Source organism: Hyperoodon ampullatus, assembly GCF_949752795.1.
Source record: "Hyperoodon ampullatus genome assembly, chromosome: 1".
In the NCBI taxonomy this organism is placed as follows: Eukaryota; Metazoa; Chordata; class Mammalia; order Artiodactyla; family Ziphiidae; genus Hyperoodon; species Hyperoodon ampullatus.
In genome coordinates this window covers 50,069,611-50,138,736 of record NC_136914.1, presented here as the reverse complement: position 1 = coordinate 50,138,736, position 69,126 = coordinate 50,069,611, and the positions used below count along the sequence as shown (strand labels likewise).

Here is a 69,126-nt window from a genome sequence, read left to right as displayed (position 1 = left end):
AATATTTTAATTTATTAACTTTTACCTAATTCTTAAAGAACTCTTTCAATAAGAATAAAGTAAGAATTCTATATCAAAAGGGAAATTAAAAAGCTTATGAGTAACTATAATGCCTCTTCAACCTCAAAAGCAGAAAAGGATAATAAATTGCAAAAATCAGATAAAAGTATTTCCTTTATAGTAGGTGCCATATTGCAAGTGCATTTAAAATTAGCAAGGCTTGACATTTGTCTTCCAAAGAGTTCACAGTGCTTGAGTGTCTATTAAAAAATGATTCTGTGAAATTTTTATCAAACCAAATTTACTGTGAAATTATTGCCCAGATAAGACTTTATTTTGATCTTATTGAGTTATTTCCTTATTATTGAGCCCTTAGTTAGAGCTTCCAAATATAGCATATGCCTGAGAAAGTAAATTTTTAAATTACAATTACAATACACTAATGGAATTACATATTGTTTTCCTTTGCCCAGTTACAGCACACAATAGGCATCTAGTAAAATATTGATTGAAAGAAAGAAATTACTTCTTATTGCTTCATTCAGTACACTAAGTTTGTCTCTTGACTGTCTCATGGGTGTGATCATCAGTTGGTTTGTTAGCTTAGATTTTTTCTAAATGCATCATCTCACAGCATAATCCTCACTGGAATACCTGATTATTATAGATAGAGATCTCTGCACATTCTGGATTAGCATAGTTTTGTGTGTGTGTGTGTGTTCGTTAAATCCAGAAGTTGGAGAGAAAAGCTGCTACAGCATGTAAATTTCCCTGTGTTGTCTTACAACTGCTACTCACTTAATGCTATATTATTAAAGATAGAAATGGAACTCCCTCCTCTCTACTGTCTATACGTGCAGATCCAACCAACATCAGTGAGCTTTTGATGCATAGCAAACCAACGCAAAGCTTAATGATTTAATACAACAACCATTTCATTTAGCTCATGATTCTGTGGGTTATCGGAGCTCAGTGAGGACTTTCTTCACATCAAATTTTATCCTACAGGAAGTTAATCCAGGCTTTTTCACATGGACGATTCCCAAACAAGAAAGAACAAATTTAATGAGCCAGAATTTTTCAAGCCTCTGTTTTCTAGCGCCCCATTGGCCAAAGCAAGTCCCATAGGTAAATCTACATGTAAGGGTGGAGAACAGATTCCACCTCTTGATAGAAGGAACTGCTGAATAGTGTGGCCATTTTGTTTTCATCTATCACAGTCCATTCCCAATGCAAAATACACTGAACTCCCCATAACTGTTCCCAAAGTCTGATCCAACACGGTATCAGTCTCAGGACCTAATACCTTGCATTTTGTATCCTGTTCAAATGTAGATGAAATTCTGGAGTGTGGCATCTTGGGTGCACATTTCCTTCATTCAGAGACCTTTAAACTTACAAGAAGATAACTGCTTTTGACACACCTAACATGCAATGGAAAAACAGGTACAAAATAACCATAACAGGACTCTCATTCAAAAATGGAAGAAACAGGACAACACGGCAGTCACTTTTCCATAGCAATTCTGAAATCCAGCTGAGTATACATAGTCAGATATCCCTCCTGTGGGGAAAAGGAATGATCCCTGCTTAGAAGGCAACTCTGCTCCCAGGGAGTGGTTACTTTGTCCTTTGTCTACGTCTCTTGTTTCCACTCCCTATACCTTTCCTCCATCACATGAGATGTCCTTCATTCTCCATATGAAATTACACATTTGCAGCTAAGCAGATTTCTCAGACTGCTTCCTTCCTACTTATAAAAATTGGGGGACTGAGATAATTTTTTTATTTTGAACTATCTCTGTCCATTTTAGTCCAAATTTGCCTAGTATAAGGTTTCAGCAAAGACTACTAGAAGAAACAATGTTTACACTGAGACTTGAAGAATGATGAGAATTTTATCCAGCAAAGGAGAGGGTGAGCAGTAAAAGGAGAATATTATAAGCAAAAGAAATAATTTCTGCCTGTGAATCATAGGACCACAGGCAAGTTCCTTGAGCTCAGATTCTGAACCTAATTCCTTCTCTGCACCTAGTTAATAGTACCAATACCATAGAGTTCTTATAGGTATAAGAACAAATAGGAACAAATTAGATTTTATTTGTAAAGTGCTTAATACTGTATCTAGGAAATTAGTAAGTACTAGTAAGTACTTCATAAATATTTTCTAGTGATGATAAAAGTCAGGAGCCAGACTTGCTGCATTAGATCCTGGATTTGCCACTTAACTAGGTGTGTGATCTTGGGCAAGACATTCACCTTGTGTCTTTCAGCTTCCTCTGCAGGAAAACACTAAGTACTTGTGCATAAGGGTGTTGGGAGCATTCCATGAGTTCCTATGTGAAGCATTAGAACAATTCCTGACACATAATATATACTATATGAATGTTAGCTTATATCAAGAATAAGGAAACCCTGCAAGAGTCCAATTAGGCATTTAGAAATTATTCTATGACTTATAAGAAAACTGAGACTAGAAAAGTGTAAGTACTTGCCCGAGTTCATTTAGCTAACAAATTCCACGGTCTGAAACTCAAATATGCAATTTCTGGTTCCAACCTCACCGCATGATGCTTCCCTAAGCTCCAATAAAAATTGCCTTCATGGAACCTCAAGAAACAGCCCTTGGCTACTTGACATAGTAATATTACCATTGGTAATATTATCCCTTGGTCTTTTCAGTGAAGATGAATTTCCTGAGAAGTTTCTGAGCTGTGGAGAAATAGGTAGGAATTCTCATCACTCTGAATGACTTGCGTCAGAATACTTTAACCATAGCACTAAGCAAATTATGCTTATTAACAGGAAAGGAGTCTCAGATTTGAATATGAATGATAAGATGTATAGAGAAAAATGCACTGGTCCTTGAAGCACCCTTCATCTTTTAAAAACAAAATGAGAACATTTCAACTTACAGAATAAATTGTCAAGATACCCTAGGTAATTAGAGTCTCCAGTGTCAAAATGCTGATGGGAAAATATCACCACAAAGCTGAGATGCACATCCAGGTCTATCTGACTGCAAATCCCTTTGCCTGTCACCACACCACTACCACCAATGCATGCTGCCACCAGCAGTCATTTGCAATTGCTCTTTTATGAGCTACTGGGATGGGGAAAAAGGAGGTAGAGGAAGGGCTGGTGAAAAAGCACTAAACTGCACAGAAACTAAAGGTTTAGGGATGGCTTTAGGATTCACCTGGTATATCTCTGAAAGGGAACAATTGTTCACACTTTCATAGACCAAAGGATTTTTTTTTTTTAAAAAAACAATGTCACTGAGGCCAAACAAATCCTTAATATTCAACCTTATCTCTCTATTCTCTTTTGGTTTGGTTTCCATGGCAACCTATATTTATTGGGCAATTCTGTGTGTATTTGCTGAAGGCAGGTGATTGCTTTTGCTCAATTTAGGGGGGAAACCGTCTAGAGAGAGGTCATTTAGAAGAATCTTATTTTATTTTGTGGGAACTCTTAGTCTTTAAAAATAACAGTTAATTTCTTAAACTTTGTGGTAGGCATTATCTGAAAGATAAGTGAAATTAAAATCGATTATAAGAAGAAGCAGAGAAGGAGGAAGAAGGGGAGAGAGAGAAAAAGAGAGAGTAGATGAGAGGGAGGATTGAGGGAAGGAGGGAGGGAATAAACACAAGCGTGGTGTGGGGATCGTCTCTGAGGACCCTAGTTAAATTCCAGCCATTTCCACTGCTTGCCTTCATACTCCGAGGGTGTCTTGTCTCCTCTCTCCATCTCTCTCATCCTTCTGCACCCTGCCTTCTACCCCTGTCACTGCAGTGAAGCGGAAGAGAGAGGCTGGCAGGCTTGCAAGGAAGCCTTGTGCCAAAGCCACCACCGCCACCTGGACGTCAGCTCCACAGATCTAGAAACACTACTTTCCCACATCACGTGCCTCCAATTCTCTGTTTCTCTGTCCGGAGGCTTTCTCCAACATAGCAGAGGATTTCTCTACCTGTGAGCAGGCCAACCCAAAAGTATAGGGCATTTAACCCTCAACCAATGAGGGGCAGATGTCTGTAAATAGAAAGTCCATCTTAACACCTTGGTGGGACACTTCTGAGGGGCATTCCACATGGTTCCTCAGTGGATCCAGGTGGGATTAATCCCACTGTCCACAGCAGTAATTCTCTCACTAACATGCCCTTCTGGAGCTTCTCATGCTTCTCTGCCTCATTTTCCCCTCTTGCTCACTTGTATATCCTGGAACGATTTCCCAAATAAATGGCTGTACCCATGTGCTCATCTCAAAGTCTGCTTTCAGGTGAAGGGAAAATAAAACACTAGGGTATCCCTGTCTTGACATTAGCTTTCTATGAAATAGTATTAATAATTCAATTCAATTAATAGTAATAATTATAATATTAATAATTAAAGCCAAAGAAAGTTGACGTTCTTGAGGGTTGCCACTGCCCCGACACCTCATTCTGAGTCCCATCAGGGAAACGGAACCTCCCTGGGCTTCCATGTAGAAGAGTTCTTACTAAAACCCAGCATATGACAAATCATCATCCAGCTTGGATCACAGAGCTTCAAAATATTTTATTTTTCTGCACACACTGCACAAGAATAATTACACTTTCTCTAGCAAGCAACACTGAGTTCTGTGTTTGTGAAGAATTCTGTTTCCTTGACTTCTTTTAAATAAGGTGAAGAAAGAGATAAAGGAAAACACCTACTGAAGTACCTCTGTTACGCTTTTTTTCTGGTAACTTAAACCTGAGTAAGTATAAGAAAAAAAATGGAGGAAAAAGTCTTTAAAAATATGTTTGGCTAACATTTCTTTTATAATACAAGTACTGACTGTAATTGTTGCTTAAACTTTCCTAGGTATCCACATTTTGAAATTTCCAATAGCATAAACATAATTTATCTCTTGGAATTAATTGCTGATACAGTTTTTGGAGTTGTATTGTTTATTTAGTTTCCTAATGTAGAATTTCAGAGTACTTCAGACACCAATAGCCGACAGGTCCTGAGGATGAGTGAGTTTACAGAAGTGTCAACTAGATGTTATTATAAGATACACATTCTCAGGATCCAGTAACACTAACAGACAGACAAGAATAGACAATTCGCACTTTATGTTCCAGCATCAACGCTCAGCTGCCAAAGTTGATCACATGGGAACAGGTTTTCTTTGCAGAAAAAAATGCCTTGAAGCATAGAAAATTCTTTGAAGAAGAACAGATGCCCAAATATAGCACCCATATTCATCAGCCATAACAAAAAAATGTATAAACCAAGATTCCTACACCAAAGAAACATAGTTATATTCTTTTTTGCCGACAGTCATTATTAAAATATGTAAATTATTTGGCGGTCAAAAGAAATCTGCTCTTCCTCTCATATACTGAGTTCTGTGAATGCTCATCTTGAGTTTCATGCTGCAAGACAGTGGTATAGGTTGAAAGTCTAATGACAATGTCCTCTGGATAACATAAATTCTTGGATAAGCCTTGTTTTAAATTCAGTGCTATGAAAGATTATATCTACTACAACATAAGCTGGTGACCATGAGGTCACTATTTGTCCACCGATGAGGTCCCAGAACTAAGGTACTTGGCACTTAGTAGGTACTTAATAAATATTTTTGAATGAATGAATGACAGCAATGCCCCAATATATTTAGGCTCTCATAATATAGTATTGCAAAATATACTAAAACGAAGGTCTCATTAAGGCCATAGTTTGGTCTTAAAACCATGAGCGCTGAAATATGTCCTGGACTTCCTTCACAGAATTTTGCACAAACCAGGGCCTTATACAAATAGCAAGTTATTTGACCCAGAACAATTTACTCTACTCTCTATGTAACCTGCCAACTCCATGGGCAATAATACAGAGTAGAAAATGTAAAAACCCAAATAATCCACTTCAGGAAAGAAAATAAAAGCTCTCCTCCATCTCAGCCCATCGCTTAATAATATAACAGTATTGGAATCAAGAACATCTCACCTCACAGCTCACATGCCCATATATTTAACCCTGTCATGCACAAGACATTCTGGAACAAGGTACGAAGACTTGATTCCATCCCTTCTCACATTCCCTTGTAGCAACACCCACTAGCCCCTCCACTGCTAGTGTTTTCCAAGAAATTCTGTAGAATTTGACAAGGATCCAAGAAATACCTGGCTTTACCCAGGATTTGGGCAGAGACCTTTATTTCTCAGAGCCAGTCATCGGATGTAATTTCCTTCAGGAGCCTTCCCTGATTCCTCCTAAGCTGGCTAAGTCACCCTCCCTCTTAGATTTTAACATGTTTCATAAAGGATGTCATTTCTGCTTTAAGAAACTGTTGTCCACAACCTCATGATGCACCAGAGTTGGTCAGGATCTTGGTTCCAGGTTACAGAAATCCAAATAGAACTAGCTTAAGCCAAAAGAGGAATTTATTATAAAGATACCAGCAGATCTCATGGAGGCTGCACACAGGAATGGAATGAATCTAAACTTTGAGAATGCATGGGATACGAACTCAGACTATTGGGAAACTCACCTCTCACCTTTGTTCTTCTCTCACCAGCTTCTTTTGCTTTTCTGGTCCACACGGAGCAAAATATGACAGCCAAAAGTGTCAAAATGCGCGTCTGTATACCCCAAGAATCCAAAGAAGAGTAACTTTATTTCAAGTTCCCAGTTTCCCTGGGAATGATTCCAATTGGCCCAGTTTCATCAAGTGCCCGCCTTAGACCAACCAAACGCAGCTGGAGGTGGGAGCTGAGGTTAAAAAATATGGCCAGGCTGTTGGGCAGACAATCTCATAGGTGTCTACCACACTTCCAAATTCTTTAGTTTCAAAGGAAAACACGTGGTCAGAGTAGACTATTTCAAACGTATTAATGATAGTTGCTATAATATATGTTTTTTAAGGCAATAATGTTCAAATTTATTTCTATTAATAATTCATGGTAACAATAGAAAATTCCTAAGTAAACATATTTGCTTTGTTTTAAAAATAAATTTATTTTATTACATGATAATACTGACAGTTTACATAAACAAGGTCATTTAACGTATGCAAAACAATTATAAAATACATTTTGAAAAGATACGAAAACTTTTGAAGTACTTTCTTGGTAGTTCAATCTACCAAATTTCAAGAAACACCATTAATATTTTAGCATCAAAAGAAAATTCCCAAGCTTGAATTATCTTGAGAGAATCCACTGGTCAACCAACCTCTGTTTGTTTGTTTCAAACACTCTTAGTATCAATGAAGACTGAGAAAGAGAAAGAGCATGAAGGAGCTCAGAGGAGGCTTTTGAAAATAAAGTGAATACAACATGGATTGGTTGAAACGGATCCTATTTCAAGAATGGTCACTCTCAGGAGAAAAAAATGGATTTAGAAAATTATCAGTTGTTTCAGTTAGCTCTCATGGATATTTGAGCTATTTCTGTGTTATACATAAGCACAGCCTCAGTCTCACTTGAAACATGACATGTGATAAAAGGTAACAGACAACTTCAACTTTTCTCTGAATTCTCTGATTCACTTTGGGTGTGGAGTCTACACTGCAAAGTAAAATTTACAAAGATTCTGGAAAAGCTGCTTTTCTGACAGGCACAACAGCCAAAGTGTAGCAATTTGAGGACATCTCATCAGTTTTTATAAATGATCTACCCAGCCGATGTAGGAAATTCCATATTCTACGGAATATTGGCTCAATGTGCATTCTGCTTTTTCAGGTTTAAAATGAATCTTTATTAACCATAATCTGGAGTTGAAGGAGCATTTGGCAAAATGATCCCAAGTAATAGATGACTATGGTCATAATTTTATTGCACCAAAATTCACCTGAGAGCAATCACGGGTACTGTTTTCTTAGAAGAACAAATGAGGATATGGTCACAGCCAGTGTCTGCTTGGGTTCTGCTGTACTGTCACTGACCATTTACGCCAGGATACATAGCCTCTTCCAGTGCTATTATCTATCCTTTAGCAAGCATAGACACTTACCTGGGGCTTAAAGACTTCAGGCATTTACTTCCTATCTCTGCTCATTACCTTAGCTATGCGGCAAATCTGTTTGCTTTAGAAATGTAAGCATGTATGCATATCACTGAGAACTTATAAAGGAGCAAAGAAGCATAATGAAAGTCAAGACTACGGAAAGCATCATGGTAACAATAACATATATCGAGGACTCTGCATTCTGAGTTTCTGCAGGAAAATGCACCAGTGTCTCAGAGTCATGGCAAAACACAGTTTAGTGTGAAGTCTTGGGTTATATTGTGAGTTATGTTGCAACAACTCCAATGAAAAAAAATGATGGTTAAGAGCACAAACTTTGAACTTGGGTAAATCTTGGTTCCAGTTTCAGCTCTACCTACTCCTAACTCTGTAAAACTGGGTTAGATTATTTAACTTCTTAGGGCTTGTTTCTATACATGAGAAATGAGGATCATAGATTCTTAAAAGAATTAAGGAAATAACGTATTTCAAACTCTTAGCACATAGTAAGTTTTGGATAAATGGTAGCTTTATTATTAATTCAATTCCTCAGATCTAAACTCCTTCCTACTCTTCTTTTTTGTTTGACTAGTAATCCCGGTGACAAAACTGAAGTGGAAGTTTATTAAAATTTCCCTTCTTAACTGGGTGCTTTTCCCAAATACTATATAATAATAAAATTACTTATAATTATTATAAAAACAATAGTAAACAACACAAATTAACATTACAAACAAAAAGTAAATACATTATTTAAAGTTCATTTTGCTAGCTGTTTTCCTGAGACACAGTCTGTCCATTTTCAAATGAGTAAGGTATTTTGTAGCTTGCCACCAGCCTGGAGGTACCTTCATAGACTGCAGGAAAAAGGAAAAAAAGAGCAAGCCATTGAAAAGAAATGGACTATGTAATTATAAAAAATATCTAGAGCCAGCATTTTTGTTTTCAATTCATTCGTGTCATTCTGGTAATAAGTTAGGAGAATATTATAATTTCTTGATAAGCATTTACTATACCCTATTAATCTGCTGGGCGTTCCTGGGAAAGGAGATTCTTTGCACTGTGAGGCGAGCTAAGAAAGTCACCTTTCTTGCTTGCTGGATGGGAACAAGAAAGCATGTGGCCTTGATTGCTACTGGCCTCTTCTATGACCTAAGAGGAATTAGCCAAAGATGAAGCCAACTCTTCAACTGGTGAACAGAAAGACAGAAATAATTGTTCTCTGCATGAGAACTCTGGTACAAGCAAGCGTGAATGCTACCTTCCCTCTGGACTGTCAGTGCATATGAGCCAATACATTTCCTTTATTTTAAACCAGTTTGGTTGTGCTTGATGCCTTACAGATAAAACTACCCTGTCTGACTGAGCTACTGAGCTAGTTATGCTCCGTCTGCCCCCTTGAGTCTTCCTCTGCGCTGCTCCGCGCTCCGTGGGGGTGGGGGCTGACCTACAGATTGCATCACAAGGGCTCCCTTGCCTTCTGGATTCTCATTGAGTTTGGCTAGTGGGAGGCATCTGCCAAAGATCTGAAGGCAAGAGGAGAGAAGGTTTGGGGGCATTTTTTCTCCACTTCCTGCCTCCTTCATTGTTTAGGTGCCGCCGGCTGTGGCTATTTCCATCCACAGCTACAGCTCCTGCCTGGTGGGGTCTTCCAGCACAGCCAGATTCTCAATGCCAAGGTAACTCTTCCTCAGCATTACAGCCTCCTGCAATTGCTAGACTCTGGGAGCCTCAAGGTTCCTATGGGTGCCCTCATCCCTGCCCTCCCAGCCCCTTCATCAAAATGTCTTTATTGGATCATCTGAGAGGATTTGTGATTCCTGCTGAAATCCCAAATGATAGAATATTTAAAAGAGCTTAGAACAGTGCTTGGCATGTGGTAAATGCTCGATAAATGCAGTTATTAAAATATTGCTTTTGTTATTTCCTTTCAGTGTGAGATGTCTAAACTAAAATTGTTCTTTCTTGTGATATATTGGAAAAATATATCAAGTATTTTATAATATTTTATAAGAATATAAAATAACGACCACAGCCATGCAGAACTAGAAAGCAGACTGATCTCAGTACATTAGAAAAAGTATATAAAAGTCCACATTCTATCTCTGTGGTAGAGTGACATCCAAAAGAAAGATATGAGAAAGTCTTTTATTTGGCTTCAGATTCTATGAAAAAAAATGTCAGTTTATTTTTAGATGTTTTTAAACGTAATCAAATTCCAAACAATGATTTACTCGATGCAGTTAAGCCCTACTTCACCAGGTAAATGTCACCTGTTCCCCATCTACCAAGTTTATCACACTTACCATTAAGCAATACTAGTCTCTTGAATGTCATCATTTATAGGAGTTATATCTTTACCCAGAGTTTCCATTTCTTCTTCCTTCTTTATTCTTTCTCGATGTTTCCGAAGAGGACTTGGAAAACAAAGTGTTAGAAATTAATATGGTCCTATTAGTTAATGCAAGCACAAAATTAATCAAGAGAGCCTATGATCTTATTTCTAGACTGTTAAAAAATGTATAGGTTCCTTTCTAAAAAAAAATTTAGGTTCTCTCTTTATCCATCACTTTCTCTAGGCTCACATGATAGCTACAATAGCATCAGTGTGGATAGGGTGTAGTTATAGGTACATAGGAAGAATATGGTACCTAATTGTTGATAGATCTTGGTGAGCACAAGAAACTTTTTCAGGCCAAGTCATTTTACAAACTAGACTGATAAGCATTATTTAATGTGTAAATAAGAAATAGTACAAAATGGAAACAGACATAAGAAAACCAAGAGAGTGAGGGTAGCCTCTGGATATGTTAATTAAGTTTCTAGATATACTAATTAAGGAGTGTGTTAGATATTCTGGGCTGCAGTCCAGTTTTCTTAAAATTAATGTAATAAAATAGGGCATTTCCCAGCTCTGCCCCAAACTTGGCCTTATAAAGACTCCTTTTTGCCATAAAGTAGGTAAAATCTTAAAAAATACCTTTCAATTTTATAGCTAGGAGGAATCCTACAGATTATTTTGTTTAATCCTCTGTCTTACAGAAAATAAAATTAAAGTTTAAAGAGGTTAAGAAACTTGTCCAAGGTCTCAAAGATGTTTAATGACAGAGCTGGGACAAAAATCACTCTAGACTGCCAATAGCTATGCTAATGCCTTTCTACCCAGAATGTTGTAAAGAAAGGAATCATGCAACACCCTCCTCTAATAAATACCACAGCCTGAGGGTAAATGTAACAATTTAGGAGGCTTCTCAAGACAAGAAGGTAGCATTTTAGAAAATGCCTAAATTGGGAGTCCTGGCCTGATAAAAAATTTGATGAGTTTCCAAAACTAACTTAAGAATTATACCAAGCCATTCTGTCTCAGAGAAAAAACAAGGTTTTTCTTAATTACCAAAGACGAGGTATATAATGAAAAGTAAAGACAGGAGGAACAGTGCAGTCATCTTTCATAAATAAAATTCATTATTTTAATGTGACCAAGAAAAAAATATTTTTGTTTGTTTCCATCTTTCAAAGTTGTTGTGTCATGGTACAGTTTAAGAAAATAAAAGTATTGTTTAGCCTATTAATAAACCCACATAAAATATGATGGACTTTAGGACTAAATAATTGACTTCTTAAATTGAGATATAACTGATATATAGCATTGTATTCATTTCAGGTATGACTTGATATTTGTTTATATTACAAAACAATCACCACAATAAGTTTAGTTAACATCCATCACCACACATAGTTACAAAAGTTTTCTTTCTTGTGATGAGAATTTTAAGATCTCCTCTCTAAGCAACTTTCAAATATACAATACTGTATTATTAACTATAGTCACCATTAGTACATTACATCCCCAGGACCTATTTATCTTACAATTAGAAGTCTGTACATTTAGGTCACCTTCATTCATTTTGCCCACCTCCTTTTTTTTTTAATTAGGATATTTATATAAATTTTATTTTAAATTACAATAATTATGCTCAGAAAATGACAAATAGTATATGTCCTGTGTTTATTATAAGTGCTTCTAAATAAATGATGGCAAACTGTGAAAAGTGATTTAAATCAAAGCAAAAAGGAAAGAGAAAAGGTAGGAAGGAGGGAAGGAAGGAAAGAAGATAGGAAAGATAAAAGTTTTCAGATTCCCTTAAAATTAAATTTAAAAGTACTTACTGACAGCATGTGCAGACACCGACCACCAAAATGATAAAAATTACCATAACTGCTATCAAACAAATCACCAAAATCTGCCCTCTATCTCCTCTTAGGTAAAACAAGTCAACTCTCTCACATCTCGCCCCAGCGTAGCCTTCATCACAGCTATAAAAGTGAAACAAGAAGAGGGCAACAAGGTCAAAAGTGAAAGACTTTTAAGAATCTTTACTGTTTCTTTTTGAAGAAACTAACACTCTATTCATTACTTGGAATTTTAAAGGGTGTAGTTCCTTAAAAAATATTAAGTTGTACAACCACTGTGTTCATGAGAAATTTCATTCTTTGCTTAAAACCTGTCATCCCTTGAACATCATTAAGAATATGCCTAATATCAATAAACAGGGATGATAACAATTTACTAAACTCTGTCTTGAAAGGAAGGGGGTGATAAAATTCCCTACACAGCACTACCAAGTGTTTAAATACCCCAAGAACAGGGAATTCAAAAAGCCCCAGGATTTCCCATTTCATCATAGGACAATACAAAGCGCTTCAGTGTGCCCAAATTCTCCTATTATAAATTATTTTTAAAGTATATAGTTTTATATGATCAAACGTGGAACACATAGAAAGCTCCATAAATGTTATTCTACAGGATTTCTCTCCCCCCAACCCCGAGCCCCCTGGCCTCTCTTTTTAACTTCCACGCATCCGTTCTGGTTCTACTGCTTTCAGAGGTAACAGCTAGGTAACACTCTTCCCTTCACCACCTCCCCAGCTGCATCCCCTCAAAATACAATAGGTCTCATCCTCTCCAGTTCCTTTATCTGACCCTCTGAGGCCACATATTCAGAACTGTACACCATTCCCTCCACTCTCCTCTAAATGCCCCTTTGTCCTATGGCCTGAGTAAAGTGCCGTGACCAGAAATCAACAGACTCTCCAAATGGCACACTATTTCCCCTCTCATTCTTCCAACTCCGTCAACACAGTCCTGAATTCACCTCAGCTTAGCAGATGCCCCACTTCTGAAGGTGCCGATACAGAGCCATTTGACCAAGCCGAGATTTGTCCAAGCAACCCTCAACCCCCTAAAGTTCAGTGATTTAGGGACCATCCATAGTATTCTCTGAATTGTGTAAGATGTGTAAAAGATGACTAAGGAGTTTGTCTGAGGCTATTTTAAAACCAAAATTATATGTTGTAACATCAACACCTTTGCACTAACAAATATTCTCCCTTTTTCTCCTCAGACTCATTCAAAACACAAAGAGACACTGGTCATATACATAATTATTGAAATCTCAGAAAGATGAAGCTCTACTTCTTACAAAGATTCCTGTGCAACCTCATTTTTGGTTGTGTTTGTTTGTTTGTTTCTTTTACGAAAGGATCTATTGCCAGGCCACTCGAGAGTTTATGTTTGTTAAGAGCTAAGACAGTTAATTCCCACAAAGCTTTATTTCTCAAGGAAGGAGATCCCTTACTGGCAATATTGTAGCTGATACAATGCTTAAAAAAAAAAAAAAAAGCCTCCCTCAGTCACAACCATCAATTGAAAGGTGAGACTCAATACAAGCAAAGGAGAAAAAACACCTAATGCCATCTATTGCAAAATGACCCCAGGATGTACGAGGGAAAATTGCTTCCTGCAAGATAGCTAGGCTCTTCATTGCAAGGTCAAAATAACAGGAAGAGAGCTTAGAAATATCTTGAAATATCAAAAATCTTTTGCACATAGGACTGGAACTAGGGCGGGGGGAATCACTTTTAATTGCATGTGTGGGAGGGAGGTCTTTGGAGTTTTTTTTTAAGGTTATAATTAAAATCTACAAATAGAGTCTCTTCCAATTAGCAGAAATGTTTCTCTAACAATTTACTAAATACAGCATTTTTAAACAATAACTGTGCCCACAAAGTACACAGCAATTACTTGCTGCTCTTTTAGAATTTTTTTCTAATTATAAGCTCTGGGTTCAGTTACTCACCCATGCTTTAAATGAATTTCTCAGTAAGCAGTCCTTCCTGTAAGTTATAACCCAATGAAGCCATGTAGCTGGTCAGACTCTTACACAGCCAGTTACAGTGGCTCTCACATTGTTTCACTGCTCATCAAATTAATAACATATCAGCTGATGGTCATTTCAATGGGAGAGGAAGAGGCAAAAGGTGAAAGATGCTAATAGATGTTTAATAAATGCTGAGCAAATGAATAAATGAGTTTTTATTTAATAAACATCTTATAAATTAAAATTAAAAATAACATTTAAAGATGCTATGACCCTTGAGGACTCTGAAAAATCAGGATTTGGGATCGCTATTCTGAAATAATCATCAGACACTGTTCTAAGAGATGTATAAGTATTAACTCAATTGATCCTTATAACAACCTTTGAAGTAGGTGCTATTATGAACCCCATTTGACAGGTGGAGAAACTGAGGTAAAGAGAAAATAAACGAGTGGGGTTGGATTCAAATGCAGGAAGTCTGGCTCCCCAGTTCATGCACCCACCCACATGTAACACTACCTAAATGAATTGTGCCATGTAAATAAATCAAAGTTATGTACCTGGAAACAAACCATCTCCATTCCAAGAAAATAATGAGAAGACTAAGAAGGGACTTGAGTTATTTGAAACACACTTTGTTTTTTTATGTAAAGACAGGAGTCCACAAACTCCTATGATCCCAAGCAAAAGGAGATATTTATGGTTTCCCAAGATAGCGTAATCACCAATTACAAGACAGCTTTGCTTGATCTGTGCTACACCAAGTCACCTAAAAGGTCAGGCCTAAGATGTATACCTCCCATTCACTTGAATGGTACAATTTATGGAACATTTACTCTGTGCTGGGTATCACGATAAGTACTTTTGCCTGATGTACTATTTTGTTTAATTTTCAACACTTGAAAAGAAGATGTTATCTTCTTTTATAGATGATAAAACACTCAGGGGCTTCCCTGGTGGCGCAGTGGTTAAGAATCCGCCTGCCAATGCAGGGGACACGGGTTCAAGCCCTGGTCCGGGAAGATCCTACATACCGTGGACCAACTAAGCCCATGCACCACAACTACAGAGCCTGCACTCTACAGCCTGCATGCCACAACTACTGAGCCCTCATGCCACAACTACTGAAGCCCACGCCTAGAGCCCATGCTCGGCAACTAGAGAAGCCACCGCAATGAGAAACCCGCGCACCGCAACAAAGAGTAGCCCCCTCTCGCAGCAACTAGAGAAAGCCCGTACGCAGAAACCAAGACCCAATGCGACCTAAAGAAATGTAAATAAAATAAATAAATTTATTTTTTAAAAAAACACTCAGGAAAGGTGACTGACCCATTGTTAATGCTGCTTATAACTGGCGGAGACAAAATCTTGACTTAGGTCTGTCTTACTCCAAAACCTGAGTCCTGATTTGTGTGTTCTTCCTCCTCCCCTTGATTTTTGTATGATTCCACCACTAAGAAGATGTTCCCGGTTCAGATTAAGGTCTTGGTTTTGACATCTAGCACAGCACTAGATGAACCATGACAGAGGGACTCACTCGTTCATTTATTCATCAGACATTTCTTGCGCACCTAGTAAATTCTAGGCACTGTGCTTAGCACTGGAAGATGAAAATGAATAAGCCATCATCCCTGGCCTCTAGGAGCCCACAGCCACAGAACGGATGTCCAGAGAAATCAACAGTGATGCTCCAGGGAAAAAAGCTTCCATAGAAGTGTGACTGAATCACAGAGGAAGGACATCAAACTCAAATCAACGCAGGGTCCAGGAGGAGCTGATGTTTGAGTTGTATCTTAAAGTGTCAGTAAAAATAAACTTTCAGACTATGAGAAGAGTTTGTCTAATAAGCCATGCAGGGCTTCCCTGGTGGTGCAGTGGTTAAGAGTCCATCTGCCGATGCAGGGGACACGGGTTCGTGCCCCAGTCCGGGAAGATCCCACATGCAGCGGAGCGGCTGGGCCCGTGAACCATGGCTGCTGAGCCTGTGCGTCCGGAGCCTGTGCTCCGCAACGGGAGAGGCCACAACAGTGAGAGGCCGGCGTACCGCAAAAAAAAAAAAAAAAAAAAAAAAAAAAAAAAACATGCAAAGGAATGTAGGATTAAGGAAGAACATTGGGGAATGTGGTGAGAGACAACATGGCTAGAAAGTCAAGCCAGGATCAGAGAAGCTAGGGAGAAAATGGGTTTTAACCTCTGACTGAGGGGGACAGGGTGTGTATTGATCTCAGGCAGGTAGATTACACCATGTGGTTTTCATTCTAGAAGGCAGCAATATTAAAGAACTGTACATCTATAGACATAGGGACCAGTTAAAGAAATGTACTGGGTTAAAGGGCATTAATATTTTAAAAATTCATTATATTCTCCCAAGTCAGTGAGCAATTAAATGAATTTTTTAAAAAAATCAACTTCTGGACTTCCCTGGTAGTGCAGTGGTTAAGAATCTGCCTGCCAATGGGGGACACGGGTTCGAGCCCTGGTCTGGGAAGATCCCACATGCCGCGGAGCAACTAAGCCCTGCACCACAACTACTGGGCCTGTGCTCTACAGCCTTTGAGCCACAACTACTAAGCCTGTGTGCCTAGAGCCTGTGCTCTGCAACAAGAGAAGCCATGGCAGTGAGAAGGCCGCGCACCACAATGAAGAGTAGCCCCCACTCGCCACAACTAGACAAAGCCCGCATGCAGCAACAAAGACCCAACGCAGACAAAGATAAACAAATACATTTATAAAAAAACAAAAATCAGCTCTATCTTTCCCAACACACGCACAAGCACATTTTCCTTATTTCCTTACATTAGTTTTTTTCTTATTCCCCTCGAAGTATTATGTATGTATATGGATTTTTAAATTAAATTTAATTAGAATCAAACTTTGAAGAAGTCCATGACTCTTCAATGTTCCACTATATCAGGGCTTGGAATCACTGTTCTGAGATACTTGTGAAAAAAAAAAAAGAATACTGGGGCAACTACACAGAAGAACATCAGCATTCTATGACTTTAGGTCAAAAATATACTTAAGAAATCATCTTGCTCCTCTACGAGGTAAGGTCTCAGACAGCACTTTACAGAGACATCTTTAGAAGAAAATAAATATTTAAGATATGCAAAAAATTTGTTTGTGCCTGAGTAAAATTAAACTTGGACTCAATCTACCAAGAGTTGGAAAGAGAACTTTCCTCCCAGTTCCCTGCTGTACTAAACAGGCTTTGTGAATCTCTAAAAATAGGACTGATTTCCATGCACTTAATTGACACCTGCAAAAGTAGCTTGTAATTTGGCAGAAATTCCTTCATATTTACATTCACTATGAACCAGCTAACACATGCCAGAAGACTGTGTTTGCATTCGAGTGCAATAAACCCCTGGGAGTTTATTTGAGCTGAAAAGCATCCTTAACCCTGGACAGAAACAGTTTTGCTTGCGCAAGGCAGCAGAAGACACAGCCCTGCCTGGAAGGCGATCTGGACTCTCGCACGCTCATATTTCAGCAGGAAAGTGTGCGTCAGTTTCTCCATAAGTAGTTGTCCAACGGGGCCCCTAAACAAGTGGTGCAGGGAGGGGAGGGGGCAGGACCAGGGGGAACTGCCTCCCGACAGATGGCTGGATTAGCTCAGACCTTCCAGTCCTGTCACCCCCCCAAACCGGCACCAGTCTGTACCCCTTTGCTTGTCGGCTCAGCGCTTCACTTACACGCAGGAGGGCGTCTGCTCGGCCACCACGAAGCGACATCTCCCTTTAATGCAGTAATGCTTGTACTGCTTGGGGCACCGAGAGAAGTGGCCTCTTCGCTTTGGTTGTGTGGTCGTAGCTGAAGAATGAGAAATGATTCAATAAATCAACTCACTTTAAATATACATTTGTAAGTAGAATCATATTCCTAACTGTGTTGCTAGTTTTTCTGTGGAATATACTCCAATCTCTCATTTCTCCTTCTCCCCACACTGGCATATGTCGGACTTTTGTGACCCGAAACTAGCCCTAGAGATTGGCTAATGGGGATTGTGACAGGAACGTTTCATATTTTAACTAAGATTTCTGTCCAAACTACCTCTCAGAAACGTTAGTGTTGTTTAAAGGGTAAAGCATAATTGTGATAAGAGAGAGGGCTCTTCTTTCCATGAAGATTGTCAGAGACATGGGGCTGATGGCATTGAAAAGAGAGAAGGGTTTTTTCCTTTCTTTTTCTTTTTTTTAACTTAAACATAGCACTTAGTGCCAGATGTTGGTCTGTAGCTTTATAGAGAGAGTCATCCCTCTGTATCTGAGGGAGATTGGTTCCAGGACCCCAGGTGACACCAAAATCCGCAGATGCTCAAGTGCCTTGTATTAAATGGCATTTACAGTCGGTCCTCGGTATCCCCCTGTTGGGATCCGTGGTTGGGTGAATCTGCGAATGCAGAATCCGCAGATTCGGAGGGAGAGCTGTATTTACTCATTTCATACTCAAAAGAGGCTTGTGAGGGAAGCACTGTTCTAACTGCTATTTATGGATGAGCAAAGCACAACTCAAAGAGGCTAAATCACTTTCCCAGATCATGCAGCTAATATGTGGCAGACCTGGGACTCAAACCCAGGCAGTCCTGTCCCAGAGTCCATGCTTCTGCCTACTCCACTCTGGTGCTCTGTCATGCAGGTAGCTGTCATCTGCTCTCAGCCTGCGGCACCTGCTTCTCTGAATGGGAGATTATCCCTCTCATCTGACCCCTGGAGGGTTTCTCTTGCCCAGAAGGAGGAAAACACTGTAAGCTTCATATCCAGGATTTCACTCCTACATTGACTTCCTTGTCTTACCTTTCAGAATCTTAATTGCCTAATTTTTCAAAGTGGGAGCCAGGGGGTGTAATATGGAGCGATTTCTCCATCCTTTACATGCAGAAAGTTTCAAGAAACAAGGATTGTCAAGAGAAACAGTAAAGAAATACTAACTAGCTGTTCCATGTGTTGATTCACAACAGACACCTGCCCACACCCAGAGAAAACTGCTAACTAGCCAGCTCCAGCCCAGGGTCGGCCTTTCCATAGTCATGGTATGACCGACAGCTTGCAGGACTCAGACACCTGTGGAACCAGAAGGCCTACAGTGGTCACTTCAGAGGGCATTTCACACTAGGCTAGGTATGGCACCTGGCACCCCAATGACATTACACAATCCCTTTATAAATAGCGCTGACTACTAAACTTCTTAATTAATATTATGAAATGAGTATATATACATACATATACATATATAAAAAAATTGCCCAGGGTCACCAGGGAGGAGAATTGCAAAGGACTCTGGATGATCTATACACAGCAAATTTCTGTGATGCCAGGTCACAGAGTTTCAGAGGGTGACAGAATGTTGTTGAGGCACTGGCTGACCTGGTTTTGGTTGGTGACTTGATTACCAGCCATGGGGACTGCCTGTACGTGCCAGACATTTGCTCCCATGCATGCCAATCAATGGGACTCTTATTGAAATTTCTCCCAGAAGTAACTGCAAAATGTCTCAAAGGCAAAGATCTGTGTATTTTGGCAAATAAATTGATCAAACGAAGGTCAACTTCCATCCATCAAGTACTTCCTCTTTCCATAGCCCTGTAGTAGGCATTGGAAAACATCAAAGAAATAAGGGATATCCTATCTAACTATCTACATTGGTACAATAGAACAAATTTAAGTCAATAAAAAGCAACAAACCAGTAAAAACGACCATAGTAACCATGGAAACATGGAAACAGTGGAAAAAATACTGGCTTAGGAGGAAGGAAATTAGTGTTTCATTTTCAGCTCTGCCTTTCATGAGCCCTATGTGTCCAGGCAAGCTATTTAAGCTGTCTGAGCCTCAGTTTCATCATCTGGAAATTGAAGATGATAACATCTACCTTAAAGAGCTGTTGAGAGGCTCAAATAAAAAATACATGTGGGGCTTCCCTGGTGGTGCAGTGGTTGAGAGTCCGCCTGCCAATGCAGGGGACATGGGTTCGTGCCTCCGTCCAGGAAGATCCGCATGCTGTGGAGCGGCTGGGCCCGTGAGCCATGGCCGCTGGGCCTGCGCGTCCAGAGTCTGTGCTCCGCAACGGGAGAGACCACAACAGTGAGAGGCCCGAGTACCGCAAAAAAAAAAAAAAAAATACATGTGGAAGTTCCTAGCAAAGTACCTGGGACAATAAAGTCCTCAGTAAATGAGTTGATTCTAGAATCTTGAACATCTTGACAATTCTAAGAGAAATTTTGTGCCAGTACAAAGAGGGCTTATCTAATTAAAGAAAATTTCTAGGAAATGTAGACTTTTTTAGGAGGAGGTGAGCAAGCAGTTGAGTTGTGGAGAATGTCAAGAGCAAAAGCTCGGGGTCGGGAATATGCCAGCCTTATGCAGGAGGTGGGTGGTAGATTTAATGGATATGGAAGAGACCTGAAGGAGAGCAGCCAAGGATGGCTGTGAATGGAAGTCAGAAACCACAAATGTCAGTGGGCTGAAGTGTTTATCCTTGAAATACAAGGTGGGAGAGAGCTGAAGAAGGTTCTTATGGATTAAATTACATGAAATATGTAAAAACTAAACTGTGAAGTATTTTATCAATGTATTAAGACAGGAAAGTGCAGAATGGATTAAAGTAGGAAGATGCCAAGGGGGAAAAGAGGAATCCAAGGCATATCCGAGCCATGCAGACATACATGATATAGGCCTGGGGCAGGGAAATGGAGGGCAAGGAGATGAATTTAAGAATAGATAATCAACAAGGACCTACTGTATAGCATAGGGTACTCTGTAATAACCTGTATGGGAAAAGAATCTGAAAAAGAATAGATATATGTATAACTGAATCACTTTGCTGTACAATTGAAACTAACACAACAGTGTAAATCAACTATACTCCCATGAAGAAGCAGTAAGACTTACTGACGGATCTCCTTGCTCCAGAAAGGTCTTTTGTACTTTGCAAACCACACCTGACCTTAAATATAAGCCATATGGCTCTGTATCCTGAACTTTACTAATTCCCCTGGCTGTCACACCCCTTTAAACATAGCCAGTCTTTTAATAAACACCATACAGAGCAAGATACCAGAGAGCGCCTTAACCAGCAGCTGCTGGATGCAGTGATTTGATCAGCCATGGTTCATCCAAGCAACACAAATCCATGCCAGGAAAATGTTTGCCAGGCCCTGTTTTGATTGCTCACAGAGTTCTCTCCTCTGCAAATAAGCATGCCCTTAAATATTCCCAGCATTATTTGGATTTAAAAACCCTTCCATGCCACCAAGCAGAAAATGTCCTATGATTTCTCTCTGGAACTTTAAAACCTGGAAGAAAAATTAATCACACATACCGCGTCCCCCCCCAAAAGAAACCCAAATGGGATCCTCTCTCTTTCTCATGGTAATGAGAAGGATTATCAGCATTCCCCCTTTTGAAATGCACCTAAAATTCCAGTTGCTTTCATCTAATATTCATCAAGGTCACATTATCTGAAAATTGAACAGCTGTGAAATCTAACATTTTCTGACTATCATTAGACCTGATGACATAGGGCAGGGGATGGCAAAATCTACCCTTCCATTCCAGAGATGTTTACCAAGAAAAAGGAAAAGTTAATCTTATGACAAAAGAATGATTAGTCCCATGTATTGTGTTTCTCTTTTGAGAAGTAAATGGTATGGTTTTGAAAATGTAACACCCGTGAAGATTTCCCTGATACTGGGGGTGGTGGAACTTAACCGATCTTTTTCCCTCCCACCTTACTCTTTTCCAATCCACATTCCTCAAACCAAAACCTTCCTGTGGGAGTGAGTTTGTCCCACAAAATTGCTGGAGAAAATTACATGTACCAGAGGACCAGATCGCAACACAATCTTATAAGCAGATGGGCACCACAGGTAACATATCGTAAACTCTTCATGAGACACTGTATTTCAAAGATTCTACAACCAGTTAAATAAGAAACCACCAGGGCTACTGCAGATCAGTGATGTCAAAATTTGATTCTAAGAGTTAGTAAAAGGGATCAGGAAAAAGAGTAGCTTTCACTGATAGTATGGGCAGATAGATAGGAAGTGGTCATCTTCTTAGGGTCATATGAATAATTAGATGACATGTGATGGATTCCCTTGGGCCAAACTAAAGTGGAGGAATACAGCAGACACCCAAATAACCTAGTTTAAATGTGGAATTATTCTCAATTTGATGGATGCTTTGATTAAACAGTGTGATTCCTTAGCCTTTCTGTACATGATTCTTATCCTCAAGCCAAAACAGGCTTTTTGATGCCTTTGTGATTAAAACTCTTCACAATTGATACATTACATTTACTTTTCAGAAAACCTTCCCTTATTTATTCCAATAATGCTCGTGAAGAATCTATTTAATGATTTTGCAAATGATATTAATATCAGCAACTCTTCTGAAATCAATTCTAAGGGTAATATACAATTACTATGACAATGCTTTTTTGGTAAATCTCATTACAATGTTTATAACCTCTTGTATCTCTAAACCTTTAGTTAGATACATAATTCAATCTCTGTGTAAGAGATTTAAAAAGGGATACTAAATTTTGAGATAGAAGTCCCACAAGTGTTATCAAGGAGAGAGAGGAAGGAAAACAAATACCTATAAATTCATCTTCTCACACAGCTATCTGACCTAAAAAATAGGGGGAACAACCAGTGCACAGAAGAGTTCAAGTGGTCACAGCAGAGTCTGGAGAAACGTCTCCTCCTATTCTGTGAAGTACAGCCTGAGGCTTTAATATTCTAAGCATCTTCCCAATAAGGGTTTCTTCATTTTACAACCTTCTTAAGCCAAGAAGGGAGGAAGAAAGTTTTATATTTTTTAAGTTAATTTTCCTTCTTATCTTGCCAACTATCTCTGTGGGACAGGGGAATGTAAATTCATGATGCTCTTGAAAATGTGCAAAATTGGAAAATTTTTTGTAATTGAGGATTCCCATTTGTCTTACATTCAATGCAGTTTCCTGTAAAAATGTGAATTGGTCTGTTTCTCCAGGAAAAGAAAAATAAACCTCACAGATGTACTTATTACCCTCCTGGGTTACTAGGATATGCTTACACGGGGGGCCAATCAGGTCTGATCAGCATGTCTTTTAACCAGAAGGGCTGTGCCAACCATTTCTGAGCTTACAGGAGTGAGCCTTCACTTAGAGCTGCCCTTTTCATTCTAGCCCTTTAAAGGAAGAAAAAAGAATCCAGTGTTGAGATTTGAGTGTATTTCATGTATCTAAAATTATTCATGGCTAGGAGACAAAGAAGAATCGACAGGGAAAAAATTGTATTTCCTTTTGTTTTTCAAGAGTGCATGTGGGGGCTTCCCTGGTGGCGCAGTGGCTGAGAGTCCGCCTGTCGATGCAGGGGACACGGGTTTGTGCCCCGGTCCGGGAAGATCCCACATGCAGCGGAGCAGCTGGGCCCATAAGCCATGGCCGCTGAGCCTGCGCGTCCGGAGCCTGTGCTCCTCAACGGGAGAGGCCACAGCAGTGAGAGGCCCGCGTACCACAAAAAAAAAAAAAAAAAAAGAGTGCATGTGGAAAAAGAATGCATGTGATACTTCCTTTGCTCATTCTTCCCTGCTGGTTTGACCTCAGCTCCCCTAACCTCTAAATTTTGCAATGCATTGAGGCTCAATGCTTTCTCATCTCTTCTCCTCTCTCCTCTTAAAGTTTCAGTTCTGTAAGATAAATAATTTCTAGAGATCTACTATACAACATCAGTTGCCATAATTAATAATATTGTACTGTACACTTAAAATTTTGTTAAAAGGGCAGATCCCATGTTAAATGTTTTTACTACAATAAAAAATTTAAAAATACATTTAGGAGGATGATGAAGATTTTTTAACACTGTCAATCATCAGACTATGGAATAATCTCCCAAAGGAAATGTGAAAATGCTGTCATTTAAGACATTTGAAACCAGACTGAAGAAAAGCACACAAACACATAAAGTTGGCTTTGTCCTTCTCACTACATGGGTGACAAGACCCACACAAGCATGACCTAAGACAGCGATGGACTCCAAAGACTGTGGGCACTCTCCAGACCACCCACTAGTGGGAGAGAAAAAAAGATGAAGGTTGGGCTGGAACTGATGACTCACATCAGGATGACTTGCTCAGCGTGTTCCTGGCTCAGTTACAACATTCCCAGGGTGCTAGGAAAGGAGCACTTACACCACGTCACCATGCTCCCAGCTCAGAGAAGTTTCCAGGGAATACAGGAGGTTCTTCTCCACTCTGCCCTACTTTTGGAATTGGCCTGTGTTGTGTTTTGTTTTGTTTTAAAATAAGAAACAACTCCTGTAGAACACCAGACCATGCAATTTATAAAGGACAGACAGACCTTAGACCAGGAGTCAGCCAACTATGGCCCAAAAGCCAAATCTGGCCCACAGCCTGTTTCTCTAAATAAAGTTTTAGAGACATCCAAGGCCATTCATTTGCATAGGTCTAAGGCTGCTCTCATAGTTCAATGGCAGAGCAGAATAGTTGCAACAAAGACCGCATGATCCACAAAACCTAAATTCTTATTATCTGACTCTTTACTAAGGCTGATCCCTGCCTCAGACTATTAACTTTGAGAATACTAATTCAGGAATCTCCAAGGTAAAGTATGCTTTAAAATTGTTGCCTTCTTCCCTTCTTTTAAGTTATAAAATAGAAAAAGACTTTTTTTTTAATTTGAATAGAATATGCCAGCTTTCTATGAATCTAGTCCAAGACATCACATGCTAGAGGCTGCACCACACACACATCTACGATGCCCAAAATAGTATAATGATGAAGAATGAGAAAGACCTGAGCGTGAATCCCAGATTTGTGATATATCAGCTGTGTGACCTTTGGCAAGTTACGTATTCTTTCTAGCTTCACCTTGAAATAAAGTAAAAAATATTATCCAGCTCATAGGGTTCTTGCAAGGAGTGAATGAATTACTGTATATAAAGTCCAGAGCCTGGTACATTAACATGTGCTCAAAAAACTACCTAGTTTTATGATTACTATATTATCAACAACTTAAAATTTAGGGGGGTCAAGTTTCTGAGGTTGACTATAAAGCTGATAAAAAACAAATGCTTCACTTGTTATGCATTACCTGGGCAATTTTCTCCATGATCTCCACAGAGAAGGCCATCATTTTCAGGACTCCTGGTTGAATTCCCATCTGCCACAACACAGTGGAGGATCACTAGACCTTCAATTTTAAAACAGAACCAAAACAAACATGAAAACTTGTTCAATGAAAATGTGCTCAATGTGAAAGTTTCTATCAAAGTCTTGACAATTTATGAAAATAACAAGCCTGTGGCTCCCATTTCCAAGTCATTCTCCTGCAGCAAGGGAGGGCTACACAGGCCAGCGTGTCTCATTTTTTAAGCTCAGGGCTCAAGACAGAATTTTCAAGCCAGCATCACTTACATCTGACAAGCCCTGGCCCCTTAAATGAGGGGACTTGACCATAGTTGTGATGTAGCCTTATCCTACAAGCAGAAGAACAGAGGGAGTTCTCAGCCAGTGGATAAATACACTGATGAATTTCCAGGGAGAAGGGATGATGAACCTGTGTAGCGATGTATTTTCTCCATGCCACACGGACCCAGTGTTTTTCAGGTATAAACTGTTGAGTGTGCTTCTTTCTGGGGAGATGCGAACTAGATATTCAATTCATAGGAATTATTTAAAAATTTCAAATTCCTCCAGCTAAGTACCTCTGTCTCTGACAAGGACAGGCTTCATAGAAAGGCATGGGGAAGAGAGGAACACTGTGTTGAGGTCAGCACAGCTTAGAATACAAAGTGTAGTCCTTGCGAGGGTCCTGATTCAAACAAAGCAACAGTAAAAATAACTTATGAGATAATTAAGGAAATCTGACATTGTCTGGACATTAGAGAATATTAAGAAATTGTTATAGTTTCAAGTGTGATAATGATATTGTGGTTTGGATATAAAAAACAGAGTCCATATCTCTTAGAGATATGTATTTAAATACTTATTAAGGAAATTAATGTATCTCTGATTTGCTTTAAAATAATCCAACCAGGGAAGAGGGCTGTGAGGTAGTGAGGGAAAGGCACATATGAAACAAGATTGGCCACATATTGGTAACTGTTGAAGCCGGGTGGTAGGTATATCAAGGGTCACTCTGCTGTTCTCTCTACTTTTATATATATATTTAAATATCTATAATAAGAAGTTGGAGAGGGGAGGGCAGTGGAGGAGAGATAAGACGGCTTGGTAGTTAACTTTTCCTGAGTTCACAACCTGCTTTTTCCACTTTACAGCCATGCACATTGGGCAAGTTTTATAACCTCTCAGTTTCCTCATCAGCAAAGTGGAGATGATTATCTCTTCTTCAGAGCATTGTGAGGATTCATCCAGGTAAGTGTGCAAAGCACTTAATACACTGCTGGCACATAATCGATGTTCAACTAAATTTTCATTATTATGTAACTGGTAGGAACAGAGTAACTTGCCCATGGGTTGTATTGACATTTATACATCTAGCTAAGGTTCTAAACTATACACGTCCTCCAGTACAATTCAGTTCAACAAATATCCACGAGCACCCAGAAACACACAGGTGGATAGGACATGCTCTACCCTCAAACTGCTCCAAAGCTACTAAGGCAGGTAAATAGCCAACCAAGTAACCAAAACACAAAGTGATAGTATTGTACCAGAGAACAATAGTATCCAGAAAGATCAAAGGCCAAAAGGTCTTCAAAAAGAGTCTTTCAAAACAGAAATTCTTTTCTATCTCTATTGAATTAGAAAAAAAAAATTTTTTAAAAAAGAGGTGGTAACTAGCATTGGAAACAGTGAAGAGAAATAGAAACTCATATCCATTGGGGATGGGTAAATTAGTATTACTTTTCTGGAGGACAATTTAGCACTATGTGTGCTAAAAGCTAAAAGCTTAAAATTGTACATGCACTTAAATCCAGTAATTTCATTTCTAGTAATTTTTCCTAAGGAAATAATTTAACATACATAAAAAGATTTCGCTACAAAATTTCTCCATGTGACATTGGTTGTAAAAAATTAGAAATTACCTAAATATCTAACAATAGAGAATTGATTAAATATATGGAATACTTCCATGCAATAAAATGCTATTCAGCCATAGAAAATGATTTTCAAACATTTCCAAATATTCCTCAGTAAGAGAAGCAGGCTACAGAATAGTGATCTAGTGAGATCTGAGTGTTTCCATCTGTTTGTGATAAGTATAAAAATATCCATACAGATAAATAGTCAAAAAAGTTGGGTAAGTAAGTAGGTAGAGAGTTGCCCACAATGGTTAGAAGAAGACTTTTTCCTTAATTTTCTTTATTTGCACTTTCTTATTTTTCTACCTGAATATTCTGTTTATTGCAACAAGAAAAAAGGAGTAGCTTAAAATTTAAAAAACAACAATTTGACAACCAAATTTCCAGATTTTTCCTATCTTTTATCCCACTACCTGGCCCCCTCCTTTCACACTTAGAACAAAACAGAAACAATCGTTTATGACTTCTCAAGCACAGGAATTGTATATTAATCAGTTTGGTAATCCTGGAATCTAACACAGAATACAATGGATATTCAACAAATGTTGAAAGATTGACCAATCTTAGGTCAATCTATAAACAAACAAACTAAACAATCAATTTCTAGTGGAAAATTTTAACCATCTTCTTTTTTACTATAAAAACAGGTTTAGGGCTTCCCTGGTGGCGCAGTGGTTGAGAGTCCGCCTGCCGATGCAGGGGACACGGGTTCGTGCCCTGGTCCAGGAAGATCCCACATGCCGCAGAGCAGCTGGGCCCGTGAGCCATGGCCGCTGAGCCTGCACGTCCAGAGCCTGTGCTCCGCAGCGGGAGAGGCCACAACAGTGAGAGGCCCGCATACCAAAAAAAAAAAAAAAACAGGTTTAAATCATTTTTAAAATCCCACACATGGGCTTTCTTCATGGGCAGATTCAAGAGGCATTAATTCTGCAGTTGATCTGTTCTGATGATGGAAATTGAAAAATAAACTAAATCTCATAGAGATTCAACATCTGCAAACTGAAGATGACAATATCTCTGCCTCAGGGCTATTGTAAAAACTAAGTTGAGTAACATAAGAAAAGGCACACACAGGGCTTGGCACATAGTATACAATTTTTAGTCTTTTTCTGCTCCTTCCCACTATCACTTATGATTTAACACATCATTCTTTATTTCCACCTAACAGAGGAAGTTCTGATTCCACTGAAACCCTGCCCGGCCCTCCGAACATTCTGGCAGGCTGAGCCCAGGCTCTCTTCTGCTAAGGCTCACTCCACATGCTGGCATCAGCTGGCAAAGGAATTCCACTGGGTAGAGCCCCTGCGGAGGACCCCTTGCGGTAGAGACATTCTCAGGCCAACCAGACGCCAAGCTCAAGGCTCTGGGACAGGGTCCACAGTCCCTCCTACACCTACCTAATAATCTTCATCAGCTGGTGTTCATGAACCAAATCGAGCTTGAGCCTGAAGAACCATTTACTTAGTCTGCATAGTTTTTAAAAATTGAATCATGACAGTTCATATCAAGCCTGGATTTTCCTGCTTCTATTTAAAAAGCAGAAGGTCTTGGACTTCCCTGGTGGTGCAGTGGTTGAGAGTCCGCCTGACGATGCAGGGGACACGGGTTCATGTCCCGGTTGGGGAAGATCCCACATGCCGCAGAGCGGCTGGGCCCATGAGCCATGGCCGCTGAGCCTGCGCGTCTGGAGCCTGTGCTCTGCAACAGGAGAGGCCACAACAGTGAGAGGCCTGCATACCGCAAAAAAAAAAAAAAAAGCAGAAGGTCTGGCAACACAGATCTGAAACACCTTCATGGCAACAGCTGGCTAGAGCCTAGTAGCACGTGACCACTTTAAATGCCACAGACCCCATCAGGCTTGCTGCGTTCATTTATTTTAACTGCGTAGACCCTGACAGGCATTTGAGTGAGTGATCTGTATGGAGTGACTCAGAAATCAGAGAAATGCTCACAAAACCATCCACCCAATATTGAAGGCTGCTTCAGAGACAAAGGCCACTCCTGTTCCATCCATAATTCAACAGATATGTATTAAACATTTTGTGTTTGGCACTGGTGCACAACACTGAAGGTTCAAAGATAACATATTATCACTAACCTCAAGGAGCTCACATTCTGGCAAGGAAGATAGACACACAGATCTATAAGGTATAGTGTGATGAGTACAGAAGAGGTAATACAGGAATAACACAGAGCGGAGAATAACTCTGCCTGGCAGCAAAGACTCACTGAGAAGGTGGGAATTATGGTGAGTTTTTAATGAGTAATAAATGATTTTCTAAAACATCAATTAATAACTTCTAGAAAATGAAAATTGTGTAAGCAAGTAAGTAACTATGTTATAATGTACTATGACATAATTATAGTACATTATTTGTTTCAGCAGTGGACAATACTTATATGGTAATAATAATGTAAATACTGATAAGTTAACAAAATGTGTCATGAAATCAGGACCAGTAATTAGCCAACACAGACCAGGTGGGAAAGTGGTTGTGATTAATCATAATCTGTGCTGTGCTAGTTATTAAGTGTTTTGAGTATCACCCCTATAGTAACTATACTAGAATTAGAAGAGAATCTCAATAGGTAAAAGTCTAAACTTGACAAGTCAAGAAATAGCATTATAAGCATACTGTTTAGCAATACAGAGATAAACACAGAAGAGGCACCTGAAGGAGTCAAAAGTGGTTGATTCTAGGGAGGTGAAGAGGCAGAAAGGCAGGTACAAAGATCTGCTATTCATCATTATAAACTTTTTAGTACTATTTGATTTTTTAAAATTTGTGTATATTTATTACTTTATTAAAAACAGAATTAATTTTTAAGAAAAGGATAAATAAAATTGTAATGAACCAGGGCATTCTAAATAAAAGGGACAACTTATAAAAAGACATGGCATGAATAACTTGTCTAGTTTGCTTAGAGGGTGATTGGGGCTTGTGATGGAAGAGGAGACTGGAGGGCTGGTAGGTCACAAATGGCCTAAGAGCCATGTTAGTTACTTCGAGTTCTGTTATGTCGCTAAAATGGGGTCATTGAAAAATTTTAAGTGAGAAGCAACATGATCATCTTCTTTTCTTTCAGTTTGAGAAGTTTGCTTTAATACAAATACAGGTGATTTCAGACATACCTAAATGAGGTGGTGACACACAAATCTGTATGGAGAAGAAGAAATGAATGCGAGAGATATTCACAAAGTGAAACACACACAAAAAAAAGACTTGGTGACGAATGGGCTAGAGTGGGAGATAAAGAAAAGGGAGTCTAGGATGACTCCGGAGTTTGTAACTAGAGTGAATGTCTGGGTTGTGGTACCAATCACAAATATAAGGTATACAAGAAGACAAACAAGTTGAGGATTAGTGTAGACTGAATTTCTTGTTGAAACCTAATCCCTAATGGGATGTGACGGGCCTTTGGGAGGTGATTAGGTTGTGAGGGTGGAGACCTCGTGTATGGGATCAGAACCCTTGTAAAAGACACCTCACTTGGGCTTCCCTGATGGCACAGTGGTTGAAAGTCCGCCTGCCGATGCAGGGGACACAGGTTCGTGCCCCCGTCCGAGAAGGTCCCACATGCCATGGAGCGGCTGGGCCCGTGAGCCATGGCCGCTGGGCCTGCGCATCCAGAAGACACCTCACAGAGCTCCCTTGCCCCTTCTGCCATGTGAGGACACAGCAGAAAGACGGCTGTCTATGAACCAGGAAGCAGGCTCTCACCAGACATTGAATCTACTAGAGCCTTCATCTGGAACTTATCAGCCTCCAGAACTGTGAAAAATAAATGTTTGTTGTTTACAAGCCACCCAGTCTATGTTATTTTATTATAGCAGCCCAAACTGACTAAGACAGGCATGGAAAAAAATTCAGTTTTAGACACTCTGAATTTGAGATGACTGTGTCTCATTTAGAGACAGTAAATGGATATTAGATCTGGAGCTGTGGAGTGAAGTCATAGCTACGGGTTCTACATTTAGGAGTTATGAGAAATAAACTGGTATTTAATGCCACACATATTGATCTGTTAGAAAGAGCCATGTGAAAAGAGAAAGCTGATTATGGATAGAATACTGAAAAAATCAATATAATAGAGGAGCAGAAAGAGAAGAGTCCTCAAGGGATCAAGAAGAGCCACACAACTAAGAAGAGAGGTTTTCTAGAAGCATTTGGTCGACTGTATAAAAACTGATGGAGAATTAAAGATAAGAACTGAAATATATGCAGTAGATTTGACAACCAAAAAGCACTAGCAATATCTTGCTAAAGAAATAGTAATGGCATGAAAGCTGTGCAAATAATTGGAGATTACTCTTCACAGATGTTGAACTGAGAAAGGGAGGGGGGTTAAGATTAGTCAATATGTACAGAAAAAAAGAGAGTTATTTTGCTTTTGTTTTATTATGAAAGATCATTGACAGGAAGATGCCAAAGGTACAGGAGAGAGGCAAAGGATGAATTAACGACAGAGCAGAGACGTTGGAAAATTTAGCCCAAAAGGCAGGGCCACTTCTGCAATTGCGATGAAGTTCTTTGCAGTCAAAGTTAGTAATTCTGGCAAGTATAACTCTATTTTGAGTGAATGGAAAGTCTTTGGAAAATAAGAGCTTAAATGTAGTTTATATTCAATACATCTGACCTCATTGCTCAAGGAAATCCAAGTTAAAATGAGTGGGAAACATCTAATGTGTTTCTCAACTTCCACATTACTGGCATTTGGACTGGATAATTCTTTGCTGTGGGATGCTGTGCATTGTACTATGACTAGCAGTATCCCTGGCTTTTACCCACAAAATGCCAGTAGCATCCCCCTCCCTTCCTCCACCTACCACTGAGATGTCACAATCAAAACTGTCCCTAGACCTTGCCAAATGCTTCCCTGGGGGAGAAATTACATTGGTTGAGAACCATTGCAATTCTCTCCAAACTTAGATATGGAAAACATAAGATCTTCATTCAAAAGAGTCACAAATTATATTAAATTTCAGAATTACTAAGAACCTTAGAGATATTCAAATCTCCTACCAACCCTCAGCTCCCCTAAAAACATCCCCTGGGAGAGTTCACCTTTAAAATTTCAGCACAGAGACTTCACTCCCTTCTAAGGCATCACATTTCAATGAGACCATTCATCCATTCTTTCACTCACAATCATTCATTCAAAAAAAATTAAGCACCTATTTCTAAAGCTCTATAAATGCTTCTTTATGTTGAACTAGTTTTTGCCTTCCCATAATTTTACTCTGCTCATTGGAATCACCTAGAATAAATCTAATCTCTCTTTCTTGTGACTGATCCTCGTATATTTGAAGTCAGAGATCAAGTCTTCCTGAAAGGATTTCTCTTCCTCAGGCTAAACATGCTGGTTCCTCCAACCATATTTTACCTGACATCATCAAAACCTCTCATAAGCCTTGACATCCTCCTTAAAAACAAGGTTTAAATACAGTGCTATTTTACATGGTTTGGCAATGACGGAATAGAGCAGGGCTCTCAGCTCTCACATTGTGGGCACCATATTCCTGATAATGCAGCTCCATAACATATCAGCCCTTTTTAACTATTCCATTAAATACAGGGGTTTTATTCTGCTTAGAATAAAAAGAAGCTCTTAAAGCACTTATACTGTCGGAAAGCAGTGTATTGATGGCTTTTTTGTTCTTTTTGTTTTTGCTCTGTTTTGTTTCATTTTAATTTTAACCTGAGAAATGATTTTGTACTTGTCCATTTTAAATGTTATTGTGTTAAATTTTACCTGTCATCCAAATATTTCACAATCTCTTTGTTTTCTTATTCTTTCATTCCACCTATTATCCATGCCTCCCTGCTGCACATGACCTGCAGAATTCTCAGATGCATTCAAGCAATAAAAACAAAATAAAACAAAATAATGTTAGATTAGCTGCATTTGCTAAGTGACTGGATATTGAGTTCCTATTTCTGGGGTTGGTTTTTATTTTATTTTTTAGTGGAACATTTTATTTTATTTTATTTTATTTTATTATATATTACTATTTTTTTTAATAGACCTGTATTGGAGTAAAATTGCTTCACAATACTGTGTTAGTTTCTGTTGCACCACAAAGTGAATCAGCCATATGCATACACATGTCCCCATATTCCCTGGGGTTGGTTTTTAAATACCAACTCCACTCATAAAATTAAAGACAAAAAGGAAAAGAAACCCAATTCTACTTTAGTGAGTCAAAGCTCCATTTACTTTTATGCACTTTGAGATTCTCAAATTAAAAATCACAGAATGTATTAAAAGTATTATCCCCATCAGCCATCATGGAGAATGAAGTCATTGGGAACAATACAAGCATTCAAAGAGACACAGCTTGACAAGGAGCATGACCCACTCTCTCAAAGTTACTGCTAACGCTGAGGTAAGTCATACACCAGCTGGGTCAACTACTTAAAAAGATCAAATGTGACCAACCTAAACAGTCATATACGTTGTATTTGTCTCACCTCTGAGCTGAACTTTCCATTTTTAGAGACAAGTACATTTCATATTTTTAAATAAACATAACATTATCACAAAATGTCCATACATTATATTCTGATAACTTAGGATATCTTCTTAGATACCCTAACTTCTACTTGTGTTTACTAAATCCAGTGATTTCCTATGACATCACATCAATCTTATTTTAGGAATCAAACCACACTCCATGTCCCATTAGACAATTCAACTGTAAATAAACAGAGAATGTGTCAATTTATGAATATAAGCAGAAATTAGAAGACTATTTCACAGTCAGATCTCTGATATTTCATTTATATTAGAGGGAAGCAGTATAGATTAATAGGAAAAAGATATTTGAAGTCAAATGGAGCTGTACTTGAATCCTGAATGTACCTTTTAATCACCAGCTTTGTGATAAGATTAAGTTACTCAGCACTGAACTTCAGCGTCCCCATCTGTAAACTGAGGCCCATAATATATAACTTACATGGTAACGATTTAACTATCTGTTTAAAGAAAGTGCAAAAAGTAAATTATGAATTATTAGCCCCAGTAATGCCTGGCACAAGATAAGCGCTCAATAAAATAGCAGCTCTAAGAGAACAGAAGTAAAAAAGAATTCTTATTACTCAGTAAAATATAGATTCTCAACTCTCATTAATGAATATTGAAAAATTTCTACATTTATGATATGATTTGACTTGTGTATAAAATATGCTTATGAAACAAACTACAAAAGATAAATACACATACATATTATACTTCTATAGTGCACTTATACATATGTGTTCAATGAGGAAAATCTGTCTTTCCACATGCTGCTTTTTTCCAGTGTTTTTAAAAAGATATTTGACATTAATGCACCTCAACTGATTAATATGTCATCTTCTGCATGTATGGTTCTTTGTATTTTCAGCACAGTTCTGCCAGTACTCAGCATGCTGTTTATGTCAGATGGGAGTTACTGATTCAGTTGGTTAGTTAAGTGATTCAGTGATACAAATATAACAGATAAAGTCAGATCTTAGATGATACTATTTAACAGTCACATGGATTATATTTGATTAGAAATCTAATTTTAATTTCTGAAAAATAAAGTTAACAAAATTTTAAAATTTAAATCAACGTTAGGAGTAAAAACTATAAGCATCTGGGGAATTTCCCAATGTATCTTTATTGTCAAAAAGAAAAACAGAATCTTGAGTATGCATACTATACGCAAAAAGTATTTTCTATGTCCAAAAAGAGGACATGTCTAAAATGGAGTTGAAAAAATATATTAAGGGGTGGAAATGCTGTTTAACATTGAGCTTATGGGTGGCTGAGTAAAGAAGTATGAAATAGATTAAGTTTGACATTGATGTTCTCCTTCATCTTTTTTTAACTCCTTTTCTGTCTTTTTTTGTTGTTGTTTTTTTCCCCTCCTATAAACCAGTATCCTCCTACTGCTTTAACATTTCCCCTAATAGAACTTAATTTCTTCATAGATTTCCCTTTCTAAATGTATTTACTTTCAAAGCAGACTTGCAAGGAGAGAAATTGTTTAACTCAACAGAAATACTCTAGAATCAAGTTCCTCAACCTGGGTCTTCTGGAAAGCAGAGCCTGAGACACAGATTAAGGGGTTATCACTTTATTGGGGAGGTACAAGCTCTGGGCCATGAGAATGAGGAAAAGGGAAGCAAGCAGAGAAGGAGGCAAAGCAATGCAATGTGTGTACCCATCCTGCTGGGTGTAGCTCCAGAGTGAGCCACAAAGACACCGAAATGAGTGACACATTCACTCATCAAAGGGCCATGTAAAAGGTTCAGAAAGGAACTGTGTCTTGAAGTAGCTCACAGAAGAAAGAATGAAGGAGGAATTTCTCTGCCCCAATCACTTCCATCACCCATTTTCTTTTGGACAAAATTTTCCCCACTGGGTGCTGCCTCCCCCAATCTCTGGTCCCTTGGTGAGTGAGAGGCCAGAACACATGCCCTGGGACATGGCCTTGAAGTCCCAAAAGACGGGCAAGCTGGTATGAGTGGAGAGCTGATCAAGGGACAAGGGAGGTAGTTGAAAGGCCCTTAAGAAGTGCACGATTTTGTGTCCCAGTACAGTGAGGATTTGGGGCATCAGGACACCTTGGGGGAGTCTTGTTCCAGGACAAGGAGGGATTTTTCTAAGGTCTCTCAAATCACACCACCTGGAGGGCTGCCTATTCTATAAAACTGAAAGACAGGCTTCCAGATTTTCAGAGCCAGGAGGGGAGGCCAAGACAAGGGTAGAGAAAAAATAAGAGAGTCTTCACAAATAGTTTATGTCCATTCAAAATCAGGAGAATAGAATATGACCTCCTTCCTCCTCCAAAAAAAAATTCTATTCCAAATGGTAGAAACAATATCTTGGTGTTTAAGAAGGGCTTAGAATGATGGATAACATTTTTTAACTCATAAAAGAACTCCACACTCTTATATTTTTAAAGCCCAGAGAGGGAAGTAATTTAACAACCTGTCATACATAAACTAACTCATATATCTGAAAGTTGTCAACACCCCGATAATGCCTTTGCCAGTAAATCAGCTATTTTATTTTTGCCATGACCGTTATTAAATCTGTGACAATGACTAAATTGAATGGGAACCCTATAGCAACCTAGAGCTAGTTTCTTAGAAACTTGTCAAACTCAGTTGTCAAAACTTGACGTTTTGAATTCTATCCCTTTATGATAAGGCCGGACCAGACAGTCAGACATTGTAGCGCTTTAAATGAAAAGCTCTGGGATCACTGAATTTCCATAATAGTTCATAGAGAGGAGGCAAAAGGAACCATGGAAAAAGAACAATTTGTTATCAAGGAGGATTATCTGAGTGCAAAGTGAGGAGGAATAGTGGAGTTGGCTTCTGGATCCAGTGATAACACAGCCTCTGACCCATGAGGAAACAGTCATCAAACTTTAATAATGGTAAAGAAAAGAGCATAGGGTGTCAGAGTAGATGCTCTCCCAACCTGAAAAAGCCCCAGAATTTAAGCCCTTAAAATGAGTTAGGATAACTCAAGCCAACTTAACTTTAACCCATTATTATCTTTATTGATCAAACCATTTGTAGAGACCAGAAACATCAATCAATCCATCAATCAATATCAGACAGTATAATTGCCAGGTATAAAGAAAATAAATTCTAATAGAATTCCAAAAAGAGGCAATGTTAAGCTGAAGAAGTTATTGGGGAAACTTTCACAAAAGAAGTTGGAAACTAAACTGGACCGAAGGCAATGACGTAGAAATGAGCTGAGTGTGTTTTGGGGGACAATGAGTAAAGATGTCCAGCTGGAGTAAAGAATTATACAGAGAAGTATCTAGAAACAAGGACCTTCTTGATGTGTGTGGTGTGACTGTGAAATAATTCAATTGATTTTCTTGTGTGACCTATGAAAATGACTCATTAAGAAATAGTCACACCATGTTTCCAGTTGAAACTTCAATGTCTGTTCACCACATCCTGAATAAAGCAGCTGACTAATCCAGAAATAAAGAAGTATTTAATAGTGGTGAATGCTGTTGGGTAGAAATCGTTAAGAAAGAATGGGGTGCATTTCTTTTGCTACCCTTCTGCAAAGGCAAATGGAAAGTGTATCGTTTCACCTGGCATATACATCACATTTTGTTCTTCTTACCCTCTATGACAGGATAATTATCATTTATGTAAAAACAAGTAGAGAATCTTCTCACAGAAGTTTCCTATCATAGGATGTTAGAAATTTGCAATGTTAGAAATTTGTCTCCTGAAATAATAACATTTGAAACTTTTGTCAATATAATTTATCAATTATAGTTATGCTAGGGTTTTTCCCCATCACAACAGGATCCCAGGTCATAATTATTATCTTAATAGATGGTAAAATATAAAGAGTGCAGCGTCTTTAAGGCAAAAACTGAGCCTGAGGCAAGGGATTGATACTATGTCCCAAGATGTCCTCTCATCACATCATATGAGGGGTACATGATATCTACATGGCATTATTGGTGATGTTAACCTTGATATTTCTATTCAGGAAAAGACATGGTGGAATGCAGTTTGGGCCGGGTGGGAGTGAAGTCACTCAAGTGATTTTCTTTTTCAAAATTCTTTACCATTAGCTCCCCAGGTCTCCATCTGTCCTGCGTCTTCTCCTTGCTGACAGTACCAGAGAAGTCAGCTGACAGTACCAACCTCCAAAGTACCCCCAAAGTGAAGTAACATTATAGTCGCATCTATAATTCATGGAGTCATAAGAACCTTTGGTGGTCATTTGGTCCAACTCCTACCTCACCTAGGAATCACCTCTACACAGCTTCCCATGAATGCAATCCAGACCACAGACATGCCAGGCATGGGATGATTACCACATCCCAAGGCAGCTGATTCCATTCTTTCAGAGCTCTACTTGGGAGAAAATGTCCTAAATTAATGTGAGAGCTGTCTTCCAGGAATGTTAGTTCATTAATCCAAGTTGTATACTCTGAACTACACAGAGGAAACCTTTGTTGGGTCAACTTTTCAACTATTTGAAATTAACTCTCATAACCAAAACTTTCTCTTTCTACCCACCACCCTGACCTCTATCCTTCTATCCTTTCAGTTGTGTGTGTGTGTATGCGTGTGTGTGTGTCTTTGGCTTCCCCATCAATCTCCTGTCTCCTGTCTTTCCAGAGCATCAATGATTTCCGCAGAGCTCACTCACCAGTGACCTCCTCCTGAGCCTCAGCCTCGTCCATCTCTGCAGTATTTGATATGGTTGATCTTCCGAAATCTTCCATCTAAAACTCACCCTCCTCTTGGCTTCTTGACTTATCCTTCCCTTTTCACTTAACTCTGCCAGTTACTTTTCTGACTCCTACACTATATATGGGTGCCATCAACACTCTACTTTCAGTCCTCTTTTTCTTCTGATCATTTTTATTGTGGTAAAATATATACAACATAAAACTTACTATCTTAATCATTTTTAAATATACCATTCAATGATATTAAGTACATTTATATTGTTGTACAACCATAACCACCTGATCTCCAGAATTCTTTTTATCTCACAAAACTGAAACTCTATACCCACTAACTCCCCATTTCCTGCTCCCCCAATCCCTGGCAACCACCATTCTACTTTCTATCTATGATGTTGCCTTGGTCTTCTTTTTTATAATGCCATTTGATCTCACAAAATACTCATAGACTTAGTGTTGGAACAAATATGTACTGAGGGTTTACTGTGTGCTAGGCACTGTGCTAGAGCCTGAAATTATAATCAGCTAAATGATTCATTTATATTTTCAGCCCTATTTTCTAACCAGATGATTGTCCAAACTGGCTGGCCATTAAAATTTCCTGTAGAGCCTTTTGTGTAATAATTTTTTTTTATTTTGTAATAATTTTAGATTTACAGAAAAGTTGCAAAGTACACAGCATTCCTATACACCCCTCACCCACTTTCATTTCCTCTAATATTATCATCTTTCACTACTGTGGTACATTTATCAAAATTAAGAACCAGCATTGGTAGATTACTATTGATTAAACTCAAGACTACATTCTGACTTCATCGATTTTTCATTAATGTCCTTTTTATGTGTCAAAACTCTTAGGAATTTGGCATCTTTGATGACATTTACCCTGAACACTTGGTTAAGGTAGTGTTCACCAGATTTTTGCACTGTAAGGTTATTATTTTTTTTTCCTTTTCATACTCTATTCTCTGGAAGCAAGTCACCAAATCCAGCCTACGCTCAACAAGGTCAAGGAATTAAGCTCTACCTCTTAGAGGGGGGAGTATCCACCTCTATTATTTGCAGTTATTCCATAAGGAAAATGTGTTTCTTCTCCTGAAAAGTCTTTAAAAATTTAGATTCATAGGGACATGTCAACCAGACTTTAGTAGGTCTGGGGAGAGGCCTAATAATCTGTACTTTTTGCTTTTCTTGGAAGAAGAATCAGACCTGGGGTCCACTACTCTAATTTGAAGTCAACACCCATATTTCCAAATGCTCATAAGACTTTTGAATGTCTCAAAAGCAGTTCACATCCCTACCAGAAAAAGGAAGTTCTCTTTCACATATGGCACCATAAATTCTTGTTCTCTCCCAGGTTAACAGTGTTGGAAACAGCTTTAATACTTTTTTTGTTACTTAGACAAGTCATTATGTCATATAAATTGTTGCTTAGAAATATTTATTGAATTTATTCCTTTCTCTCCATTGCCTGGTCCAGGCTTTCTGGGCTAGGTAAAACCAATCTTAACACCACTGCACTCCCTGTATAATTCCCCTATTGAAAATATCACAGTAGCTGCCCATTATCCATTATTATTGCACTCCCAAGAAGGAGTCCTTCTAACATGAGTTAGGGACAAAATGATGCCCTTAATGGTAGAGAATGGAGCTGTCATAGAATAAAGTGAGGTCTTCTGTGAGAAGAATAAAGTTCATTCCCATTTAGTTTCCTCTCTCTCTAAGTGTTATGTGGTCATGAGCCAGTTCCCTGAATCTGTCCTCTTGGATAAGTCTCTTTCTCCAGGTGACACTGCTGCTCTAAGATGGGTGTGGGGCTACCCCCTGGTTATGAGCCACCTCCAGCCTTAGAAAACCTAGCAGTACATGGTTAGGAACTTTGAGGCAAACCACTCAAGTCGGCCTCTGATCTGTACTTAGCTCTTCACCAAGCTATAGGGCCTCCAGTAAAAATGGAGTCTAGACGTTTCCACAGAATTAAAAAAGGCTCCTCAGGTAGAAGACCATATAATATTTTAAAATAAGGTCTTGACATATAATTAAAAGCATAAATTTATGTAAATTACAAAACCTCCTAGCTCCAATTCCTAGGAAATCCTGCAAAGATATCACTGCATTAAGAATTCAGGATCCTGGGGGAGGGTGTAGGTTATGCTGCCTGTTGGGTAGGGGTGTTGGTGGCCAGGGATGAGTTGCTTTCTCCAGCAAAACCTTCAGGACCAAAGAGCCGAAGGCATGACAACCAGGACACTCATCAGCAAAAAAAAAAAAAATTTAAAAATTCAGAATACTGCCTAATGTCCTCATTCTGAAAAACAAGTCCTTATCCAGTCAATATTTCCCTCAATACCACACAAAATCAACTCTTTGTTCTATGCTTTGAGTCTGCCCACTCTCTGCTTCACCAAAAAAAAGTAATTAATTTATCCACCTTCTAATTTTTCTCCCATTTTTTCCCTCTACCACCATCGTGGAAAAACTAACTCAATTCCCTGTTTCCTTGGTGATATTTTTTTCACAATCACTTCAGCCCATAATAAATTCTCCTTCTTTGAGATGTTTAGTCTGTACTAGGTAATTTAAACTCTGTTAAGTATTGAACTACTTACTATACGATGTTTCATTTCTGATGAACATTTATACCCAGTATAATACAAACTCTTTTTGGAAAGACAGCAACTTGGACAGCTCTCCTTAATGCTAAACACAGTATTAGACACACTTTATAATAGTATTAGACACACTTTAAAATAGTACAAATACTTAGCTATGTCTTCCTCATTATTACATGTTTTAGATATAAAGACTGTACTTCCCAACAGCTGACCCAACACTATGCAACAGTGGTTCGGGATAAATTCTTGCTTCTGGATAAGTTGCTGTTTTGCTGACGGTGGTAGTCAATGGTTCCTCAATGTCATGAGCAAATCTCATTCTATCAGGTCAGCCTACTCCGGAATAGGAGGTATAGCCGCCATCTCAGTGAGGAACTGTCTAAAATAAGTCATTGTTAGCAAATTCGAAGACATTAAAGATGGAATATAAACAGATGCTGGAAAACAGTTCTAGTTTCTGATTGTGGCAGCTAGGAAAGCATGTGCACGCACACATGCTGAAATTACAAGGTTTACGTCAAGATCTTTACGACGCGCTATGAGAAGCTACGGGTCTAGGAGAACTTCCTGGGCTGTGTGCATTCAGAATTATTCTTTGAACAAATATATATTGAGCATCTACTATGCACAATAATCCTCTAGGCACTGGGAATATAGCTGTGAACAAATCAGACAAAAATCTCTGCCATCGTGGTACTTACATTCTAATGGAACTGTTTAAAGAACTGTTGAAAGCATGGTTATGATGGGGGCAGATTTCTTTTTTTTTTTTTTTTCCTTTGCTTGCTTCCAGTGGTGAATATTACGGCAATTTCCTTTGATCAAAGTACAAACACTCCAGCAGGCTTAAATGAACACAATGATTCTATTTCTCCTTTTTAGACATACCTATGAAATACTTTAAAAGTTATCTACATATTCACAAAGTTAAGAATATTGATAAATATTGAGCATTTTCTAGCCAACTATTCTACTAAAATCTTTTCCTGCATTATCCCATTTTATCCTCAAAACACTCCTGTGTCCCTAGATGTTAGGTACTATTATGATTATTATCATTCTATACATAAGAAAATACAGCACAGGGAGATTAAGTAACTTTCTCAATGTTACAAGACAATTATTATGGAAAAACTGAATATTTATGCATGGCTGTCTGCTCCTTAAAATGTAAAAAAAACTATTTTGTCATTAGACAACTTTTCTAAAACAACTTGTTTATTTTCCATTTGTCTGACATTTAGAAATGAATTTTGACATTGCATCATCATTCATTCTTCCAAAATGACAGTTTATTTCTTTTTAGTTAAGGTAATTATTTGTATAACCCCAATAAATGAGACAACCTCATTTTGATGAGATTAAAGGTATTAAAATTATCTTGTAAATATTTCATTTTTCTCTGCTAGTGAAGGCTCGCTTTTTATCTGACTCACCTTAAGATGTTGGGTTTTGGTATCAATGCCAGGAAAGTGCTGGAAAGCTTTTCACTGCATAAAACTAGGATCAAAATTGGCAGTTGAAGAAGAATCTATAGACTTTTTTTTTAGAAACAGATAAGCACTTCGCTTTTGCAGTGGCATTTCTTACATTTGTTCCTTCCTATCAAAGCCAGCCAAAAAAGAACTCTTGAGAATTTTTATCTATTGCCTATTTCATAACTAGTGGGAGCTGGAATTTGAGAAATAAAGGCAAGGGAAAGTTTTTCCACCAGTTGGTAGACCCTGATTACATTTCAGAAGTACCCAGAATTTTAAAATCCAAATTTTTTTAAATTAATGATTTCTTCTGTACTTTCCAATTATCCATTATAACAGCTCATGTTAATCCAGAACTTAACTATGTTCCAGGAACAGTGTAAGTGCTTTATGTAGTAACTCACTTAGTCCACATAATAGTCTTGGTTCTATTGCTGTCAGCTTTTACAGATGAAGAAACTGAGGCCAACAGGGTTTAAGAGATTTGTCCAAGATTAAGGAGTTGGTAAATCGCAGCAACAGGGGAGTCATGCCTAGATGGTCTGACTCAGAGTCTACACTCTTGACTACAACATCATGTTGATGCAGGATATGCTCTTTTTACTCCTCAGGAATAGGCCTACAGGTCCAATCAGGGGGAATGTAAAGCAAGGTCACCTCTCTCCATTTGCCCTAAGGAGTGTGCCCTAAGTGTCATAGTGTTGCAAGCAGTCCAGGAAAGTGCAGGAGGCACCCACAGGTTCAGGCTCATTTAAGGATAGGGTCAGAGTAGGATGGCCAAAGTGATTCTAGGCACAGACCAAAGGAAAACACCCGGTCTGATCAATTCCAAGTGTTCACTACCAGCTGGGATGGCCTGGGCCTGGGATATGTGTAGGCAGGTTTCCTGGCTGGGATGAAGAGCCAAGAGTCCAAGAACATGAAGTATAGCCAGAGCCTGGGGTGCCACAGATGTATGGGTAGGCAGCAGAGAAAGCAAAGATGGTGGGAGACTGCTAGAATGAACTTAAATGCTTTTAAAATAAGTCAGGAGAACTGGGCTCCTCTTAAATACAGTGATATGTCATTGTACTATACCTTAGTGTCCTATCGCCCACTGTCTCCCCCATTCAGCAACAAATATTTATCTACTATGATCCAGGCACTGTCACTTCATCCTCGTTGTTCAGGCTCATAAAGCCAGAACCTTAGACAAGTTACTTAATGCCTCTTTGCCTCATATCCTTGTCTACAAATGGGAATAATCCATTATGTCTAGCTTGTGTGTTCAGTGGATAGTTATATGGGGGAAACAAGTTATTACACTCCTAGAATAATGCCCAGCATGCATACTACATAACTGCTCTGCTATTATTTTTGGTGTAAAGATCAAAATGCTCTTTCAATTGTGAAGGTCCCCAGAATGTAAAGAGTTATTATGGTGAGATTCCATACCCAAGGTTAAACAGATATCTGAATACATAGTAACCTTGTGTCAGTCACCCTATGAGACTGGACCAGTCAAGTGTCAGAAACTCAGCAGGAAGGTGGTGATGAACAAATCGAGTCTGGGTCTCCTAAAATGGCCTCATTCAGCTCTGATGGCAATTTCCTGTCCTTATTAGTGGGCTTTCTGCACTAGGGGCAGAGGTAAGCCTTCCTCTCCTGCTCTGGACAGGCCTGGACTGTGTGGCTTACAGTACTTAGATCTAACCATCAAGGAATCCAGACAATTGATAGCTATGAAATATTTAGACATAACCTTAGTCAGAGAAGTCCTCAACACTAAGTCAGACCGCATTCAGCCTCCACAGCAAATCTTATCTCAACTTCTACAGGCGCCACCAAAGGTTTTTTATATATTTAATACTAAGCAGAAACCCGTGAACATAACAACTTGGTTACTCCCAGCTAATGAAACACATGTGCATTAGAAGAAATTCTAATCAAATAAGAGTGCAAATCACCCCACACCTCACAGAATTCAAAAGGCATTTTTTAAGGAACCATTGGAGAATGGCCTGAGTCCAATGCTTTTCCCTCCCCACTTGAAACACCTATTTGAAAAACCTATATTTTGACTGTTGAGATCTGCCCTTGAACCAAATATATGAGAGATAGGTAGCATTACCGAACATGAGAAACAGAAGTAGACTTACTACTTGCCAAACAAAAGTCCATCTGTGAAAGGATCTCTATCAAGATGGGAAGCAAGTCCCAAGTAAGAAGAGATGAAGAAACATGTCCTTCTACATCATCTCTGAGTAGTGGTCATGTTTTGCCAACAAGAAATAGAACTGTTTTCTTTACTGAACCTGCTGTTCCTTTAATGCCTGGGCATTGTCACAAACAGCCACTTGTATTCACTCATTCAATTAACTAATATGTTTTCAGCTCCCACTATGTGCCAGGAACTCTTTATACATCTCAACATCTCAAACATAAGGCTAATGGAATGAGTAACTCCATGGTGTTGCAAAGAGATAAATGCTATATTAGTAACTCATCCTGTTATACAACCGAGACACTTTGAAATAAGAAGGCTGAACACAAACATTGTTATACATTTTGTCACTGTTTCAGAATCAGTGCTTCTGATCTACAGGTCAGGTAAATAATATACTACATATCCTCAAAAAATGTAAAGAATGAATAAAAGTACTTCTTCGCTATTTGACTTGATCTTGCTGATAATCAAAGTATGTTACTACCTAACTGATGTAAATTAAGATTAAATACCCAATCTCTCTCCAACCATCTAAAAAATCTCCTCATTTCTTTAAAATCTAGCAATTATAGATTCATTTGGGCTACCAAGATTCCTCTTTTAAGACACAGATATGGCTGGGCAAACTGCAGTCATTAGCAGTACAAAGCATAGCCATTTTAATCAGATGACTTTCCTCTTAAATTTTACTTTGGGGAACTCTTGACCAACTGGAATATGGATTCTTTGTGAATCCAGGGGTTTGTCTGCAGTTTTAGAAGTGTATAGGGATCGTGACTTAAGCCTAAACTGCATGCAGCCCAGATTCTGGCTTATTTGGACCCTCCTGGGAAGACACTAATTCTAGTGGAGAAGTTGACAAGCATGGTTCATGGATTAGAAGAGTGACTCACGCAACAGCTTGGTGCTGTTTCTCTGACTGTCCCCTCAGCCTCCTAGTGACATTCATGCCTCCTAGTGACATTCATGAGTTGATTACTATTAGAGGGTGAGAAAAAAACAAGATGAGCCTTTCCCGCTGGGCTCCCCATGGATTTCAGGAGCAGAGGGTACTGGGGTGAGCAGTCTCAACAGAGATGGGGCAGTGCCAGGAGTGTGGACAGACACATGGACTCTCTGTCCTGGGCACCTTTGACCTCAGCACAGATATTTGCAGGCCAAGCATCAGCAGGGCCACCTTCAGTGGCCACTACAAAACTTGTCTGCACTATTGGGATCTTTCTTCCAGAATTGTTTGGGAATTTCCACACAACTGAGAATGGAGCAATAGCAAAATTTGATTTGTAACACTTGTTAATATGCAAGTGTGGCCTGCGAAACCTGGGATTTTTGAAGAGGAAAAAATCTCCCAATGCTCTTCTAAGCCCAAAAGCATATCTGAAAAGGCACATTCTAAAATCTTCACTGTGTGGGGCTTCAGCTACTTCCTTTGTACAATGAGAATTTTACCTGCTGCTGCCTACTTGCTTTACAACTTGAAACATCATGAATACATTCATATCCTCAAGAAGAACTTAAAGAACCAACTTACATATATTAATGGTTTAGATTTTAATAAGGAGGGGAACATATTTTTGACCTTAAAACTCACTCATTTTTTTTAAAAAGAAACTTTTTTTCCCTTTTTCACTAGTTGTGATTTTAGCTTTAGTTTGTTATAGCAATTGGATGAGAGGGAGAAATTTAAAAACAGAATAAATAGGGAGTCCAATTTCTTCAAGATTAAAAAAAATACTTTAAACAAAGTTATTGCCCCTTTACCATATTTATCAAAGAAGCAAGCATCCATGGTTCTCTTTGTTAAGGTAAAGTTTACAGGAAACAAAGACCCATTACAAGTAAATGGAAGTTAAATATTATTGTAAAAATATTTTCTCTTAAATTCCCAGTAGAAATGTTCATTAAAAATCAGCAGAGGGCTTCCCTGGTGGCGCAGTGGTTGAGAGTCCGCCTGCCGATTCAGGGCACACAGGTTCGTGCCCTGGTCCGGGAGGATCCCACAAGCCGTGGAGCGGCTGGGCCCGTGAGCCATGGCCGCTGAGCCTGCACGTCCGGAGCCTGTGCTCCACAACGGGAGAGGCCAGAACAGTGAGAGGCCCGCGTACCGCAAAAAAAAAAAAAAAAAATGAGCAGAATGTCAAGTTGGTAAGCACCTTAGTCTCATCTAAAGCAACTCGTTTATTTTATAAATGAGAAAAACAATGCTCAGAAAATTGTAACTTACAGACATCTCAAGTCACGGAATGGCAGAAACTGGAACCAGGTCTCACATCTGCTCAGTACCTGCTCTCAAGACACTTTCATTGTGACATACATACACACACATACACACGCGTGCGCGTGCGCACCTAGAACATCACACAGCCATTGCTCCCATTCTTTTCAAGAAGTAAATAAGATAACATGTGACTTAAATTAGGAATAAGACTTAAAAGTTAAATAGGACCAATTAATGGAAACACTGATGTCAACAAATTACATCCTTTGGGATTTTGCAAGGAGTGGAGCCTCTTAGGGGGTCTAGAGATTGAATTCAATTCCCTAAACCAAACATTCAACGAGGCAGTTGCACACTTAGGTTACCCTGAGTTACAACAGCACTGGATTAGAATTCTGTTTTGTTTTTTCATTTCTTCCTTTTGACAAGTTTGGAGAAAAAAATAAAGTAACGTGTGATAGTAAATAGGGAAGAATGTCCATCAACCTGCAATAGTCATTTCTACCATAACACTTCTGCTGGCACATCACCCTAATCTTGTCCTGTATTAATTAGCTTGTGCCTGGATCATACCTGAGACAATCAGGTCCTCTGGCCCTCTCCTCTCCTCCCACACTGCACCCCACTGCCAGGTTTATCTCCTTAAATCATTGTTTGTATTATATCCCTCTGTATTCAAGGCCTATGATGGTGTGTGATTAACTGTTTATTGATTTATATCAAAATATTTTAATCTGGCTTTTTTGGCTCTTCATAATTTGTCTGCCTCTCATCAGTTCTACTTTCGGGCAGGCTGACTTCCTGTCTCTCCGGGAAATTAATCTCATTCCCATCACCAACCCTTTACTAAATGCTTTTACCGCCTTTCATCCCCCTCTCTCCCCTACTACTGGTATTTCAAATCCTATTTCAAATCCACTCAGGTCCTCCATGCAATCTCCCCACTGCTCCATCCCTCCCTGTTGAGCTCCCCTTTCACCGGTTTCATGACTTTTTCTCCTATTGTTTCATATCTGTTAGTCCTGCATTCCCAGCTTCAACATAACATTTTTTAGGGCGAGAATCATGTCTTAGGACTCTCCTGAGCCCTCCTCCCACCCCCATTCCCATATACTCTAGCATCTTGCTGACTGTAGCAGATTTTCAGTAAACACTTTGACAGTAGGACAGACCAGATAAAATGGAGGAAGAGAATGCCAGCTTCATCCAAGTGATGCTGGCAAAAGCATAGTACTGTCTCTAGGCCTAACTCTCAGGCCCATTGCCCTTCATCAGGCTCCACATGACTCCATCACTAAATTGTTTCTGACCTCTTCCTCTGCAGGGTTTGTAAATCAGTCCTTTCTCTCTAACCAAGATCTAAGTCTGATCCACTTCTGGCCAAGGTCGTGACACTTTTAAGGCACCTCTCTTTTTTTTTTTTTTTTTTTTTTTCTTTATTGCGGTACGCGGGCCTCTCACTGTTGTGGCCTCTCTCGTTGCAGAGCACAGGCTCCAGACACGCAGGCTCAGCGGCCATGGCTCACGGGCCCAGCCGCTCCGCGGCATGTGGGATCCTCCCGGACCGGGGCACGAACCCGTGTCCCCTGCATCGGCAGGCGGACTCTCAACCACTGCGCCACCAGGGAAGCCCTAAGGCACCTCTCTTATTCCAAGGTCACAGCCAAATGGAGGTTTCCATTTAGATCTCACCTCTTTTCCTCCATAAGAGAAAGCCTGGCCCTTTCCAGGCTGGAAGGTAGTGTCCTCATCACGTAGACACTTCAGCTGTGGAGACGCCCCTCCTCCCACATTGATGCCCCAAGCCCAGATGTCCCCACCCTTCATCCCAGCTAGGACTACAAAATATTGCCAGTTTCCCTTCCCTCTGCCTGCACCCCGCACAAATGACCATGATGCAGAGGGGATGCCTTGCAGTAGTAGGATTTTCCCACTTAAGTATCTACCTGCTACCTTCCCATACTAGAGGGTGGGGGGAACCCTGCTTCCAGCAGTATAAACTTGCCCCAGCATCCGAGTTCCAGCTCTCTCTCTGTCAGCACTGACTCCCAAGGAGGTGAGGAGAGCCTCCGGGAGGGCCAGGCACCCTACCACTTCTCCCACTGGCCACTCTCCCCTCACACCAGGTGACCGACCACACCCAGTAGTCCTTAACCTAACCACCCAAGTTTCACCATCGAAGTGAAGAAAAGTTTTCTCTCTGCAACTTCTCCTTAAAACAGGAAATAATATACTCCAAGTAAAGCAGCTATGTGTTTCATCAATAGTGCCCTCAGTAAAATATGTCATCTCCCTTTCCTTTTGTTTCCCTATCAGGAACAGGAGATCCAGGTCTCAAAAGTTGAATCTTTTCTCCCTCCTCCTGCCCCTCCCAACTTCGCCGGCAAGAAAGGGGTGGAATCATTCATTTTCGGGCCTTCCTCAGCTCTCGTCTCTCCGGGGTCGTCCCCTTCCTCTCTCTAGCACGCGCCCAGGGTGCCCAGGCAAACTGCTCTCCACCCTGCTCCGCACTCCCGGCGGCCTGCATCTCAAGCCAAGGAGTTCCCTTTCCTCTTCTTCCCAGGGGATGTCTTTTCGGTCTAGTCTCCCAGGCTCCCGCTTTGGTGGATTTCCCAAAATCCTCCACCTGCCACACCTCCTCGCTCCCGGGCACAGCTCTGCAACGCCCAAGGGCACCGGCGCCCCGGCCCTCCTCTCTGCGCCCGCCCACGGGATCCCTTCCGCCCTCGGACCGCCCCCTGCGCCCAGGGCCGCCGCAACAGGTGCAGCCCCAGGTGCCCAAGTGCCGGATCCTTAACCTCGTGCTACCCCAGTCGTCCAAGTTCTTCGAGCTGCCCCTGCCAACCCCAGGGACCCCCTCGGGTCCAAATGCCAGCGCGGAAGTCTCGCCCTCCCTGCGACTCCACCCTAGACTTTCCTCCTGGGTCTCCAGCGCCCACTGCGGCCACTTACCCAGGGCGAGGGCCAGGAGCAGTGGCAGGGAGCTGGCGCCGCTGCCCGGGGCGGCCCGGGCCATCAACCCCGCTGCCGGGCCGAGCAGCCCCGAGACGAGTCTCCCGCCTCCTCCTGCGCCCCCTTCCCGGGCCACGGGCGCCCGACGGGGTGACTGGAAACGAATCCCGGAGCTAGCAGGAAGCAAAACTACTCCCCAGGCTGGCACCCGGCTACCGGGCGGGCGAACACCCCGGGCGGGCGGCCGACCGGCTACGCGAGTGTCGCCGGGAAGAGGGAGCCTCCTATTTATCCGCGCTCTTTCTGCACACACCCCATCGACGAGGCGCAGGACTTCGTCGTGGTGGCCTCCACGCCGTTCCCACCCAAGTTACCCCACACCCACACAACGGGACACTGGCGGGCTGCCCTCGGGTCAGCTCACCCACGCCCCCTGCTGGGTCGCACCTGAAGGTTCATTTCCCTCCCCTTGGGGAGTCGAGGAGGTGGGGAGGGAGCGGAGAGGGAGCACGTGCAGGGGCCCGAGGTGCGGGGCCTGCGGGCCGCCGTGGAGCAAGCCGGCTCTGAACTCCCTCCCCGAGCCCACTGAGCGAGAACGGCAGACCCGGACTGCTCTGGAATTCCAGCTCCCCTTATTTCAGCCAATTGCTGGTGTCCTGGAGGGACCAGAGCCAACACTCACTGTGGTTAACCTCAGGCATTTGACAATTTCCAAGCTTCTCTTTTCCATGAGTGATTTGTTGAATATCTGGGAGTGTGGGCTCACCAAGAGCTACTTTAAGGATGTCACTTATATTTTTTATTTCTCCATTTACTCGTCTATCCATTGTATTTTTCATTTATTTATTTAATTCATCAATTCTGTTGGATCTATAAGAATAAGGAGAATGCTTTTTGCCTGGGGCTTGCCAAGCACTATCTCTACCTCAACACACCTCTTCTTTGAGGAGACGTGGAATCTGATGGTTCTGCACCAAGCATTTCCTGGAACACAAAGGCATCCGCACAGCTTTCAAAGACAGAAAGCAGCATCCAATTTTACCTTACACGATTAATATGTTTGTCTCCAAAATAACTAAAGGGTACAGCAGTTTTCGTACTGATCTATAGTCCTCTTGCATGATCAATACGTGTAATCATGCCTCCTCAGTACAGAAGTTGTATTTCTATAGCATCCGAAAGTCCAATAAACATTCATTTACATAAGAAATGCAGTTCAGATGTCTTCCCCTTCCTCCCCATTGTTTAAGTTAAACAAATTATTATGTGGTTTTTTTGGACAAGTGACATTTCATTTCAAAACCAATTCACATTATTTTAGCGCGCCAGGCAACCAATATATCCAGAGGAATAAAAATCAGTTGGTAATTTCCAGAATCCCATTCTAGCACCCACATGACAGCTCATAAAGCATCTATGAGAAGACAGACATAAGGTTTAGAGAATTCAAGGTTGTGAGATAGACGGTTACTGCACCCCAGATAAAAAGGGCAAGAGCACACAAAGCCAAGGGGATTTGACATCATCTCCCTCCTTTCCATCTCCCTCCTTCCCTTTTCCTTTCTGATATTGTCTCCTTCCCCCAGGATCAGGGCCCTAGGTGAAGGCATCTTTCACTCTGAGACGGCACCCTAGCCAACAACTGTCCTGGTATCTTCAACAGAACATTACTATTTTATTTTCCTTCTCCATAAATATTAATAAAAAATAAAGCAAACCTAAGCAAAAAATACCAGATGTTTGTCAAATATTGTAAAGTGCCAAGACTTGGTGTAAATGTTCACCATTCATGCCATTCAAAGGGTAAATTAACTGTTTCAGGCCACTGGAGTATGAAATAGGGTACTTGAATATATTAAATAAGCCGGATAAATTAATAACCTTCCTTAAGGGCTTTATTTACTGCCAGAAGTAAAATAAGTACTCCAGAGAATATGTCTTCCAAATTTCCTGGTACCGAAGGTTCAATCTCTTCAAGATCAATCAAGCAACGTTCTCTTTCCTTTCTTCCTACCCTCCTTACTGCCTGCGTCCCTTCCTTCTTTCTGTCCCTTTCTCTTCCTCCTCCTTTTTTCTCACTCTCAATTCATTCACTAAGGGGGGAAAGCCAATCTGGGTTCCAACCACTAACTTTGGAAGAGTAGGAGGCAAGAATTGACTTTCATGAGGCCTCATTTGTGTAACTGAGGTGTGTCTCAATGCTTTAGATTATAAACTGAGCTGTTACTAAGAGATGAATGGGTCAAATCTATAACAGAGTCACAAGGTAGGACTTATATTCCCAGAATCCCCAAACCAAGGATTGTTTGAATCGTGTCTTTCCTGTGCCAGCTCTAGGCTGATATAACCAGCCCTCCTGAACCTGGTATGAGGCTTAAGTGGATGCCTTTGGAGGTCTTTAAGCATCAATGTTTTCTCTTCTCACACAGAGCAGCCTCCAGCAGGGACACTCCTCCCCCTCCACTGGACAGGACAAAATAAGCTTGTGGTTATTTGTGAGGCACAACACCTAAACAGACACACATGTGGTGGTAGAAAGGAAAATTCTAGAATGTATCCATTCAAGGTCAGCATGTAATCTCCACATTATGACTTTAAGGTATTCAGTAGTATAGGAAGATTTCCTAGTAGTAACATTATTTAATTCAATAAGAGTAGATGAATAAAAAGAAATATGAATGGTGAATATAATGTTTTCTGGGGAAAGGGGATTATTAGTGTCTTTTTTTCTTACATATTTTATCATACCTTCTTCTTCCGTCCTTCAGGTATCCATTTTTTATACGTATGCCTCAATCTGTTTGACTTGCTATCTTTTTTCAATGGCAGCTTAATATTAATACAAGTTTAGTAAATCTCAAATATAATCATCTATGTGATATCTATCAGTTTCAGCTCTCTGTTATGACCTTTTCCTGTGACCATATTCATACATACTTGATAAAGATACTTCTGATTATTTTTTAAATCTGGGCTTTTGTGCAGGCCCTAGTTGTAGACCAAGTAGGCAAGCACTTAAGCGGCATAATTTTAATGTTGTAATATGGCCAGGCCCTAGACATCCCTCCCTAACACACCTGGCACAGTGGCTTCATCCCTTCCTACATTGTCATAGTTTCCCGTCAGTGTCGATACTCCTCCATGTGGGACCACAGAGTAGTATACTATGTACAATTGGTTCTGGAGTTTTTTTAGTCTGTTCAAATTGGACTTTGTCACTGAATGCCTGGATCACAAATTACTCATCTCCCTGAGCCTCAGTTTTCTCATCTATAAAATGTGATGGTAATGATTGGCACAGTCTTTATGATTCACAATGATATATATCTCTAAGGCAAAAATCTGGCATATTAGAAATTATTCAGTGTATTATGGTTATTATATTATTTTACAATCTATTTATAGGTTACATAAAAAAGAGTAGGGACTAGCTTCCTTCATTAACCCTCTCTTACTAACATTCCTAGTGGAGGGAAGGAAAGAGCACAGAGAAAATCTCTGATGGGAGGGCTTCCCCAGTGGCACATTGATTAAGAATCTGCCTACCAATGCAGGCGACACGGGTTCGAGCCCTGGTCCGGGAAGATCCCACATGCTGTAGAGCAACTAAACCCGTGTGCCACAACTACTGAGCCTGCGCTCTACAGCCCGCAAGCCACAACTACTGAGTCCTCGTGGCACAACTACTGAGCCCACGCGCCTAGATCCTGTGCTGCACAGCAAGAGAAGCCACCACAATGAGAAGACTGTGCACCACAACGAAGAGTAGCCCCTGCTCACCGCAACTAGAGAAAGCCCACGTGCAACAACAAAGACCTAATGCAGCCAAAAATCAATAAATTAAACAATAAATTTATTTTTTAAAAATCTCTGATGAGAAAGTAACAGTGAGCCTAAAATTCCATGAATTGGGGCACTGTCTATGCCTCTGGCAATCCCTTAGACCTCTCTGACCTTCTTTCATCTGGTGGCTTCAAACTTATCCCAGGATTTGGTGCAACTGTAGCAATCATTTTAACAGAACATCAGAAAGAAGCAGAGTTGTTGGAAGAGGAGGTGGCAACATCTCTGAGGGAATCGCAGGTCCTGAGGACAGACTTTAGGAAGCATAGTAGAAAGCATTAGGGGTAAAAAAAGGAAGGGAGATAGGGAAATAGAAGTAATGTTATTACAGGAAAACTTGCAAACAACTTGACAGATAGAGAATATTCTCCTAACCCATACAATGGCAAAACTGTCACCCCCGCAATTTTTTTCTGCTCTTGTCCCTGTATTCTAGTTCATCAAGCATACTGAATACCTACCTTGCACCATGCATTGTATTAGGAGGTGCTGGTATTACCCAAATGAACACATCTGAGATGAGAACATTTTGCCTGTAGCATCTTTCATCCCACTGTGGACACACTTCTTGTGGACAAAGTGAGTGTTCCTGTCTCCTCCCTACGATATATCCCATAAGTCCCTCTCACAGGTAGGGGAGGAATTTTTTCAGTTACGTTTACATGAGTTCCTCAACCCACTGCCAGAATAATAATAACAATGAACACTTATTGATGCTTACTGTGTAGCAGGCACCATTCCCAGCACTTACGTACACTAACTTTTTAAATGCTCACCAAATATAATGTGAATTATGTATCATTGTTATTCTCATTTCACAGTGAGGACATTGAAACACAGAAGTTAAATAAGTTGCCCAAAGTCACATAGCTGATATATGGCAGAGCTATGCTGTGTAGGCTCAAGTTCTGAATCCTGGACACACTCGTCAAATCCAATGACCTAGTAGTAAATCGTTGCCATTGACTTTGTGCAGCTCAAATAGTCATAGCGAGTGTAGTCAATCCTCTGGCCACCTGCTGGAAGTCTCATTTGGGAACAACAGCGTATCTAATGAGTTCTTCACTTGACGTGCTGAAAAATTGCTTCCCTTCAAAATATAGAGGAAGGGATGAGGGGATTGCTGCATTGGACTGTAATTCTAACTCACAAGGTGAGATTGGCTGTAAAGTTAAACACAAAATAAAACATAGGAGATAAATGACTATGCAACCCTAGAATTAGTTCTGGCCCTGTAGGGGGAAGACTGGAATCGGCTACGCAGCATCAGCTGAAAGAAGGTATCACAGAGAAAAACAGGCATGCTAAGAGGACTTGAGAAGCTAAAAAGGGTGAATTTTCAACAGAGTTTAAAACTCTCAAAAAAACCGTGATTCCTATTATGTAATTATTAACAATTTCAGTTAAAAATTATCTAAAATCTGGAGAGGAAGTCACATATTCATGTGCAGACAAGAGTGACTATCACAGACCTGTGAAAAAAGCCACTGAAGAGGTTGAGATATCCGAAAATGACTTGGGACCACAGAGCTCTAATTATGTTCATAATGAAAATATCAAAATGGGGCATGGCCAGTTGCTCTATGCCAATGGTGCAACAAACCTGAATCACACACACACATACACACTTTTTTTTCACTTTTATTGTGATTTAATTTTTTCTTCCAAGCAGAACAGAAGAGAAAAAAAAGAGCATCTGAGGAGGTATCAAAACCCAAGATGAGAGCAGAATATCCTTGTTTTTTAAGGCTGACCAGTATTTCATTGTATATACACACCACATCTTCTTTATCCATTCATTTGTCTATGGATATTTAGGTTGTTCCCATATCTTGGCTATTGTGAATAGTTACACAGTAGGGGTGCTAATATCTCTTCAAGATCCTGATTTCAATTCTTTGGCATAAATACCTAGAAGCAGGATTGTTGGATCATATGGTAGGCCCATCTTTAACTCTTTGAAGAAACTTTGTACTGCTTCCCATAGTAGCAGCACCATTTTACATTCCCATCTCCAGTGTGCAGGGGTTCTAACTTCTCCTCATCCTCACTAACAACTGTTGTCTTTGTTTTATAATAACCATCTAGCAAGTGAATTCTGCAATATGTGACAACATGGTTGAATCTTGAGGACATTATAATAAATGAAATAAGCCAGTCCCAGAAAGAAAAATATTGCATGATTCCATTTATATGAGGTATCTAAAATAGTCAGATTCATAGACTCAAAGAGTGGAGCAGTGGTTTCCAGGGGCTGGGCAGACACAGAAAAGAGAAATTACTAATCAACTGGCATAAAGTTTCAGTTAAGCAAGATGAATAAGCTCTAAAGATCTGCTGTCCATTGCACCCATAGTCAGCAATAATGTCATGGACACTAACAATTTTGTTAGGAGGGTAGATCTCATGTGTTTTATTCTTACCACAATAAAACAAAATGTAAAAATAAAAAACCCAAGATGAATATAGACATCTTATGAGAGTTTGCAAATCCTTTGATGAATTCAAGTGTTTTGATTCATGAGTTATTTTTCAAGACACTGGGGAGGAGGTGGAGCTACTAGTAATCTATGTGAAATCAATCCCAAAAGACTGAAGATAAGGAAATATATTTTTAGTGTTCCCCAAAGGGAACGTATAGCTCCTAAATGATAAGTTGCTAAACTTAACCAGACTGGTAAGGGTTCTTGCCTCTGTTTCACAAATAACATTTCTTTCTGGGTTGTTTAGCCTTAAGCAGAGAGGACAGAGGCAAGGAGTGGGGGAAGGAAGGTGGCTTGCATGATAGATTTCTTCAAATATTTGAAGAATTGTCACTTGGAAAATTAATTATATTCATACCACTCAGTCCCAGTGGTTGCAACAAGGACCTAAGGTTTAGAGGCAGATGCATTTGGATTCAATATAAAGATCCGTCTAAAATTCTAATGAGAAAATAGATCCCCTGGGGAAATAATACATTCCCTGGCACTGGAAATGCACATGCTATGTACTGTAAAGGCAATTCCAATAATTTCATCTCATTCCTAACCTGGAGATGCAGAGGCTGAGATTCCAAGGCTAGATGACTTTAAACAGCCTTTTTCAACCATAAAATGCTAATACAACACTGCATGTTTTCTTCCTTCAATACTGTTTTAAAGTAACCGGAAGATCACTGAGAAACCATTTCTGCTCAAATCTGCCATGAAACTAGACATTTAAAAAATAATTTTGAAAACTAATTAACATACAAATGGCTAAGAATTCTCCATATTCTAAACTATCTTCAAATTGCAACTTAATTTAAAATTTAATTTAAAGCCAGTACTTTTAGTTTATGGTCCATAATATTTATGTGCTCACCAGCTCCCATAGAAATGAAAAATAAGTAATAAAATATACTTATTATAAATCATGGTCTATTGGTCTCACAAATGATACAGTCTAACAATTTCTGCATTTTCAGCCTATCAACAAGTACAAGATTATGTCAATTATCAAATTATTTAAATGTGAGTTGCATAAGGTTAAATTTTGACACAGCTCAACTCACAATCTTTAAGAGCTATATAGATTATATTTTTTAATGTATTCCTGAGGGCACAAAATGGAGATTTAACTTAGGGGTATGGACATAAATTGCATTTAAACAGAGTAAATATTCCCATGAACAAAGAAATCTAAAGGAAGGATTCTTTTAAACTACAGTTGATGCCCCGAAAGATGAAGGCTGAGACTTGCAATGTAGTTTAGACTGAAAAGTTGTTATTGAGACTTCCAGCTGTGATGACAAATGACGTTTGTAAATCTTAATGACTTCTAACTGCTATATCCCTTTCTTTGGGCAAACTGTCAAAATGGTAAATTCAACAGAAAAATTCCCTAGAGTGAGTAAATAATCTTAACCTTCTCCCTTTAAATGTTCATAATTTGAGATTTTAGTTTTTCATGATGTTCTTTTCATTTGTACTTTCTTCATCCTTAAAAAGCCTTGGAAGCATCCATTCTATGGCTATCTCATATTATCTTTGTTTTATAAATAAGGCATAAAGAAGTTTTATAACACAAGTCTCAGCATTAGAACTAGAATCAAGGACTTTTACAACTGAATCCAGTACATAATCTAGCACACTATATCCTTCTGCCACCCTAGTGCAGACAACTTCATTAATAAAACCCATTTCAGGTCATTCCAGACGTGCAAATTGTCATTGCCTGTCATCCCACAGGTAAGATCGAAATTATGCCCCTCCTTTAGAAATTTACTTAGCAGAAGATGGTGTGGTAAAGAAATTAAAACATTTATTATACAAACCTTCCCTCAACGCTCTCAATTTTTATATTTCCACCATCTCTCTCCGTTTAAGGATACATTTACACTGCAGTTATTTTCAACTATCTCCTTTATTATCATCTGAAATACTTTCCCCCATGAATCAAAATGATAGCTCTGCAAACAATCAATGTCTCTCATTGCATTACAAAGAAAATGTTTCCAAAAGCACTTCTGCCCAGAGAAGAGTTGCAAGCTGCCTGCACCATCTTAATGGCCACTTAGGCAATGCCCTGCTCAGAAAGAAGGAAATAAAATAACTAAAGATGGAAAATACTATCTTTTCCCTGCTACTTCACCACCTGCTTTCCTGCTTCATTTCCAATGCTATGGCATTAACTCAGACCTTTATCATCTGGTACCTGGAATGAGCTTCTGATTTCCCCAACTCCAATATTATTTCTCTGCTTCAGTTCCCTCATATGTAAAGTAGAGAATTATAATGAGTCCTCTTTCACTGGATGGTTGTGGAAAATAATGAGAGGATACATAGAAAATGTTCAGACTAGTATCTGGCACATAGTAAGCACTGAATAAATGTTAAGTAAAATTTTACCCTTTACACTGCAAGACAGGTAATTCCACAATGAAAATCTGAATATATCCAGAATCTACCCTTTCTTATTTCTTCCACTGCTACCATCTTGGTTAAAACCACCATCAGTTCTTGCCTAGATTATTATAAGAGCCTCCTTACCGGCCTTTCTGCTTCTGCTTTGGACCGTCTGTGCTTAGCTCACTAGCTGAATTATCGTTTTGATTTTTTTTAACATCTTTATTAGAGTGTAATTGCTTTACAATGCTGTGTCAGTTTCTGCTTTATAACAAAGTGAATCAGTTATACATATACATATGTCCCCGTATCTCTTCCCTCTTGCATCTCCTCCCTCCCACCCTCCCTATCCCACCTCTCTAGGTGGTCACAAAGCACCGAGCTGATCTCCCTGTGCTATGCGGCTGATTCCCACTACCTATCTATTTTACGTTTGGTAGTGTATATATGCCCATGCCACTCTCTCACTTTGTCGCAGCTTACCCTTCCCCCTCCCCATATCCTCAAGTCCATTCTCTAGTAGGTCTGCATCTTTATTCCCTTCTTCCCCTTAGGTTCTCTGACCATTTTCTTTTTTTTTTTATTCCATATATATGTGTTAGCATACAGTATTTGTCTTTCTCTTTCTGACTTACTTCACTCTGTACGACAGTATCTAGGTCCATCCACCTCACTACAAATAACTCCGTTTCCTTCCTTTTTATGGTGGAGTAATATTCCACTGTATATATGTGACACATCTTCTTTATCCATGCATCTGTTGATGGACACTTAGGTTGCTTCAATGTCCTGGCTATTGTAAATAGAGCTGCAATGAACATTGTGGTACATGACTCTTTTTGAATTATGGTTTTCTCAGGGTATATGCTCAGTAGTTGGATTGCTGGGTCATATGGTAGTTCTATTTTTAGTTTTTTAAGGAACCTCCATACTGTTCACCATAGTGACTGTATCAATTTACATTCCCACCAACAGTGCAAGAGGGTTCCTTTTTCTCCACACCCTCTCCAGCATTTACTGTTTGTAGATTTTTTGATGATGGCCATTCTGACCAGTGTGAGATGATATTTCATTGTAGTTTTGGTTTGCATTTCTCTAATAATTAATGATGTTGATCATTCTTTCATGTGTTTGTTGACAATCTGTATATCTTCTTTGGAGAAATGTCTATTTAGGTATTCTGCCCATTTTTGGATTCAGGTTCTTTTTTGATATTGAGCTGCATGAGTTGCTTGTATGTTTTGGAGATTAATCCTTTGTCAGTTGCTTCATTTGCAAATATTTTCTCCCATTCTGAGGGTTGTCTTTTTGTCTTGATTATGGTTTCCTTTGCTGTGCAAAAGATTTAAGTTTCATTAGGTCCCATTTCTTTATTTTTTATTTCATTTCCATTTCTCTAGGAGGTGGGTCAAAAAGGATCTTGCTGTGATTTATGTCATAGAGTGTTCTGCCTATGTTTTCCTCTAAGAGTTTGATAGTTTCTGGCCTTACATTTAGGTCTTTAATCCACTTTGAGTTTATTTTTGTGTATGGTGTTAAGAAGTGTTTTAATTTCATTCTTTTACATGCAGCTGTCCAGTTTTCAAAGCACCACTTATTGAAGAGGCTATCTTTTCTCTACTGTATACTCTTGCCTCCTTTATCAAAGATAAGGTGACCCTATGTGCGTGGGTTTATCTCTGGGCTTTTTATCCTGTTCCATTGATCTATATTTCTGTTTTTGTGCCAGTACCATACTGTCTTGATTACTGTAGCTTTGTAGTATAGTCTGAAGTCAGGGAGACTGATTCCTCCAGCTCCGCTTTTCTCTCTCAAGATTGCTTTGGCTATTTGGGGTCTTTTGTGTTTCCATACAAATTGTGAAATTTTTTGTTCTAGTTCTGTGAAAAATGCCAGTGGTAGTTTGAAAGGGATTGCATTGAATCCGTAGATTGCTTTGGGTTGTAAAGTCATTTTCACAATGTTGATTCTTCCAATCCAAGAACATGGTATATCTCTCCATCTATTTGTACCATCTTTAATTTCTTTCATCAGTGTCTTATAATTTTCTGCATACAGGTCTTTTGTCTCCTTAGGTAGGTTTATTCCTAGATATTTTATTCTTTTTGTTGCAGTGGTAAATGAGAGTGTTTTCTTAATTTTACTTTCAGATTTTTCACCATTAGTATATAGGAACGCAAGAGATTTCTGTGCATTAATTTTGTATCCTGCTACTTTACCAAATTCATTGATTAACTCCAGTAGGTTTCTGGTAGCATCTTTCGGATACTCTATGTATAGTATCATGTCATCTGCAAACAGTGACAGCTTTACTTTTTCTTTTCCAATTTGTATTCCTTTTATTTCTTTTTTTTCTCTGATTGCTGTGGCTAAAACTTCCAAAACTATGTTGAATAATAGTGGTGAGAGTGGGCAACCTTGTCTTGTTCCTGATCTTAGTGGAAATGCCTTCAATTTTTCACCATCGAGGACGATGTTGGCTGTGGGTTTGTCATATATGGCCTTTATTATGTAGAGGAAATTTCCTTCTTTGCCTACTTTCTGGAGGGTTTTTATCATAAATGGGTGTTGAATTTTGTCAAAAGCTTTCTCTACATGTATTGAGATGATCATATGTTTTTTCTCTTTCAATTTGTTAATATGGTGTATCATGTTGATTGATTTTCGTATATTGAAGAATCCTTGCATTCCTGGGATAAACCCCACTTGATCATAATGTATGATCCTTTTAATGTGCTGTTGGATTCTATGTGCTTTTGTTGAGGACTTTTGCATTTATTTTCATCAGTGATATTGGCCTGTAGTTTTCTTTGTGACAGCTTTGTCTGGTTTCGGTATCACAGTGATGGTGGCCTCGTAGAATGAGTTTGGGAGTGTTCCTCCCTCTGCTATATTTTGGAAGAGTTTGAGAAGGATAGGTGTTAGTTTTTCTCTAAATATTTGATAGAATTCGTCTGTGAAGCCATCTGGTCCTGGGCTATTGTTTGTTGGAAGATTTTTAATCACAGTTTCAATTTCAGTGCTTGTGATTGGTCTGTTTGTATTTTCTATTGCTTCCTGGTTCAGTCTCAGAAGCTTGTGCATTTCTAAGAATTTGTCCATTTCTTCCAGGTTGTCCAATTTATTGGCATAGAGTTGCTTGTAGTAATCTCTCATGATCCTTTGTATTTCTGCAATATCAGTTGTTACTTCTCCTTTTTCATCTCTAATTTTAATGAGTTGAGTCTTCTCCCTTTTTTTCTTGATGAGTCTGGCTAATGGTTTATCAATTTGGTTTATCTTCTCAAAGAACCAGCTTTTAGTTTTATTGATCTTTGCTATCGTTTACTTCATTTCTTTTTCATTTATTTCTGATCTGATCTTTATGATTTCTTTCCTTCTGCTAACTTTGGTGGTTTTTTTCTTCTTTCTCTAATTGCTTTAGGTGTAAGGTTAGGTTGTTTATTTGAGATGTTTCTTATTTCTTGAGGTAGGATTGTATTGTTGTAAACTTCCCTCTTAGAACTGCTTTTGCTGCATCCCATAGGTTTTGCATCCCTGTGTTTTCATTGTCATGTGTTTCTAGGTAGTTTTTGAATTCCTCTTTGATTTCTTCAGTGATCTCTTGGTCATTTAGTAGTGTATTGTTCAGTCTCCATAGAGTTGTGGTCAGAATAGATACTTGATACGATTTCAATGTTCTTAAATTTTCCAAGGCTTGCTTTGTGACCCAAGATATGATCTATACTGGAGAATGTTCCATGAGCATTTGAGAAGAAAGTCTATTCTGTTGTTTTTGGATGGAATGTCCTATAAATATAAATTAAGTCCATCTTGTTTAATGTATCATTTAAAGCTTGTGTTTCCTTATTTATTTTCATTTTGGATGATCTGTCCATTGGTGAAAGTGGGGTGTTAAAGTTCTGTACTATGATTGTGTTACTGTCAATTTCCCCTTTTATGGCTGTTAGTATTTGCCTTATGTATTGAAGTGCTCCTATGTTCGGTGCATAAATATTTACAATTGTTATATCTTCTTCCTGGATTGATCCCTTGATCATTAGGTAGTGTCCTTCTTTGTCTCTTGTAATAGTCTTTGTTTTAAAGTCTATTTTGTCTGATATGAGAATTGCTACTCCAGCTTTCTTTTGATTTCCATTTGCATGGAATATCTTTTCCCATCCCCTCACTTTCAGTCTGTCTGTATGTGTCCCTAGGTCTGAAGTGGGTCTCTTGTAGACAGCATATATATGGGTCTTGTTTTTGTATCCATTCAGCCAGTCTGTGTCTTTTGGTTGGAGCATTTAATCCATTTACATTTAAGGTAATTATCGATATGTATATTCCTATTACCCTTTTCTTAATTGTTTGGGTTTATTATTGTAGGTCTTTTCCTTCTCTTGTGTTTCCTGCCTAGGGAAGTTCCTTTAGCATTTGTTGTAAAGCTGGTTTGATGGTGCTCAATTATCTTAGCTTTTGCTTGTCTGCAAAGCTTTTAATTGCTCCATCAAATTTGAGTGAGATCCTTGCTGGGTAGAGTAATCTTGGTTGTAGGTTTTTCTCTTTCATCACCTTAAATATGTCCTGCCACTCCCTTCTGGCTTGCAGAGTTTCTGCTGAAAGATCAGCTGTTAAACTTATGGGGATTCCCTTAAGTGTTACTTGTTCTTTTTCCCTTGCTGCTTTTAATACTTGTTCTTTGTATTTAATATTTGATAGTTTGATTAATATGTGTCTTGGTGTGTTTCTCCTTGGATTTATCCTGCATGGGACTCTCGGTGCTTCCTGGACTTGATTAACTATTTCCTTTCCCATATTAGGGACGTTTTCAACTCTAATCTCTTCAAATATTTTCTCAGTCCCTTTCTTTTTCTCTTCTTCTTCTGGGACCCCTATAATTTGAATGTTGATGCATTTAATGTTGTCCCAGAGGTCTCTGAGACTGTCCACAATTCCTTTCATTCTTTTTTCTTTATTCTGCTCTGCAGTAGTTATTTCCACTATTTTATCTTCCAGGTCATTTTTCCATTCTTCTGCCTCAGTTATTCTGCTATTGATCCCTTCTAGAGAATTTTTAACTTCATTTATTGTGTTTTTCATCATTGTTTGTTTGCTCTTTAGTTCTTCTAGATCCTTGTTAAACGTTTCTTGTATTTTCTCCATTCTATTTCCAAGATTTTGGATCATCTTTACTATCATTATTCTGAATTCTTTCTCAGGTAGACTGCCTATTTCCTCTTCATTTGTTAGCTCTGGTGGGTTTTTGTCTTCCTCCTTCATCTGCTGTGTGTTTCTCTGTCTTCTCATTTTGCTAAACCTACTGTGTTTGGGGTCTTCTTTTTGTAGGCTGCAGGTTCATAGTTTCCATTGTTTTTGGTGTCTGTCCCCAGTGGCTAAAGTTGGTTCAGTGTGTTGTGTAGGCTTCCTGGTGGAGGGGACTAGTGCCTGTGTTCTGGTGGATGAGGCTGGATCTTGTCTTTCTGGTGGGCAGGTCCACGTCTGGTTGTGTGTTTTGGGGTGTGTGTGGCCTTATTATGATTTTAGGCAACCTCTGTGCTAATGGATGGGGTTGTGTTCCTGTCTTGCTAGTTGTTTGGCATAGGGTGTCCTGCACTGTAGCTTGCTGGTCGTTGAGTGAAGGTGGGTGTTGGTGTTGAGATGGAGATCTCTGGGAGATTTTTGCTGCTTGATATTACGTGGAGCTGAGAGGTCTCTTGTGGACCAGTGTCCTGAAGTTGGTTCTCCCACCTCAGAGACACAGCCCTGACGCCTGGCTGGAGCACCAGGAGCCTGTCCTCCACAGGGCTCAGAATAAAAGGGAGAAAAAATAAATAAGAAAGAAAGAAAGAAAGGAAGGAAGGAAGAAATGAAGAGGATAAAATAAAATAAAAAACTATTAAAATAAAAAATAATTTTTAAGAAAAAATATTTTTTAAGTATTAAAAAAAAACCCAAAATGGACAGAACCATAGGACAGGTGGTAAAAGCAAAGCTATACAGACAAAATCACATACAGAAGTATACACATACACACTCACAAAAAGAGAAAAAGGGGGGAAAAACATATATCTTTGCTCCCAAAGTCCACCTCCTCAATTTGGGATGATTCGTTGTCTATTCATGTATTCCACAGATGCAGGGTACATCAAGTTGATTGCGGAGATTTAATCCGCTGCTCCTGAGGCTGCTGGGAGAGATTTCCCTTTCTCTTCTTTGTTCGCACAGCTTCCAGGGCTCAGCTTTGGATTTGGCCCCGCCTCTGCATGTTGGTCGCCGGAGGGCATCTGTCCTTCGCGCAGACAGTACGGGGTTAAAGGAGCAGCTGATTCAGGGGCTCTGGCTCACTCAGGCCCGGGGGAGGGAGGGGTACGGATGCCGGGGGAGCCTGCGGCGGCAGAGGCCGGTATGACATTGTACCAGCCTGAGGCGCGCCGTGCGTTCTCCCGGGGAAGTTGTCCCTGGATCCCGGGACCTTGGCAGTGGCGGGCTGCACAGGCTCCCGGGAGGATAAGTGTGGAAAGTGACCTGTGCTCGCACACAGGCTTCTTGGTGGCGGCAGCAGCAGCCTTAGTGTCTCATGCCCGTCTCTGGGGTCCGCGCTTTTAGCCACAGCTCGCGCCTGTCCCTGGAGCTCCTTTAAGCTGCGCTCTTAATCGCCTCTCCTCGCGCGCCAGGAAACAAAGAGGGAAGAAAAAGTCTCTTGCCTCTTCGGCTGCTCCAGACTTTTTCCCGGACTCCCTCCCGGCTAGCCGTGGCGCACAAGCCCCTTTCAGGCTGTGTTCACGCAGCCAACCCCGGTCCTCTCCCTGCGATCCGACCTCCGAAGCTCGAGCCTCAGCTCCCAGCCCTGCCCGCCCCGGCGGGTGAGCAGACAAGCCTCTCGGGCTGGTAAGTGCCGGTCAGCACCGATCCTCTGTGCGGGAATCTCTCAGCTTTCCCCTCCACACCCCTGTTGCTGCGCTCTCCTCTGTGGCTCCGAAGCTTTCCCCCTCTGCCACCCGCAGTCTCCGCCCGCGAAGGGCCTTCCTAGTGTGTGGAAACCTTTCCTCCTTCACGGCTCCCTCCCACTGGTGCAGGTCCCGTCCCTATTCTTTTGTCTCTGCTTTTTCTTTTTTCTTTTGCCCTACGCAGGTACGTGGGGAGTTTCTTGCCTTTTGGGAAGTCTGAGGTCTTCTGCCAGCGTTCAGTAGGTGTTCTGTAGGAGTTGTTCCACATGTAGATGTATTTCTGATGTATCTGTGGGGAGGAAGGTGATCTCCGCGTCTCACTCTTCCGCCATCTTGAAGCTCCTCCCGAACTTCTTGATTTTTAAAATGATGTGTTGGATCTATTACTCCTCTGCTTCTCTCTCTATCTCTCTTTCTCTTTCTCTCCCTAATGGCTGTTCATCTCACTACAAATATAAACCAAAGTCTTAAAGGATCTATAGGGCCCTGCACAGCCCATAGCCTCCTTTCCATTACTTCCCTGACTTCATCCACCCCTCCTACTTGACTTAACTCCAGCCCTTAGGCTTCTTCAAGATTCTGCATACTGGCCAGGCCCTCTCCCACGTTAGGGCCTTTGGACCAGAGCTTCCTGCTGCCTGTGACATCTCCCTTCTCCCCACATGCTGCATCATTCACCCTTGCCTCCTTCAAATCTCTGGTCACCCTCGTTCAACTGTACTCTTCCCTTCCCAGTGCAGTTGATGCACCTTAACCTGCACTATGTTTTCACATGGCACATATACCTATTAACATACTATATAATTGATAATATATATTGTTTCCCACCAGTAGAAAAAAAAAAAACCCACAGGGGCAGAGATTTTTATCTGTTAGTACATTGATGCGGCCCTAATGCCTGGAAGTATGTCTGGCATGAAATACCTTATTCTCTAAAACCCTGAATGAATAAATGTGTTGCCCCCCTGCCGAATACCCTTCAGTACTTCCCCATGGCCGGAGGTCAGACTCCTTGGCCAACATATAAAAGCCCTGACCATCTGGCCTCTTCCAGTTCCTTCAACCCTGCTCTCTGACCGATGCCTCCCCACGCTGCAGTCCCAATGAACTCTTTGAACTATATGCAGTTTCCTGGCCATAAGCTGAACATCTTCTGCTGACCCGAATGCCTGTGCTCTCTTGTCTACCTGGAAAATACTTCTCACTTTTCAGGATATCACCTTGACTGTGAAGCTCTTCTTGACTTTCCGGTTCCTGGTAGAATATATTCGCCTCTCTTTTGTGACCCTAGTATAACCTGAAGAGAGTTCTAACTCAGCAAGAAAGTCACCACAATGGCCTCCCTTGTTTCCACCCCCGTCCTCCTTGACAACATCATAGGCCACATGAGGGCAGAGACCTTATTCAGACACCCAGCATCTTACACAGTGTAGACCGGGTCATAGAGGTCACAGACAATCAATATATATTCTTGTATGTTCATAGGAATGAGTGAAAGATGTCAAGTGCATACTGCTAGTTCCGATTCTGTCTAACAGCAGTGGCTAAGGTTAGAAAGTGAAACTCCTCCAGGTCCAAGATTCTGCCTGTGTCATTCAGAAGAACTCAAGACATGCACTAAGAGAGAGAGAGGTGAAGCAGAGACTACTGAATGTGGAGAAAGGGCAGAAGTCTGACCAGCAGCACGCAGAGGTCTAGGGCTCCATCTTTACACCTATTGGAGGCATGGCAGTCAAGGGAGAGTCCTATCCAGACCACCTGGATCTCTGGATCTTTGCTGAATTACATTAACTCCAAGGGAGACTCTCTCGAGGTGTGGAGGGCAGGGGAAGGACAACCACATATGGGAGGATGGCTCTAAAGAGCTTCCAATAGTGGAAGCTGGATAAAATGTCAAGGCAGGAATAGTAGAGAAGCCAGAGAGAAAAAGGAGAAGCAGAAGGAGAAAAGGAAGGAGGGAAGGAAAGGAAAGGAAAGGAACTGCTACTTTTTTCTCTACCAAAATTGCCCTTGCAATGTCCTGCTTGTCATTAGCCCAAATTTCAACCCACATCCTTTCTATGGGGACAGTCCCTGAGTACTAGTCCCATAAAGCTCTTTTCTATCACCACCCTTTAAGCATGGCTTTCAAGTATCTTCCCCTTTTCCCATTGATCATAAACCCTCTTCTTGATCCAAGCATTTTTCCTTGTTTTGTTATCTGTTCTTTGGGCCAGGGTCACATAACATGCTGACTAAGGTTAATTACCTCATTAATTCCTCCACTTTCCTGATGCGCAGTATTATTTTATCACCTTCTGTTCAAAAATGAGTTGAATTCATTACTAGGATCTTGTGCGTGAAGGTCAGTTAAACTTCAAATTGTAGGCCAAGAGACAAGGAATTTAAAAAAAGTCCACAGTGCTACTGCTGAAAATTGTCTCCCAGATGTACCACCTGTGCCCTCAGTTTGTCTTGTTGGGAATATCAGGATACATCCTGGGCCTCAGCTCTGTTTCCCCCACTTCAGCCTTTCCAGCAAGATACACATCTGTAGCATAAAGAGGCCAGAGAGTCTCCTGCCCTTTCTTCCCAAGGTGCCTCTTGCACACTCACATTCCTTCAATTAATTCACTCAATAACCAGGGGAAAAGCACCCCCTCTGTGTCAGGTACATTGCAAGCCTCCAGGCACATCAGATTAAATAAGACTAGTCTCTGCTCTCAGAATGTTCAGTGAAATTAAGGAACAAAAAACCAAATCAAAGGTTGTTGCAAAGTATGATAAATAGAAAAATAATAATAATAATAATAGTTGCTGAAATTTATTGAATTTGTACTATGTGCCAGCCGCACATTACTTTTCATGTATTAACTCATGTATTTAACTCATTCATGTATTTAGTCAAACAACCCTATGAAGGCTGATAATTTTATTATTCTCTATTTTGCAGGTGAGAAAAATGAAACACAGAGAGATTAAGTGATTTGTCCAGCTGGCTGATAAAGGGCCAAGCCCTGATTTGACCCCAGATACGTACTCTGAAGCATTTAAATCAGACCACATGACCCAAGACCCCATATCTACCTGTAATCTCTGTTCCTGACTTGTCATCACTGTTCCTGTGGAGACACTCCCATATGCTAGCATCTGCATACTTGATGTGGTAACCAAGGACATACATATGCCAAGGAAATACAGGAAAAAAGCCAATCAGAATAATATTGTAATTGTCTGGGTTCTCCAGAGAAACAGAACCAATAGTATTTATTATAAGGAATTGGCTCACATGATTACGTAATTGTTCAAATTCCAAATTAGGTTAAGATGTTGAACCAGCCTTCTACACTGGCAGCTGGCTCATTCAGTGACACACTAAGAGAGCTTCTGTTTTACAGAGATTTTCTGAGTTTGCCCTGGTATTCTTCAGTGTTACTTCACTCCCCATCAGTCAAAACACAAGTTAAGAAAATGGATAAAAGAAAATTATGTTCTTAGCTATCTTCTAAGCCAGTAATTCTCAAACTTCATTGTGTATATGAACGTCCTGTGAAAAAACAAATTTTTTTTTAACACATATCCCCAGGCCCTAATCTCAGAGCTTCTGTTTCAGTAAATCTCAGTTGAGGCCCAGGAATCAAG

The 69,126-nt window shown here is 39.9% G+C and overlaps 1 protein-coding gene across 1 annotated transcript; it reads right to left on the bottom strand.

Annotated features, from left to right (window-relative positions):
- Positions 1 to 8,792: 8,792 nt before the first annotated feature.
- On the bottom strand, positions 8,793 to 49,932 carry BTC (betacellulin; the record flags this gene model as incomplete). The annotated part of the gene is made up of 6 exons (XM_079707022.1): positions 8,793 to 8,831; positions 10,281 to 10,391; positions 12,145 to 12,291; positions 17,831 to 17,948; positions 25,231 to 25,329; positions 49,869 to 49,932. 5 exons carry the CDS (start codon positions 49,930 to 49,932, stop codon positions 10,283 to 10,285), a joined length of 537 nt encoding a protein of 178 aa, XP_079563148.1. The 3' UTR covers positions 8,793 to 8,831; positions 10,281 to 10,282.
- Between the last annotated feature and the right edge of the window lie 19,194 nt (positions 49,933 to 69,126).